Here is a 72,089-nt window from a genome sequence, read left to right as displayed (position 1 = left end):
AAACACCTATGATTATAGTACTGAACAAACAAAAACTGGTCTCCATTCACACTTATTTTCTGTTTTGTAGGAAATGTTCCAACTGCTTAAATTGTAAGATGAGCTCATAGCAAACTCAGTATTTTTCATGACTCTTCACTTGCAGTCTTACTTGTTCTCATGAACAGTTGCACACTCATATACCAACTACACACATACACACACATATATAAACACCATTCTAAGGGAAAAAAAGGATAGCAATGGGTAAATTATATATATATATGTATACTTCAGCTGTGATCATATATTCAACAAAATATCATATATATATATATCAGAACCCATTCAATGTTTTAATGTCTCAAATTCATGATTTATAAATAGACTAACTTCTATTGATGTATCAGTTATCCTAACCAGAGCTTTAAGAAAACTGAAGACAATGAATTAGTATTTTCAGTGGCTTCTTATAGTTTGAATTTATCAATCAAGTAGAGAAACAAGTATCTGTTCCTGATTGAATCCCCAGTATCTAAATTGGCCTTTTGTCATAGTTAATTCCATCAGAAATAACATTTTAAGTGTAGCTCATTATTTACAACTGAGTACTTAATGATGAATAAAAAAGAAATAAAAATTGTCTTATATGGAGGAAAAAAGAAAGTAGAAATGAAAGATAGTAGCTCTGCTATTCACCAACGCTACCAAGCTGAGAATCAAACCAAGAATTCAAGCCCTTTCACAACAGCTGAAAAAGAAGCAAACAAACAGAGGAATATACTTAACCAATGAGGTGAAAGACTTCTACAAGGAAAACTACAAAACACTGCTGAACGAAATTATAGACAATACAAACAAATCCTATGCTCATGAATGAATATAATCAATATTGCAAAAATGACCATACTGCCAAAAATAACCTACAAATTCAATGGAATCCTCATCAAAATTCCACCATCATTCTTCACAGAACTAGAAAAAGCAATCCTAAAATTCATTTGGAACAAATAAAGAGGCTGGATAGCCAAAGCAAAGCTAAGCAAAAAGAACAAATCTGGAGGCATCACATTACCTGGCTTTAAACTATACTATAAAGCCATAGTCACCAAAACAGCATGGAGCTGGTATAAAAATAGGCACATAGACCAATGGAACAGAATAGAGAACCTGGAAATAAAGTCAAATACTTACAGCCAAATAGTATTCAACCAAGCAAACAAAAACATAAAGTGGGGAAAGGACACCCTATTCAACAAATGATGCTGGGATAATTGGCAAGCCACATCTAGAAGAATAAAACTGGATGCTCCTCTCTAACCTTATACAAAAATCAACTAAAGATGGATCAATAACTTAAATCTAAGACCTGAAACTACAAAAATTCTAGAAAATAACATCAGAAAAACCCTTCTAGACATTGGCTTAGGCAAAGACTTCATGACCAACAACCCAAAAGCAAATGCAGCAAAACAAAGATGAATAGATTGGACTTAATTAAACTGAAAGGCTTCTGCACAACAAAAGAAATAATCAGCAGAGTTAATACACAACCCACAGAGTGGGAGAAAATCTTCACAATCTATACATCCAACAGAGGACGAATATCTAGAATCTACAAAGAACTCAAACAAATCAGCAAGAAAAGAAAACAAACAATTCCATCAAAAAGTGGGTGGTTAAGGACATTAATACGAAATTCTCAAAGGAAGATACACAAATGGCTAACAAGTATATAGTAAAATGCTCACCATCACTAATTATCAGGGAAATGCAAATCAAATCACATGCAATACCACTGCATTCCTGCAAGAACGGCCATAATCATAATCATAAAATCAAAAATAATATATGTTGGCATTGACATGGTGAAAAGGGAACACTTTTCCACCCTTGGTGGGACTGTAAACTAGTATAACCACTATGAAAAACAGTGTGGAAATTCCTTAAAGAACTAAAATTAGATCTATCATTTGATGCAGCAATCCCACTATTAGGTATCTACCCAAAGGAAAAGAAGTCATTATACAAAAAAGATACTTGCACATGCATGTAATTTGTAATTACAAAAATATGGAACCTGCCCAAATGCCCATCAATCAACAAGTGGGTAAAGAAAATATTATATAGATATGCATATATATATAAAATATATATACACACACACACACACATACATACATATAGATGTATACCATGGAATACTACTCAGCCATAAAAAAGAATGAAATAATGGCATTTGCAGCAACCTGGATGGAACTGGAGACTATTATTCTAAGTGAAGTAACTCAGAAATTGAAAAGCAAACATCTTATGTTCTCACTCATAATTGGGAGCTAAGCTATGAGGAGGCAAAGGCATAAGAATGATACAATGGACTTTGGGGACTCAGGGAAAGGGTGGGAGCGTAGTGAAGGATAAAAGACTACACGTGGGATACAGTGTACATTACCGAAACCTCAGAAATCACCCCTAAAGAACTTTTTCATATAATGAAACACCACCTATTCCCTCAAAAACCTATTAAAATAGAAAATAAATTGAAAACGAAAAAAAAAAGTTTAAGGTAAAAAAACAGAATAAGGAAGAACAAAAGAACAGTTTCAAATTTTACATTTATTTAAATTAAATAAAGTAAGTAATTGAGGAAATAACAAAAACCCCAAAACTGTAAACTCTGACATCATAAACACCCTTGTACTTCATTCAAATTGTATCATTAAGACTTTGTTTTAAACATATCTATTATGGACACTGTCAGAAATACAAAGGAATATTGATTCACTGAAATCACTATATAGTAAAAAGAGGAAGAAAAAATAAAGTTTAACATGTAATCAAAAACATATTTTGGGCAATACTGAATGCATTTTTTTTTTGAGACTGTTGATATTTCACTGGTCACCCAAGAATGCCTAAACCACACACTCTTCCTTCATTCCTCCTCTTCCAGGAGTTCCCCTGAAAGGATATTATTTTTAAGAAAAACAGGCTGTGCATGGTGGCTCACGCCTGTAATCGCAGCACTTTTGGAGGCAGAGGCGGGCAGATCACCTGAAGTCGGGAGTTCGAGACCAACATGGTGAAACCCCCGTCTCTACCAAAAATATAAAAAGTTAGCTGGGTGTGGTGGTGCATGCCTGTGATCCCAGCTACTCAGGAGGCTGAGGCAGGAGAATCGCTTGAACCCAGGAGACAGAGGTTGCAGTAAGCCGAGATCACACCATTACACTCCAGTCTGGGCAGCAAGAGTGAAACTCTGTTTCAAAAAAAAAAAAAAAAGGCCAGGCACGATGGCTCACGCCTGTAATCCCAGCACTTTGAGAGGCCGAGGCGGGAGGATCATGGGGTCAGGAGTTCGAGACCATCCTGGCCAACATGGTGAAACTCCATCTCTACTAAAAATGCAAAAATTAGCTGGGCATAGTAGTGGGTTCCTGTAATCCCAGCTACTCAGGAGGCTGAAGCAGGAGAATCACTTGGACCAGGGAGTCAGAGGTTGCAGTGAGCTGAGATTGGGCCACTGAACTCCAGCCTGGCACCAGAATGAGACTCTGTCTGAAAAAAAAAAAAAAAAAATTGCAAAGTGAGATATAAAGTTCTACTTTATTAATCACTGGAAAAGTTCCAGGTAACTCCCAAAGACTGTATCTGGTGAAGGTTGGATTAGAAATTGGGAATCAAGTTTTAAGTGTCATATTCTGCTTCCAGTATATTGGCAAATCGCTTGGTTTAACACCTGATTGAAAGAGATTAACAACCGCCTTACGGCTTATACATGGTATAAAGTATAGGGAGGGGCCTTGTCTTTTGTGCCCTGTGGAGACAGATTCTATTTCATTTGCCTACTTATGGTCATAGATAGCAAAATTAGACAGTATTTTTCATGGCCGTTGATCTTTAAAGGGCAGTAATCCAGCACACTAGGAAAATGCCACTTTTAACATTTTTCTAGACTCAAAGAGGGTATAAATGTTCCCTCTGCATGAGCTAGGTTCCAGGAACAAGGAGAGGATATTCAGCATGCTTTTACCTATAGCAAATTAGAAAAGAGAGACTGAACGTTCTAAATGGAGAGAAACGGCATGGACCAAATCATGAAAATAAAAGTGATGTATCTTGCTGGCAGCAATCAGTCAGTGAAATTCCGTAAAGGTCTCAGACTAAAAAGGTGACAGATGATCACCCTTCCGTGTCAGCACACACTGTGTTTGTTGGGTGGTTGCAAAAGGGTCAGAAAGGGCTGTCTCTCCCAAACTATCTTCCCTGTTCAGAGACTCTTTGATACGCCTTGAAGTGCATCAAAGCCTTTACTTGCACAGTTAGAACTACTGTTTCCTTTGTACATATCAGTGGAGAAAAGACATGGACTTAAACACAAACTTAGGCTTAAGTTAGCATTTGCAAAGCACTTAAAGGATCAGGAAAAAAATATCAACAACAAAATATTGGGCAGGAACGATACAGGGTTACTTACACTTTATTTTGCCAAGAACCTACATTAAAATAAACAAGAAATGTACGTATAATAATAATATCATTATGGAATGTGTGTTTTGGCTATATTGTGGATAGAATTGGTTTGATCCATGAATTCATTATTTGAACCAGTTGACAAAGTTTTCCCTAGATAGCTGACCTTTGCATTTTGCTTGGCATATGGAGTATAAATATTCATGTTTCTTTAATCCAAGCAGTAAAATATGATGAAAAGAAAATTATGAGCAAAATAAATGTCAGCTAGAATACAAATTCTTAGTCAATGCTGAAGTTTTTTCTTAGAAATTCTAGCTACATACTTGCCAGGGTATTTGGAAAATGAAATAAGATTTCAAAGGTACTCACGATGTTTAAACACTAATGATAGATCAGTAAATGGTAACTTGATGCTAAAAAAAGAAAATCTGGATGAGTATCTTTTCATAAATCATAATTAAGATAGTACTTGAGAATTAGAAACCAGTTGATCACTTTCCATGTTTCTATAAAAATATCATTTTAATAAAAAATCAACTCGGAAGCACCTGGAACACAAAAATGTTAAGTAGCAGTGAACAATTTGTCAGAAATAATTCTCAAGGAACTCTAATTTCTGTCTCTGTCTAAATAATTTACCTACTAAATGGTGAGCAGTTGGCTCACAAAAATGGTATCAATTTGTGTTTTAATAAAGTAGAATTAATCAACATAATTAATATATAGTCAAGGTAAACATAATGAAACTTTGATGCGCAAGTTTTAAATTGTATTTTATACATGTAGAAATCACAAAAATTAAACGCATTTTAAAAGTAATATTATTATCTTCTAACAAAACATAAATTTGGATAGAGATGACAGATTTCTTTAAAACTTTAACTTGATTGGTAGAAATAGTGATGTTTGGAAGAAATTTTAAACAATATTCTGTACATTTGTAATTTATTTTGTCTGTGCAAAAATCCAGATTACAGCATAAATACAAAATGCATTTTTATTTCATGTATCTGTTATTTTAGTGTCAATTGTTAAACAGTGCTGATGACTTAGGTTGTGCAGATGTTGATGTTATTCTGGGCACAGAACTCTGGGAGAAGCATAGATGATACCATAAACTATAATTCTTATTTGTTCTTATTTAGTCCTTTATTTGATTATGTCTCTCCCTCAAATTCTCATATATTAGGTTGGTACAAAAGTTATTGTGGTTTTTGCCATTGAAAGTAAACTTCTGCACCAACATAATGCATTTCTCTCCATATTCACTGGTCTTGAAAGTAAGCCATATTTTACCTCCCACAATCCTGTCTCCCATTGGTAATATTCTATATTTTCATAGTAATCTAATGCTTGAAAAGTGTTAAGACCATTATTGTAATGTAATGTACCCAATCTCCCTGTTATTCACTCCACATTATACATTTTAAATAAATGAGAAGTTACATGACTTGACCAAGTTCACACAGTAAAAGATGAAATATGGTCATCATTCTAGGTTTTCTTATTAGAGCTCCATTGTCTTTCCCTTCCATTACGTTAACCTTTAAGCTCCGGTCTTGGAAATGGAGGCGATGAAGGAAGTAGCCTTTCTCCAACCTGAAACATGGGGGTCTGGAAAAACCTACTCAGTCTACATTTTGTCAGTTCACAGGTGCCACCTAGATGTAAAGAGAACGGGAAAAAAATTATCGTGTTCCATTTTTTGTCTTTAAAATATGTGTGTTTTGGAGAGAAATGAAACAACTGTTCTTCTAATGCTTGTATTCAAAATATAAAATATCAAAATTAAAATATATTAACAGAAAAAAGTTAGATTATTAACCATTAATATATCTTCTCTCAATGTTTACTTTGAACTTTTCTTTCACATAAGCATGGGTTTGCCAATGGAGTTTGCCCAGTTTTTCAAGATTTCTGCTCCATACATTTTAACTAATTTTTTTTTTCTCTCTGAAAGTAAGGATTCTGTTAAAAGATTAATTGGGAAGCCATTAGGCTGGGGAAACTACAGTGCCTGGAGTTTCTACATAAGCAAAGCAAACCCAACTCAGTTGGAAGGTCATATTCTTTGGCAGTCAGAAACCACCAACGAACTTTTAGAAAGGATTCTCCCACTGATATGATGCAAATAAATTTACTGCAGTATTAGCCAATAGAAGATGTTCTTTGCCTTGCTTCCATATTCACCTTAAAAGTCTTCCCCTCATGCCCCTTTGGTGGAGTCTCTGACCCCCTTGTGGTCGGAGCTGCCCAATTCATGAATTGCTGTCTGCTCAGATAAACTCTTTAATATTTGAAGGTACCTCAGTTTATCTTTTAACACGTCTTTCCCTATTGTTGACATGCTTAAGCTCTGTATCATTTAACTCTGTTCTTTCTCTTGAAATTTGTTCTGAGTGCCTTTTGAAAGAATGATATAGCATTTGATTATATTTCCATCTTGACTTGATTCTTTATGACTCCAGACTCCTTTAACATGCAACTTCTTCTGGATGACAAACTCATTTTTGGCATTATAAAAGCATAGGAGCCGGGTGCTGTGGCTCAAGCCTGTAATCACAGCACTCTGGGAGGCCAAGGTGGGTGGATCACTTGAAGTCAGGAGTTCGAGACCAGGCTGGCCAACATGGTGAAACCCCATCTCTACTAAAAATACAAAAATTATCTGGGCATGGTGGTGGGTGCCTGTAATCCTAGATACTTGGGAGGCTGAGGCAAGAGAATTTCTTGAACCTAGGAGATGGAGGTTGCAGTGAGCTGAGATCATGCCACTGCACTTCAGCCTGGGCAACAGAGTAAGACTCCATCTCAAACAAAGCAAAGCACAACAAAAAAAACAGCATAGGGATTATAGAACATAGAATACCAATTCTAAAAAGGAGTTTTATCACCTGATCTGGTTTAGCTACACAATGTTAGCAACTTTTCATTCTCCATGTGAGTCTTTAGAAATTGTTGAAACATAGATGTGAATATGAGAAACTCTTAATTTTGAAATAAAAAGTTTAGACAAAATTCTAACAGAAGTACAGGGAAATGAGTAAAATACTTTTCAAAATTGATCCAATTTTTTTCTTTTCTTTTTTAGATAGAAGTAAAACTTGCATAAAATCAAGAATGTAAACTGAGCATAGTGGTGCGTGCCTGTAATCCTAGTTCTTTGCAGCACCAAGGTGAGAGGATCTGTTAAGACCAGGAGTTTGAAACCAGCCTAGGCAACATAGCAAAACCTCATCTCTACAAAAAATTGAAAAAATAAAAATAAAAAAAAAACCTGTGCATGTTGGAATGAGCCCATTGTCCCAGCTACTCTGGAGGCTGAGGCAGGAGGATCATTTTAGTATGAGATTGCCTTGAGCTATTGAGAGGTGACAATGTGCTAGCAGCCTTCACTCTCAGCACCTCCTTGGCCTCGGAGTCCACTCTGGCGGTGCTTGAGGAGCCCTTCAGCCCTCCACTGCAGTGTGGGAGCCCCTCTCTGGGCTGCCTGAGGCCAGAACCGGCTCCCTCTGTTTGCAGGGAGGTGTGGAGGGAGAGGCCCGGGTGGGAACTGGGGCTGCGTGCAGCACTCACACGCCAGCGGGAGTTCCCACTGGCGTGGGCTCCACGGGCCCCATACTTGGAGCTCTGGCCGGAGCCACCAGCCCAGGGCAGTGAGGGGCTTAGCACCTCGGCCAGCAGCTGCGGTGGGTGTCCCAGGTCCCCCAGCAGTGCCAGCCCACGGGCACTGTGCTCCAGTTCTCGCCGGCCTCAGCTGCCTCCCTGCTCCCCCTGCAGTGGGCTCCCACGAGACCCAAGCCTCCCTGATGAGCACCACCCCCTGCTCTGGGGAGCTCAGTCCCATCAACTGCCTAGCGGCTGAGGAGTATGGGTGCATATGGGTGCATGGCAGGGGACTGGCAGGCAGCTCCACCCACCCTCGGCCCCTGTGCAAGATCCACTAGGTGAAGCCAGCTGGGCTCCTGAGTCTAGTGGGGACTTGGAGAACTTTTATGTCTAGCTAAAAGATTGTAAACAGACCAATCAGCACTCTGTGTCTAGCTCAGTGTTTGTAAATACACCAATCAGTACTCTGTATCTAGCTAACCTAGTGGGGACTCAGAGAACTTTTCTGTCTAGCACCCTGTGTCTACCGAAAGGATTGTAAAGGCACCAATCAGCATTCTGTTTCTAGCTCAGGGTTTGTAAATACACCAATCAGTACTCTGTATCTAGCTAACCTAGTGGGGACTTGGAGAACTTTTATGTATAGCTAGGAGATTGTAAATGCACCAATCAGCACTCTGTCAAAATGGACCCGTCAGCTCTCTGTAAAATGAACCAATCAGCAGGATGTGGGTGAGGTCAGATAAGGGAATAAAAGCCAACTGCCTGAGCCAGCAGTGGCAACTTGCTCCAGTCCCCTTCCACACTGGTGGAAGCGTTGTTCTTTCAGTCTTTGCAATAAATCTTGCTGCTGCTCACTCTTTGGGTCAACGCTGCGTCTAAGAGCTGTAACACTCACCACGAAGATCTGTAGCTTCACTCTTGAAGCCAGTGAGACCACGAACCCACCCACCAGGAGGAACGAACAACTCCAGACATACCACCTTTAAGAGCTGTGACACTCACCACGAAGGTCTGCAGCTTCACTCCTGTCAGTGAGACCACGAACCCACCAGAAAGAAGCAGCTCCAGACACATCTGGACATCTGAAGGAACAGACACCGGACTACCATCTTTAAGAACTGTAACACTTACTGCGAGGGTCCGCGGCTTCATTCTTGAAGTCAGTGAGACCAAGAACCCACCAATTCCGGACACACTATGTTTGTATCACTGCACTTCAGCCTGGGCGACAGAGTGAGGCCCTGTTGCGGAAAAAAAAAAGTCGAGTACTCTAATCATAAGTGTAGAGTTTGCTGAATTATTATGTTTGCTCATTTATCAATAATCCCATATCACAATGTAGGTCAAGTTCAGCACCCTGAACGGCTTCTTTATGCTCTTTCCCATTTGATATTTACCACCAGTGGCAACTACCGTGTTGACTTCTGTTGCCATGGACCAGCTTTGCTGGTTACAGAACTTGATAGCAACTGAATTCTAATATAGACACACTATCATGTCTGACTTTTTTTTTTTTTGCTCAGTATCTGTGTGAGATTCATCCATTTTTTCACATAACTGTGGTCTGTGCATTCTTACAGAATATAATCTAAAAGCAAAAGACCTGATTCAACATTTACATTGTTTTTACCAAAAACAATGGAAAGATAGTATATGCTAATACTTTCAATTTATGATTACTGAATTTTGAAATTAAGAAAACATGTTTTAGGAAAGTATTTTTAACATGATACATTTACTTGTGTTTCATTTTTTGTTGTTTTATGACTTTTTTATTGTAATAAAGCATTTCCTACTTTACTTTCTCTCCCATGACTAAATTCAGTATTGTCAATTTTACAAAAAAAAAAAAAAAAAAAAAAATGAAGGAATTGTTTGCTCTTATAAGTTCTATTTAAAAAGTATATTCATTAGTAAAATGAGGTGTGTTCTTTTATTGATATTATTTATGTAGTTGTTACTGCAAGTGAAATTACCAGCAATTGATGAAATATGGGGTGAAAGAAAATAATTACATCTAGTTTTCATGTTTGGATTGTAACTGAATTCTGAAGTGCCCTATGAGTATTATTTAAAATATCTAAGACCATAAGAATTATCAATATTCAATTATTTTGACACGACTAAAACTACAAAAAATATAAATTTGTTTATATTAATTATGAACTAACCTTTTTGTCAAAGATTAAAAACAATGATAGTAAACAATGAAAATTTAGACTTGATCAAAATGAGGGAAAAACACAACAAGTATGCCTAAAATTTTACACAATTCAAAATTTGACCTTGAAAAAATTGAACTACTTGGGAAATTGCTCATAAAAAGAAACTAGAAATGAGACAAGTTGTATTTGGTAAAATCACATGTCATTAAATAAATCACTCTGATTAAATCAGTAAACGTTGTATTGTAAAGATATATTTAGAAACAACTTTATCAAGGAGAATATAATTTTATAAAATTCAAGTGAAAATGAGAACAGTTGTAAGCTACCAATCAGAAAATATTTCTATAGGAAATGATTTAAAATCTGCTTAAAATCATCTGAAAAGATTAAAATGTTTATTTATTTTATGTAACAAAAGTCTAGGTTTAGCTAGTCTGGGGGTAGCATGACAACAATGAAAGGACCCAGCCTCTTTTTATCTTCCAGCTCAAAGATATTCTATAGTTTTATTTATTTTCTCCTCAGGGTGGAAAGATAGCTGCTGTTTCTCCAGCAATCTTGTCCATGTACAAGGCAGGAAAAAACAAGAGAATGTAAAAGTCACAAATGACACTACAAAATGCAACATTCTAGCTAAACCCAGCCCTTGAAAAGATCTGTTCTGGAACCCCGCCCACGTGTCTTTCTTTTCTATTTCATTGCCCAGAAGTGGATTACATGTCCTAGAAGTAAAACTATCCAGACAAGTGAGTATTATGGTTTTCTGGTGTGGGTAGTAGAGGAGTGTAGTGGAGAAGGGAACTTGGAATGATCAGGGTAACCCATCCAATATCTATCATTCAGTTCCTCTGTTCTCTTTGGCTTCTTGAACAAAGAATTAAATTAATCTAAGGGAGTTCTTTACCTGAATAATTTATATTAAAACTTGCATAAGTCTATTTAAAATTCTTGTGCTTATAAACAAATTAAAAAATGTTTGTATTGCAAAATGCCAGAGGTGACACTTCTGCTACTCCAAATGGCAGGAACAAAATGGGGATGAGTTGCTAAATGTATTAGCTATTTAAAAAAAAAAAAAGGTAGGGCGTGACGGCTCAAGCCTGTAATCCCAGCACTTTGGGAGGCTGAGGTGGGTGGATCATGAGGTCGGGAGTTCGAGATAAGCCTGGCCAACATGGTGAAACCTCATCTCTACTAAAAATACAAAAATTAGCTGGGTGTGGTGGCGGGTACCTGTAATCCCAGCTACTCAGGAGGCTGAGACAAGAGAATCTCTTGAACCCGGGAGGTGGAGGTTGCAGTGAGCCGAGATCATGCAACTGCACTCTAGTCTGGGCGACAGAGCAAGACTCTGTCTCCAAAAAGAAAAGAAAAAAAAAGGAGGACTGCAAAAACCTGTTTAGTGATTATCAGTGAAATTATACTAAGGATAATTTTTTAAAAATTCATGGTTTTAGAATCCATGAAAAACAGTATTTAGAGAAAGAGTGGGGGCCATTGCAAGTGCCATCTTACAGCACTGCATCAAATACTGTTTCAGGGCTACTGATTCCTCCTGAATGCTGATTATCTTTTAGTTTTGTAGCTGTTCAGTGTCCTGTATCATGAATACATAGAGATAATTTTGTTTTAGTTTGCGGTAAACTCAAACTTGCATTACTTTTTTTGGTTAACTTTATGTCAACCTGTGCAGCTTGGCCTTCTCATTTTATCTTTTCTGTCCAATGAAATCTTGCCAAACAGTGTTTGTAGAAATATATTAACTTTATTTTCTTATCTTCATATTTACCCTGTTCTTATCAACCACGCAATTTTCTTTTGTTAAGAATATAATGTTCATGTTTTACCAGTATTTCTGTGGAAAAAGATTTAAAGAAAAAGAAGAAAAAGAATCTAATGTTCTGTACCAATCTATTTCCAGCTCATGTTCTTATTTTTATTTTTATTTATTTATTTATTTATTTTTTCAATTTTACCTTGTTTCTATTTTAAGGTATCTGTGGATTGGTTTTGGCTGCTGCCATAGAGAGAAGCAGATCATTTCTACACTTAATTTTACAACAAATTCATTAGCTCCTTTGGAGATGGTTGTTGAGGATGCGTTACTTTCTATACTGATGGCCATGGATATGTACTATTAATATTTAAATTAAAGTTTGAAAAATTATATGAGGAAATAATATCCATTTCTTAAATTTTAGTGACATCTAATAGCATATATAAACAAAATACTGATATTCGGCTTAAATAATCACTATTTGAAAGGATTATTGAGCTTATAGGGTCAAACAAATTTTTTAAAAAGGCATTTTTACTCCTGATGGATTTTTTTTACCCCAAGTAATAAAGGCTTTTTAGCTATAAAGAGTTCCCCCCACAACCAGAGCTTTAATTGGAGGAAACATTCATTCTGACATTAAACAATGTGGTTCTTATGTTGCTACTCATTTGAAGATCTGTAAAAATGTCACTTTATATGGAAGCATTTATAGTGCCTCTTCCAATGATCAATGGATTGAGAACCCGGAAAGTATAAAGTAATGCCAGGGATTTTTAACAAAGGCTATTGATACATGCCTTGCCACTTCAAGGACTGATTCAGTGTCAGGAGGGCCACAATGAAATTGTGGCATCTGAGTAAATGCCTGAAAGAGATGAGGGAGGAAGCTGCCAATGCCTGGGAGCAGAACTCCAATAAGAAGACATAGCAAGTACAAGGGTCCTGACAGAGAAGCATGCCTGAGTGATAGCCAGGAAACACTGGGTGGCTTTGAGTAGAGAAGTGAAAATATATGATGTCGGAGGTCATCCTCACTCCTCTGTTGAGGGTATTCTGAAGGAGGGCTAGGGAGGAATCAGGGAGATGGGTTAGGAGACAAAACTTTTGTTGTAATCCCAGCTAGCGATGACCATGGCTTGGACCAGCAGGGAAAATGGGGAGAAGTGGCTGTACTCTGAAGATAGAGCCAAGAGGATTGCCTACATGAATAAATGTGGAATCCAGGAGAACTTCAAAGTTTTCATCCTGAGCAAATGGCAGGAATGTGTCATTTAGTAACACAAGTAAGGTTATACGTGCCATAGATCTTAAAGCTCAGAGGTTCAGTTTTAGACTTAATCAATGGCTACTAGACATTGCAATGGAAGTACCAGTTATCAGCTGAACATGTGACTCTAGAGTCTGAAGGAAAGATGTAGAGATCTTGAAAGCCTACCAGGAAGAATAAGATGTTTCTATACCCATGAACTCCTCAGTATTTGAGTTTAGTCAGTATTCATGAGGGCTCATTCATTCCTCACTTACTGACTCAAATTTCCTCTCAATGGGAAGTAAGTGTTTTAAAAAATGTTGCTGTGGGTCAGGTGTAGTGGCTCACGCCTATAATCCCAGCACTTTGGGAGGCTAAGGCAGGCAAATCACGAGGTCAGGAGATCAAGACCATCCTGGCTAACACGGTGAAAGCACATCTCTACTAAAAATACAAAAAAAATTTTCTGGATGTGGTGGCAGGCTCCTGTAGTACCAGCTACTGGGGAGGCTGAGGCAGGAGAATGGTGTGAACCCGGGAGGCGGAGCTTGCAGTGAGCAGAGATCGTGCCACTGCACTTCACCCTGGGAGACAGTGAGACTCTGTCTCAAAAAAAATAAAATAAAATGTTGCTGTGAATCTTCAAATCCAGGATTCAGGAAATTGTCCAATTTATGTTTAAAAGAAATGGACTTTTTGGGGGGCAGAAAGCCCTCAAGGAAAATGAAATATTTAGTAGATGAATATGAGACATGGAGAGAAACAAATCACAGCAAGATTTCTCTATATGTTTTTTTCAAGAAAAGTATTGTGGGAACTGGCCAGCAGCCCGCAATGCAATGGGGCTCTCTCTTTGCTCCCAGGCGGATAGGCAGGTCGAGAAATAATAGACACACACAAGATAGTGAAAGCTACGTCCTGGGGAGTCACTGCCTTCTGCTCCCATGGTGCCAACAATGCACTGGATATGCCAGCATTTATTATTAAGTTTAGTGAGGGCGGGGTAGGTTAGTGAGGGATTTAGGGTCATTTCATTATGAGGTGAGATGGTCACATGGGCATGAAGTAATTCTTTAACATAACATCCGTATGCAGAAGTACAGTATACAGAGATAAGAATTTACAATATAGTGTGTGCATCAGTCATTTCTAATAGAGCCTTAAAACAGGAACAGCAGTAACAGTTGCGGCAAAAGCTGGTTACAAACAATTCATAGAAACAGGACGTGAAGTTTAATTTCTAACAGAGCCTTAAAACAGGAACACAGTCTTTCCATAACCTATGACTAGCAAGATATTAATCAGCAGTAACAGTTGCAGCAAAAGCTGGTTACAAACAACTCATAGAAACAGGACGTGAAGTTAGACAACGGGTTAGTCCAGAAATTCTCAGAAGGGAGTATGAACCCTAAAGGGGCCTAGAAGAGCCGCGGCAAATGAGGGTGTTTATAGCCCTAGCTTATCCATATGGACAGACACCCCCCATGCGCCCGTTTATATGTTCTCCACGAGGGTCGCATTCCATTCCCAGAGCTATGAACATCTGCTTTTCTGGGATAGGAATCTTGGTGATGTGAAACCTCCCTGACTACAAGTCCATTCACAGGCTCTCTGCAGGGGGAAGCACATCACGCGCTGTTGGCTCATTCTGGCAGTCCAACCTGGCATTGTCTTTACACAGTCCTACATGCAATTTTGTATTTACAATAATCAGAAGCATTTCATCTTTTATTCCATAGCAATAGTTTCAGGGGATCTCCCTACAGAAAAGGAGCAAACATAAATGTCAACTAAATGCAGATTCATATCCCTAGTCTATTACTAGGAGTTAATCAGAAACAGCAATTTTCACAGGACATGAACAAATAAGATTAGCTATTACAAAATGCTATGCTGATTAAAACAATTTTTGTTCACTGCTATCTCTTATTCTTAAACTTCAGTGCTCACTGGAAAGAATGAACATTGTTATCATTGTCACTTGACTGATGAGAAATATTGTCTTGGCATGAGAGCTATAGATGTAGAGGGTTAGATCTAATATCATAGCATGTAAGTTGTGGAGGTGGAAATAGATCTGTGTTCTTCCAATTTCCTAGTCATTAAATTGCTGATTAAAATGCTTCTGGGCATGTCGTCCTATGAAACTTTAATTAGAGACCTCATTTTCCAATTTGGGATCAATAGAGTCTAAAATAAACCTTGCTTTTTCTTAAAAAAAAAAGTGCTATTTTACATAACAGTGCTATTATTATTATTATTATTTATAGTAACATTTAGGATATTAAAAGTTATAAATGTGGAATAGAATTTTTTTTAAAATGTCACGACTAATCCTTATGATGAGGTGATATGGTTGTTTTGAAACATATCCTTCCCTTAGACAAGATTCAGGCAAAATTAAAATTCTCCTTTCTGGGAATCTGCCCTCAGAATCTGTTCCACAGAGCAGTAGTTAACTCTGCTGTTAACATGGGCTTCAACGTAATTAATGGTACATGTAAAATAAAGAAACATTGTCTTTTAAAATATTGGAGGGAGGTGGGGAAAAAATTGGAAACATTAACATAAAGTTTAAAAGGTTTCGTTACCATATGACTTTGCAGAGTCCTTAGTAAATAAAAGTGCGTGGTAAATACATAAAAGAGAAATAGTCTGAAGTGTTCTCAAAACATATTTAGTCATAAACACGTTTTAGTTTGAAGGGAATCTCATGGGAATAGATTCTCATTTGGGGAAAAACTGCTTTAATGTGGACCAAGCCAGGCCAACAAATTCGCAATACAAACCTGGTTGCTGATTGCAATTGTAAAATATGCTGTGGTCTGAGCTAAAAAAAACTGGTCTTTTTTTTGTTACTCTCTCCGCATAGTTGAGGAATGTTCCTACTCTCAGTCTTAGGCACACAGGTAAAATTTATGTGTGTGTGTGTGTGTGTGTGTGTGTGTGTGTGTGTGTGTGTGTACATATATTCCAATTAAGTAATTTGTTTGGTTTCATGTACTTTCATCTGAAAAGTTCAGTGCAAAATAAAAAGTAGGGCTATTTTTCTCTAACATTCATTGGGATTATGGGATTATGTTCAATGGGTCTATGGACTTAAAATTGTATTACTTGTGTGTCCTTGAATATTTTTAAATTAACATATTTATCTTATCTCAGATATACTTTATACTAAATTTAAGCGTATTTACCAATTTCTTATGCTCTAGAATTTTACATTTAAGAGAATTTCTTATTTAGAATCATGCTAGGTAGTTGGTGCTGCTTTTTCCCGTTATTTTTAGTGTCACCAGTTTAAGTGAAATAAGATATAATCAGTGTAGTTTTCACAGGAAGAAAATCCGGTATAATATTAGGTATTAAACTGAGCTATCTATATCATTTATTTCTAGCTAAGTAACTCTCTAGATATCTGCCTTGGTGAATCTATCTGTTCCTTATGTTCTGCAGTTGAGACTGGAGTCTTATAAAATCTGTGCATTGATTCTTTTTCTCTGCCTAGTCCTTCCATGTCAGTGTTTCCTGAAGTTCTATAAATCAATCTGTGTGTCTCTAATTGTACATGTTGTAAAATTAGAGTTATTTCATCCCTATTCACCCCAGCCATCTCTGATCTTCCTCTGAAATGCCAAACACAGCTTTGGCACTTGTTATTCCCTCTTCCTGGAATGTTCTTCCCTCAGAAACTCCCAGAGCTCACACTCTTACTTTATTTGGTATTGCTTCCTTAAAGAGGTCTTCCCTCACTTGCTTTATTTTTTATTTTTTATTTTTCTGAGATGGAGTCTCATTCTTTCACCAAGGCTGAAGCACAATGACAAGATCTTGACTCACTGCAACCTCCTTCTCCTGGGTTCAAGCAATTCTCCTGCCTCAGCCTCCTGAAGTAGCTGGGATTACAGGCATGCGCTAGCACGCTTGGCTAATTTTTGTATTGTTAATACGGACTGGGTTTCACCATTGTTGGCCAGGCTGGTCTCAAACTCTTGACCTCAAGTGATCCACCAGCCTCAGCCTCCCAAAGTGCTGGGATTACAGGTAGGAGCCACCACATCCAGCCCTGACATGCTTTTTATATTAGTATACCACCTTGAATTTCTACTCCCTTACAGCATTTCCTTTAAAAAACAATGAGCCTAATTGTTAATACTTGACATTACATTACACGTTTCTTAATTTTTCTTCCCTCACTAAAATATAAATTAATCAACCACAACCCGATGATCATGAGTATGAAATCTTTTTAACATTTTTAAGTATTTTTTTTTTAAATTTTTTTTCCTTTTTCCCCACAGTCCCTAGAGGGAAAATGGTATGAAATCTTTATCTCCAGCACCATCTGTCTCTAAGCCTCAGACTCATATTAACCACTGAAAGAGAATTCCAACTAGCTTTACCTCTTGAAGGTCAAACTCAACATATCATCCACCTAGCTAATTGCCTCCCTGACTCTTTTCCATGCTATCACTCTTAGTAACGTCTCTATCCCAGTTCAATAAAAAGTATCACCAATATTCAGTTATTTCAGCCAAATGCTTGTTGTTATCCTTGATCCTATTATTCCCTTTACTACCCTCAGGTTTCACTCTCCCATTTATTCGTAAGATAAATATTTTGGGGGATTTAGATTATTTTCTAGACATTGTTCTAGATGCTGGAGATACAGTGACAAAAGTATGTCACTGCCCTAATGAAATTTGCCTTCTAGTGGAGGAGCAAGAAAATAAACAATATAAGGGAATAGACATTGAAGGATGCATTCTAACATAAAAAGTAAGCCAGGGAAGACCTTTTTCAGGAAGAGAAGCCAAATAAAGTAAGAATATGAGCTTGGGGGCTTTCTGGAGGAAGAACATTCCTAGGCAGATGGAAAGCAACTGCCTCAGCCAGTGCATGGCATGTCGAAGGAAAATCAGAGGTGGCCAGTGTGGCTGGAAAAGTGAGTTATATCCTAAGTGTCATAAAAATGCTCTGGAAATAATTTGATGTGAACTTCGAAGGCATTGGATGTTGGGAACAGGCCCTCAAAATCTGGCCATAAACTGGCCCCCAAACTGGCCATAAACAAAATCTCTGCAGCACTGTGACATGTTCATGATGGCCTTGACACCCACGCTGGAAGGCTGTGGGTTTACTGGAATGAGGGCAAGGAACACCTGGCCCACCCAGGGCAGAAAACCACTTAAGGCGTTCTTAAACCACAAATGATAGCATGCGCGATCTGTGGCTTAAGGACATGTTTATGCTGCAGATAAGTAGCCAGAGCCCATTCCTTTATTTCGGCCCATTCCTTTATTTCCTTCCCATAAGGAATACTTTTAGTAAATCTTATGACTGGCTTGCTATCAGTACATATGTGGGTATATCTCTGTTTGAGACTCTCAGCTCTGAAGGCTGTGAGACCCCTATATTTCTGTGTATATATGTGTGTGTGTTTAATTCCTCTAGCGCTGCTGGGTGAGGGTCTCCACGACCAAGCTGGTCTCGGCAAGTGGAGAATGTTTTGAGTATGAAAATCAACGAGTTCTGGAAATTAAAGAGCTTCCCAGAGAACTAAAGTACCAGCAATTGAGACTGGTTAAGACAGCTTTAGCATTTCTCTCAGCGTGGCTAAACTTCATACAAACTTCTTTCTGACTCTAGTTTCTTGACTTCTCTTTTCTTAGAACATTTCTTCAGAAAACTTGTAATTGCAAATTATTTCTCTGCCCCTTTGATGTAAATCATTTTAAAAGCCTCTGGCCAGTTTGACAACCCAGAAATGCCTTTCTCAAGCACCTGGGGGCCATCTCTTTGAAATATAATCCTTATGATCGTTCCCTATCTTCCAGTCTCTATGGTGACTGACTCCAGTACACATCTTGCTCCAAGATGGAAAATGATCTCAGGTCATAATGATGAGAAAGTTTATGTTTTCTTTAGGTAAAGCCAATTAGCAACACAGATGACAATGATCTCTCTCTTCCCCTAGAATATAAATACACTCCCACCATTTGTGTTGGCTGAGTAGAATTCAGGCTTTGTTTTGGTCAGTCTTCTCTCTTGCAATAGCCTTAAAGTCTTCTTTGTTTAATCTGGCACAGTGCAATGTTTGATTTAACAAGACTAACTACTGACAATGTGTTTTAAATTGGTAATTATGCTACTCATCATCCCAAAGTATCTACAGGATCTGCTGAACGTGTTGAAATGGGAAGATATATTCACATTTTCACTTTGTGTATTACGTATTACCTACTCTGAAAAACACATAGTTTGTGGCTTGCAATATTTTCTACACACTATTATGGAGACACAGATTGTAGCTTAAAATGGTTGGGTGTAGTGGGCCAGCTAAAGTGTTCTCTAATTCCTTGTCTGGACATTCATCCCAGACAAGCCAGACCGTAGATGATAAAGCTGTGCTTATTTTCTCAGTTCATGGTGCTGTCATGGGCAGGATAGACTATTGGAATGCAGAATATGGAGATGAAATGGGGTGAAATAAGATTGGGAGCTAAAAGGAAATTCAGATATATGACATCAGGGCTGATCCCAGAGCAGAGAATGGGGATGGAAATGGAGTCTGGAGAAATTTGCTGACCCTCCATGAATAGGCTACAGAGCACCCCGACAGCATGGTCCTGGGTTGAGTAGAGCTCTCCAGGCTGCCATATTACCTCAGGCAAACTTCAATTGCCTTTTCTGTTTTGCCTTTTGTGACTGCACCCCAAACCTGTTTAACTTGTGATGGTGGCAGTGGATCACCTGAAGTGACCACTGTGGGGATGCCAGCTGCAGCAGAGGGAGTTGTGTCCAGAGGTGAGTGCTCTGTGGAGCTGGTGGGAGCCGGGAACAGTGATCTCAGTGGGAGCTCTGTGCCCTACTGAGTTGTCAGGGCAGGAACCTAAGCTCCAGCGTGCAGCTACAGCCCACCCAGCCACAACTCCAGACCCAGGAATCCCTGTGCTCTCAGGGGCTCAGCAAGCCCCCTGCCCTTGCAGGTGCAGAAGTACCTGCTCACACTCCCTGGCCTTTTATTGCTTCTGGCAGCTGGGGAGTTGTAACTAAGCCCATGTACTGTCACAACCTGGCCAGGTGTGTGTGCACTTGAGATGGTGCTGACACATCAGCCCCCACTGCTGCCTCAGTCCTTTCCAGATTTTGGGTGCCAAAAAGTGCAGAGGGGAGGTAGTGGGTATGGTGGGGCACAGGCTGAGGGTGGCTCAGCATGGGCCTGCTGTAGACATTCCTTGGTGCAGACAGCCTGGGCACTGTGGATGGCATGTTGATGGTGGCCAGAAGAAGACAGGTTCTTAGGTGGGAAGGGGCAATCCCCAGTTAAACCCCACCTTCAAGCCAGAGAAGGCCTGAAGCCTGGGGGCTGGGCTGCCAGTTCTGCATGGAGTCCACAACTGGGAGTGTGAACTTCATTAATACCTTTTGGTCAATTGGATGGTGCTGTTTCCAGGCCTGCCCATGGTTGCCCATGGACCAGTCAGCATGCATTTCCTCCATTCTGAGCACATAAAAACCCCAGAATCAGCCAGAATCACACGCTTGCTGGGACAACCTGTCTGCAGAAAGAAGCTACTGACTTCAGGTCTCCTGAGAACTGTTCTGTCTCTCACTAAAGCTCATCACTGCCTTGATTACCCTCCAGTTGTCTGAGTAACCTCATTCTTCCTGGACGTAGGACAAGAACTCAGTACCCACTGAACAGCTGGAGTGAAAGGAGCTGTAACAGGAAGTGGTTCCTGACTGGCTTGCTTAGCTGTGGGCAGTGACATGCTCCAAGACTGTGGGAGTGAAGAGTGGTGACCCTTCTGGGGGCCCAGATCTTGGGGTTCCTTGAGCCAGAGCTGTTGGAACACTATAGCCCTCCCACCCTTTGCTGGCACCAGGCAGCTGTTCCACATGACAGGAAGCAGCAGTGGGGCCAGGGCGGTCCACGAGCTGGGGGACAGAGCAGGATGGCCGGATTGAAAGAGCTGTAACATGAATTGGTTGAAGCATGCCAGCACTCCCAACCCCAACAGCTTCCCACTCACCACACTGTAGGCAATAAGAAGGAGAGAACTACAGTTCTATGACACAATGGACTTCATATAAACCATTATAAGAATGAAGACTAATTAATGACCTTCATGATTTATTTTAATTAAAATATTGTCATATTGAAAAATGTTATTCTCTGAACATGCTACCATGTATATATCACACTGTTGAAATCTACTTAAAATTTTTCAAACCAATAATGTAATTCAGTTTATAACAACTAATTTATCCAATGACTATTATATTCAAGTTGTGATGCATACTTCAGGACTCATGAACATTAAGGCCCTAATACCCAGTGTTTTGTGAGAATAGTAACACTTCTTTGCCATTGCTTTGGCAAAGTGGCAGAAATCAAACTCTGGTGGAACGACTAAGGTTTTCGAAGACATTTGAACAGAAATTAGTCCATCCAGAATAAATGAGGAGGGAACAGTGTCACAGTGCAGTCTTAGCAGAATTGATGTGCTTCATGTCACTTGGAGAAGTGGCAGAGATGACTCTGGTTGATTTTATAGTTTTCCAGGTCTTAGATTGATCTGTGAGTTACACACAATTTATCTTTAAGAAATATTTTTTATAGTGTGCTTTTCTTTTTAGTTAGACAAATGTTGCTTTGGAGAATAAAAAGTTACATTTATTCATTCTTCAAATTTTAACAACTAATACTAATCTCGATTTCAACAGGTTTCATTGCATTTATCTTCACATGTCAGTTCTGCAGATAGTCACAGAAACATAATAGTGGAAGATAACTGAAATTAAATGGGCTGGCTTTAACTGATCTGTCCATGCCTAGCAGGATCACATTAAATGAGTCTTCGAGCAGCTGTCTTTCAAGAATGTGTTGACTGATGACTGAAAAGATGATAAAAATGCATATTCTTGCCTTTATTTATTGTAATCACTATGTTGAAAAGTAGATTTCTTTCAAAAAGAATCCCTGATTTTTAGAATTCTTAATATTAAAAAATGCAACAAAATCCAAAGAAAATGTATTTTTCTAGGTCAAAGCACGAACATATATTTCAGCTAAGTTGAAAAAATATGAAAAAAATGCTTGAAAATACAATATGATTAAAATAGAATTATTTTATTTGAGACAAAAGCATTTAAGGTACTAATATGCCCAAGACCAGTGGAGAAACACTGATTACTTTTGTAAGTATTAAGACATATATAATTTAAAACATCAATTCCCAATGCAGTGTTAATAATAAAAAGGTAAACTGTAATAGTACAGTATTCACATGCCAGTAAAAAGCAAAAGATAGTTTCATAATCAATTGGAGTTTGAAAGGGAGGAAAGCAAGAATAGAAAAAGCAGGATAAATAAATTAAGATAGTAGAAATAAATCTAAATATATTCATAATAAAATAAAAATAAATAGACCAAACTAACCTATTAAATGACAATAATTTTCTGAGTGGGTTTTTAAAAAATCAAGCCATATATTTTTTGACTTTTTTGAGATGGAGTCTCACTCTGTCACCCATGCTGGAGTGCAGTGGCGCCATCTCAGCTCATTGCAACTTCCGCCCTCCCAGGTTCAAGTGATTTTCCTGCCTCAGCTTCCTGAGTAGCTGGGATCACAGGTGCCTGTCACCACACCCAGCTAATTTTTATATTTTCTGTAGACACAGGATTTTGTCTTGTTGGCCAGGCTGGTCTTGAACTCCTTACCTCAAGTGATCCACCCGTCCCTGCCTCCCAAAGTGCTAGGATTACAGGTGTGAGCCACCGCGCCCAGCCAAGCTATATACTTTTGAAAATACAAAGGAACTTCAGCTTGAAAATAAAATAACAAAAGAAGATATACCAGGCAAATAGTACTCAACAGAAAGTAGGCAGAACCACATTAGTAACAAATCAGACTTTAAAAGAAATGAAAGTTTTGATACAAAGATATTTAGCACATAATATAAAAAAGAATGATTCACAGTGAGATATAATAAATTCTAAACCCGTGTATAAATAATATCACTGCCCCAAGTAAATAAAACATTATCACTATTACAATGCATTATTGACAATTTATAATCAGAGGATTTTTGTAGCAAAGCTCCCTAAATATTTGCAATATCAACTAAATACATTTAACAAGGTAAAGTTTGAAAAATATGATTAACAAATTTTATCTCATGACCATATAAATTATAATGCACAATAATTAAATACATTCTTCTCAAATATTCATAGACTGTAAAATTTAAAGATGTGGAAAGCTAAAAAACCTATCTTAGTAATTGGGTAATGCAAACATTCAAAGTTTATGCTATGACATAAACCCAATTAAGGCAGAAATGAATTTTAAAAATAAAATATCAGACTTTGGGGATCTTTTTTAAAAATTTATTTATTTATCATACTTTAAGTTCCAGGTTACATGTGCAGAACGTGCAGGTTTGTTACATAGGTATACATGTGTCATGGAGGTTTGCTACACTCATCAACCTGTCATCTACATTAGGTATTTCTCCTAATGCTATCCCTCCCCTAGTCCCCTACCCCTCCACAGGCCCTGGTATGTGATATTCCCCTCCCTGTGTCCATGTGTTCTCACAGTTCAACTCCCACTTATGAATGAGAACGTGTGGTGTTTGGTTTTGTTCTTGTGTTAGTTTGCTGAGAATGGTGGTTTCCGGCTTCATCCATGTCCCTGCAAAGGACACGAACTCATCCTTTTTTATGGCTGCCTGGGATTCCATGGTGTATACGTGCCACATTTTCTTTATCCAGTCTATCATTGATGGGCATTTGGGTTGGTTCCTAGTCTTTGCTATTGTGAACAGTGCCAAAATAAACATATGTGTACATGTGTCTTTATAGTAGAATGATTTATAATCCTTTGGGTATACACCCAGTAATGGGATTGCTGGGTCAAATGGTATTTCTGGTTCTAGATCCTTGAGGAATCGCCACACTGTCTTCCACAATGGTTGAACTAATTTACGCTCCCACCAATGGTGTAAAAGCGTTCTTATTTCTCCACCTCCTTTCCAGCATCTTTTGTTTCCTGACTTTTTAATGATCACCATTCTATCTGGTGTGAGATGGTATCTCATTGTGGTTTTGATTTGCATTTCTCTGATGGCCAGTGATGATGAGTATTTTTTCGCATGTTTGTTGGGTGCATAAATGTCTTCTTTTGAGAAGTGTCTGTTTATATCCTTCGCCCACTTTTTGATGGGGTTTGTTTTTTTCTTGTAAATTTGTTTAAGTTCTTTGTAGATTCTGGATATTAGCCCTTTGTCAGATGGATAGATTGCAAAAATTTTCTCCCATTCTATGGGTTGGTTGCCTGTTCACTCTAATGATAGTTTCTTTTGCTGTGCAGAAGCTCTTTAGTTTAATTAGACCCCAATTGTCAATTCTGGCTTTTGTTTCCGTTGCTTTTGGTGTTTTAGTCATGAAGTCTTTGCCCATGCATATGGCTTGAATGGTATTGCCTAGGTTTTCTTCTAGAATTTTTATGGTTTTAGGTCTTACATTTAAGTCTTTAATCCATCTTTAGTGTTTCTATAATGTGTAAGGAAGGGGTCCAGTTTCAGTTTTCTGCATATGGCTAGCCAGTTTTCCCACCATCATTTATTAAATAGGGAATTCTTTCCCCATTGCTTATTTTTGTCAGGTTTGCCAAAGATCAGATGGTTGTAGATGTGTGGTGTTATTTTTGAGGTCTCTGTTCTGTTTCATTGGCCTGTCTCTCTGGTTTGGTACCAGTATCTTGCTGTTTAGGTTACTGTAGCCTTGTAGTATAGTTTGAAGTCAGGTAGCATGATGCCTCCAGCTTTGTTCTTTTGGCTTAGGATTGTCTTGGCTGTATGAGCTCTTTTTTGGTTCTGTATGAAATTTAAAGTAGTTTTTTCTAATTCTGTGAAGAAGGTCAGTGGTAGCCTGATGGGGATAGCATGAATCTATAAATTACTTTGGGCAGTAAGGCCATTTTCATGATACTGATTCTTCCTATCCATGAGCATGAAATGTTTTTCCATTTGTTTGTGTCCTCTTTTATTTCCTTGAGCAGTGGTTTGTAGTTCTCCTTGAAGAGGTCCTTCACATCCCTTGTACGTTTTATTCCTAGGTATTTTATTCTCTTTGTAGCAATTGTGAATGGGAGTTCACTCATGATTTGACTCTCTTCTGTCTATTATTGGTGTATAGGAATGCTTGTGATTTTTGCACATTGATTTTGTATCCTGAGACTTTGCTGATGTTGCTTATCAGCTTAAGGAGATTTTGGGCTGAGATGATGGGGTTTTCTAAATATACAATCATGTCATCTGCAAACAAAAACAATTTAACTTCCTCTCTTCCTATTCGAATATGCTTCATTTCTTTCTTTTGCCTGATTGCTCTGGCCAGAACTTCCAATACTCTGTTGAAGAGGAGTGGTGAGAGAGGGCATCCTTGTCTTGCGCTGGTTTTCAAATGGATTGCTTCCAGGTTTTGCCCATTAAGTATGATATTGGCTATGGGTTTTTCATAAATAGCTCTTACTATTTTGAGATATGTTCTATGAATACCTAATTTATTGAGAGTTTTTAGCATGAAGGCTGTTTAATTTTGTTGAAGGCCTTTTCTGCATCTATTGAGATAATCATGTGGTTTCTGTCATTGGTTCTGTTTATGTGATGGATTATGTTTATTGATTTGTGCATGTTGAATCAGCCTTGCATCCCAGGGATGAAGCTGACTTCATCGTGGTGGGTAAATGTTTTGATGTGCTGCTGGTTTCGGTTTGCCAGTATTTTATTGAGGGTTTTCGCATTGATGTTCATCAGGGATATTGGCCTGAAATTTTCTTTTTTCTTGTGTCTCTGTCAGGTTTTGGTATCAGGATGATGCTGGCCTCATAAAATGAGTTAGAGAGGAGCCTCTCCTTTCCTATTGCTTGGAATAGTATGAGAAGGAATGGTAACAGCTCCTCTTTGTAGAATTTGGCTGTGAATCCGTCTGGTCCTGGACTTTTTTTGGTTGGTGGGCTATTAATTACTGCCTCAATTTCAGAATTTGTGATTGATCTACTCAGCGATTTGACTTCTTCCTGGTTTAGACTTGGGAGGGTGCCTGTGTCCAGGAATTTATCCCTTTCTTCTAGATTTTCTAGTTTATTTGCATAGATGTGTTTATAATATTCTCAGATGGTAGTTTGTGTTTCTGTGGAATCAGTGGTGATTTCCCCTTTATCATTTTTTATTGCATCTATTTTATTCTTCTCTGTTTTCTTCTTTATTAGTCTTGCTGGTGGTCTATCTATTTTGTTGATCTTTTCAAAAAACCAGCTCCTGGATTCATCGACTTTTTTTGAAGGGTTTTTGGTGTCTCTATCTCCTGCAGTTCTGCTCTGACCTTAGTTACCTCTGGGATTTTTTAAATGCTTAAACATGGCCATACTTATAAATAGCCAATTGTTCAAAGATGATATCACAATATAAATAAGAAATGTAGAGATGTAGACAATTGTATTTGATTTAAATGCTTATACTATTTAAAAAATAAAAATTAATGAGCTAAGTGTCTGACTTAAGACGGTAGAAAAAGAATAGTGGAATAAAACCCTAGGAAGATGAAGAAAGGTAATGCCAACATAAATAGATTTGAATTAGAAAATCAAGATATAATATAAAATGTTAATAAAAGTTGGTTATTTGAAAAGAATAATAAAATAGACAAAACTCTGCAAAATTTATTTGAAAACATAAATTTAGCAATGGATGAAATAATTATAGTTTAAAATTCTATAAACTCCTATAACAATTATAGGAAAATCATATGAAAAAAATTAAGCCAATAAAATTGGAAATATATCTTAAATGAACTTTGAATTAAAACATGTATACACCAAAATTAAGTTGAATTTATTGAATATAGGAAAACTGGTTATGCAATTTACCTCAACAACAGAAACAAATACTTTGTTGTCAGCCTCTATAGATGCACAAAAATATTGGATAAAATGTGTAACTCATTAATGATATAAGAATCAACACCTTAGCAAATTTATAAAACAGAATTTTCTAAATTTGATAAAGTAAGGGTATTCCTCAAAAACTGCTTAAATATCACCACAAATTGTGAAATAATAACAGTATCTCCTTTAAATTTAAGAATAATCAAAACAAATCTGCTCTTATGGGTTGTATTTGTTAGGCTAAACAGCACAAAAATATAAAAGTAAATATTTAAAAGTTAGAAATAACCAGAAAGAATAAAGAAATCTGTCATCATTTACAAATCATATGATTATTTGTTCTTTTAAAAACTCAGAACAATTGACAAATTGTTGTAATTAACAAAAGCTCATGAAGTTTGCTATATATTTTGATTGTATAAGCCCAAATGAATCACATTTATGCATACTAACAACTGACCTATAAAAAAATAATAAATATATGTCATTTCCAGTGGTGATAGCAACTTTAAAATACGTAAGAATAAACCTCACAACAGATCTATTGAGTTGTTTGAGTTCCTTATATATGTTGGATATTAACCCTTTATCACATATGGTTTGAAAGCATTTTATCCTATTCCATGTGCTGTCTCTTAAGTCTGTTGATTGTTTCATTTGCTTTGTAGAAGGTTTTTGGTCTGACACCAATCAGATTTGTCTGTGTTTGCTTTTGTTGCCTATGCTTTCAGGGTCATATTAAAAAACTATTTGCTAAAACCAATGATAAGAGGCATTTACCTTCTGTTTTCTTATAATGATTTTACAGTTTAAAGTCTTAAGTCTTTAACCTATTTTGAGTTGATTTTTATATATGTTCTGAGATAAAGGTTGAATTTCTTTCTTCTGCATGTGTATATCCAACTCCTGCATCACTGTTTATTGATGAGTCTGCCTTTCCAGTCTGTGAATTTTGTTGATTTTTTAGTTGTTCTATATATGGATTTTGTATCTGAAAGACAAAAATAAGAATTGAAAGAAAACATCTCCAGGTGAGTATGTAAATGAAGCTATTATAACTAAGAGGAAAAAACGATGATGATTATTCAAAAGACTTAGCAATAAAAGTCTTAAATTGGTATTAATAAAGTAATTATATTCTCAGTATGATTTTCATTCAGTTTGTTTCTAAACACCCATATTAACTGAACAATGCTGATTTGAAGACTTAGACCCCCAAGGGATTAAAAAATGCTTTAGGATAGCATGTCACTTTGTACTGATAGTGAAAGCACATATATGACTTGGGAAATTGCTAGAAAAATCAAAGAAATTTCTTATCACCATGATATTTCCCATATTATGGGAATCATTGCAGAAAAAGGAGACAGATATTTCATAAAATGTCACACTATAGCGATATGAAGAAGTGCTGTTTCAATTTTTGAAAACTTGCATGACTGTCATATTGAGGTAAAGTTTAAAACTATACAAATTCAGGAAATTTAAAAGTAATTTTTGAAAGTCTGCATATGATTTCTTGTTTATACTTGATGGATTTTTTTACAACCCTGCTTGTCTTTATCTTGTGAAAATTAGGCCTCCAGCTTAAAGTACCAAAATACTCATCCATGTTGAATGTGTGCCTCAGCCCTTTATCTCAACAGGAAAGAATTCTTGACAAACAAAGCACAGTAGTTCTGTGCTGGAAAATGAAAACAGCCGCAGTGGATGCTGTATCCAACAGTGTACTCACTAAAATACAAACTGTTAGTAAGATCATGGGAAATTTCTAGAACTGGCTGGCTGAATATCTATGCTGCTGCTGCTTTTAAGGTAAGTAATATGTCAGGAGGCTACAAAGCCTCTGTTAGCAAAGGAATAAAGATGTGGAGTAGTGTTTCGCAGTTTTCCCTGATCCATATAGACTGACTGAATAAAATATACTCTTAAAGATGCTTACTTATTTATATGCACTATTAAAAAATAAAGAAATGACATAAATAATTGCTCCCCATAGTGTCCCATTTGTTTTTCCAGAGTAGGATGCTCTACCCTATGGTACTATCCTCCGGATGGCATGGCTATGAAGAGTCTGAGACTATAACTAGTGTTGTGAGAGTACTAGCTCTATTATTTCATCCTGTAATGGGTTTTTCTTCTTTCCCTGAATCACTTTAAGCTATAACATTTCTTATAGATAGAGTCCTTGTCTTATTCAACCTTGTACTAGTCACAGTGCCCATGTAGTGCTTTGAATGACAATAGGTAACCTAAAATTACTTATTAAATGAATAAAATTACCTGCCATTTCCCCATGTCTGAAGCTCATTCCATTGATATTTTCTTCATTATTCAAAGTTAAAACTTGTTTTTGAGAGTTCTGTGCTGGCTAGCTAAATGTATTACTATAGCCAGGACTTTGATCTTTGATCAGTGAATTTCCCCCACTTCAAGGGGAGACTCTCCAATAGGCAGGTTTTAATCATTAGTAATAAACATCCCCAATAGGAACATTCCTTGATAATTCAAATTGTGTTCATCAGAAGTGCTTCTCCTTCAACATGCACGTTTAGGTGTATGTAAGTTCAATACTTAGCATGGGATAAAGTGTTTTAAAGGTTTGGGAGGGCTCAAAGTAATTCATCTAAACTTTTCCTTCTCAAGATCTCCTCTCTGTGTCAAAAGCTCCCTCCTTCACCTTTAATGAGAATATATCTGAAGGCATAAACCTCTTAACTCTCTCTGTATCTCATACAGAGACCTTTAGAGAGACCATTTTGACCAAGAAATGAAATAATTATTGGTGCAACACTTGCACTCAGATTTTATTCTATTTTGGGAATAATGCAAAATAAGGTGTCTTTTCCTATTTTTAGATAATAAAACCTACCTTTCATATTATGCTTCTTAAAGAACAGATATATCCTGCACATATTTAAAATTTTTAAAAAAATGAGGAAATATCAATATCAGTTTATTAGGGATAAAATTCTAATTTTTCAAAACAAACAAACTGAAGACACAAACATATCAACTCATTCATATATTCATTAATTCAATAGGTTATACATGCATATGCTTAAACAGATAAATATACATATATGTATATAAAAATTTCCATTTATAAGTAAATGTTCCTATTTCTCCCACATTGTTTCTGTTCCTTATTTGTTTTCCCAAGAGACAAATAAATATGTTACCACATTTTGTTTGTATACTTTCCATTATATTCTATGCATATACAAACATCCACACATAATACATATTATGCGAATCTTATAATTTATCAAATAGTAGGCTATAATACTACTGCACACCTTGATTTTTTCCTTGCTTATATAACCTTGGCATTAATTCATATAACTATTTATAAAACTGTTCAATCTTTTCGAAGATCATAGTATTTTATTACATGGATTACTATAATTTTCTTAACTCAGATTTTCCTGATGGACATTTAGACTTTATGATTAAAATAGCTATTATGAACATGCAACCTCATAGACTCATTTCTCCTGCTTCTATTTTATTTTGAAGTAACACATGCTGATTGACATTTGAACATGTATGACTCCTTATATATGACGATGGAATGAGACTACGATTGCTGTAATATTTTATAAATAGAACAGTGCCTACTTTTAAGGAAACATAATTTTCAAACTTGAGGGATTATAAAGATAAAAGAGAGTTTTCCTTTACCTTAATATAAACACGAGGCATGTATTTTATGACCCAAATTTCACTCTTTCCATAAGCATGAAAACAGAAATTATGCATAATATATAATCAGAAACGTACTTACATAGGTTTGTGACATTTAGGAAGCATCTTTCATTTTTTAAAAGTTATTACCTTATGTGTACGTGACCTTTCCCAAAGCAGACCCTGAGATAAACATTCATGCACAAGCAAGTTATAAGAATCACCACCACATCAAATCAATAAAAAATAACAGGGCAGGGAAAGAGGAACAGCCAAATGGGCACAAGGATAAGACAATTCCTAGCATCAAATTACTTCAAAAGAGCTACTGAGTACAAGTCATGCCTCAAGGAAAGGGAGCTAAGCTTTCTTATTTTCACAAGGGAAATGCAGACTCCCAGGAATTTCTGACTCTATAATGAGGGCTGAAGCCTCTCTAGGAGTCGAGGGGCAATCTCCTGAGAAAGTTTGCAAGCATGAAGCATTAAACAGATAAAATACAAAAGCTGGGGAGTGAGTGCACAGATTCCTGGATATTCTGTTCTATTTATTCTCTTTCGTTTTCCTATTTGGATTTAAGTTTGGGGAGGTTTTATTGACATGTCATCAAGTTCACTGATCCTGTCATTGGCTGTGTCTAGTCCACTGACCAGCCTATCAAAGGCATTTGTCATTTGTGTTACAGTGTTTTTATTTCTAATATATTCTTTGGTTCTGAGAAGTTCTGTCTCCACTTACATTACCAATCTCTTCTTACACCTTGTCCACTTTTTCCATTAGAGCCTTTAACATATTAATCATGGTTATTTTAAATTCCCAGTCGGCTAATTCTAAAATCTCTGTCATATCTGAACATGGTTCTGATTTTGTGCTGTCTCTTCAGACTGTGTTATCATGACTTTTAGAATGCTTTGTCATTTTTGGTTGAAAGCCAGACATGATGTATCAAGTAATACGAACTGAGGCAACTGGGCCTTTAGAGTGAAGTTTTATGCTTATCTGACTAGGAGTTAGTCTGTGTTTCATGTTTATTGTAGTTGTAAGAGTCAAGGACTTGAAATTCCTCTACGATCCTTGTTTTTGTCTCTCTGTTTTCTTTGGATTTCCCTAGAAACTCCTTTGTAATTAGTCTTTGCTCTGTAACTATTATAATCCATGAGTGTTTTACTGTAGTCAAGTTACTGGCTGTAGTGGCTTCTGATCCCAGTAAGCTGTGATCCTCTGTATTTATCTGTCTCTCCATTTTTGAGGGCAGTGGTTTCCCTGTGATCTTAATTCTTTGAAGGATTAAGGAAGATTTTTTTTTCTGTTTTCAGCCCTTTTTCTGTGTGGACAGAGTGATACAAGTGATTGCAAACTTTTTACATATTGGAGTGGAAAACAGAGGTTCTGTTGAGGAATTTTACATCTAGATACATGAAGAATATTGACCTGTAATTTATTTTTCCTAGAATGTCTTTTCCTGCTTTCCTTATCAGTGTAATACAACTTCATAGAATGAATTGTGATGTTTTCCCTCCTCACATAATTTTTAGAAATAATATTGGTTGAATAAATATTCTTTTAAAAAATGTTTGATATTGCTCTCCAGAGAAGAAAACTAGGCCTGGAGTATTTTTGGCAAAATTTTTAACGATAAACAATTTCTTTTACAGGTATAGGGCCATCCAAGTTTCTATTTCATTCAGTATCAGTTTTCAGACTTCTAATTAATTAGTTCATTTCATTTAGGTTGTCACATTTTTTGGCATGAATATCCATATAAACAGTTATTGTGTTATTCATCTGATGTTCTGGGATACATAGTGAGATGTTTTATTTTGAATATTTGTAATTTGTTTCATTCCTTTCTTGATTAACCTACCTAGAGTTTATCAAATTTATTTATATTTTTACATCTAAAACTTGTACTTTTATTAATTTTCTCTGTCATTTGTTTATATTAATTCTATTATTTATATTCTGACTTTTTTTTTTTTTTTTTTTTTTTTGAGACGGAGTCTCGCTCTGTCACCCAGGCTGGAGTGCAGTGGCCAGATCTCAGCTCACTGCAAGCTCTGCCTCCCGGGTTCATGCCATTCTCCTGCCTCAGCCTCCCGAGTAGCTGGGACTATAGGCGCCCGCCACCTCGCCCGGCTATTTTTTTGTATTTTTTAGTAGAGACGGGGTTTCACCGTGTTAGCCAGGATGGTCTCGATCTCCTGACCTCGTGATCCGCCCGTCTCGGCCTCCCAAAGTGCTGGGATTACAGGCATGAGCCACCGCGCCCGGCTATATTCTCACTTTTGTTAGTCTCTTCTTTCTACTTACTTTGCATTGAATTTGATTACTTTTTCTATTATCTCAAGAGAGAAATTTAAATAATTGATATTAGACCTTTATTCTTTTCATAAAATTTGCGTACTATAAAATTTCTTTTAAGCACTGCTTTACTTGCAAAATATATAACAAATGTAAATATATGTTTTTACTTTTATTAAATTCAAACTATTTGCTAACTTATCTTGTGATTTCTTCTTTGACAAGGAGTTTATTTGGTAATGTGTTGCTTAATTTTCAAGTGATTGTGGATTTTCCAGTTATCTTTTTATTATCAATTTTAAATTTATTCGTTTTGTAGCAAGAGAACATATTTCCAATGATTTCAAAATGTGTGAGACTTTGTTACATAGTCTACCATATTATCTATCCCAATGTATTTTCTGTGTACTTAAAAAGGAAGAGTACTTTTCTGTTGTTGATAGAATGTTTCTGGATTTCCATTGGGTCAATTTGGTTGATAATTCTATTCCACTCTTCTACATCCTTATTTATTTTCTTTTAACTTGTATCAATTACTGAGAATAATTAGGAGTGCTAATATCTCAAGTATACCTATTTGTCCATTTACTTCTCTGTTAGTTTTTCCTTCATGTATTTTGACACTATTTCCACTTTATATGAGCTATGTATTTTTTCTATGCCTCCAAGAAAACTCCCATCAGCTCCAGGGTCCTTGACTACAGCATTAAAACTAGGCAATGGGAAAGTGCTCCTATATGACAAAATTTATCTTACCCAACTTTATATTCTAATACTCTGGTTCAGCATCCTCAATATCTACCTCTGGCTTTTGTCAGTACGTATTCATCAGGCCCTATAGCTCATTTGTGAGTAATTCTCTTTGTCTCTTACCAGGGACGTGATCTGCCTAATTGTAACATGAAGTGCCTTGACACTAGTTACCTTTCTCGTGACACTGAGAGTTTGTGGGGAAAGATTCTGAGGAGGAAAGCATTAAGAAAACAAAGAATTAATTACATCCCTTACCTCCCTTTTGCAGTCTTCCTGCAAAGGAGAAAGCAATTCTAGCCCCTACCAAGGTGGTGGGATACTTTTTTTTTAGGCAAGCAGAGTGAGCAAGAATTGGGGGTTTGATGTTCTTAAGTTCATCTACCCAGACCTTCCCAATTCAAGTCTCAGAATCTCACTCCTTCCCTATCAAGACGAAAAGTCTCTGTAGGAGATTTATTTAAATTTAAAATGCATTTCTATCAAAATTTTCCATTCTTACAATTGAGTTCCAAGCCGATTGGCCCTCTGTTTTCAGGAAATGAGGGTTTTTTGTTTGTTTGTTTGTTTGTTTTAGATGGAGTCTCGCTCTGTTGCCCAGGCTGGAGTGCAGTGGTGCAATCTCGGCTCACGGCAACCTCTGCCTCCCAGGTTCAAGTGATTCTCCTGCCTCACCCTCCCAAGTAGCTGGGATTACAGGCGCCACCACCACGCCCGGCTAATTTTTTGTATTTTTAGTGGAGACAGGGTTTCACCATGTTGTCCAGGCTGGTCTTGAACTCCTGACCTCAGGTGATTCACCCACCTCGGCCTCCCAAAGTGCTGGGATTACAGGCGTGAACCACCATGCCCAGCCAGAAATGAGGGTTTCTTTAAACCCTACCAAGGAGGCTTTTTGATTTTCAAATTGTATCTTGGGTTGGAAATTGATTGATCAGAACTTGCCATTTGTTATTTTCAATACATAAATCATACCTAACAACAACAAACTGATTCCAGAGTCCTCATGCTTATCATTTCCCCCAGTATCTCTCAAATGCCAGAAAAGTTGCAACATACAAACCAATGCAGTCCCTTCTGCCTGTATTATATATCCAATTTGTCACAGGTGAAAGTCTCATCAACTATAGTGATATATTATGTCAAGGCTATCAACAGCTTATCTGTTATAAATGATGAGGATCTTTATTTCTATTTGGGCAATGAGTGAGCCAGCATCATTACGTCGTTTATGCAGACTGTTCCCTAGAACCAATATTGTTATTAATTCTCTTAGGTACCAGAAATAGACCTGAAGATAAAGATCCTAATGCAAGTGAGTTACTGAAGAGACACAGGAGCTGGGTAACTATATTTTATTAGTCTTTTCTGAAATAGCCAACATAACATCACAACAAAGAAATAAAATAAAGCATGGCATCCTTATGTGCTGTACTATTTTTTAACATTTATATTTTCTTTTTTTTTTCAACTTTTAAGTGCCAGGGTACATGTGCAGGATGTGCAAGTTTGTTACATAGGTAAGTTTGTGCCACGGTTGTTTGCTGCACAGATCAACTCATCACCTAGGTATTAAGCCCAACATCCTTTAGCTAGTCTTCCTGGTGCTCTCCCTACCACTGTGTACCACCTCCCAAAAGGCATATGTGTTGTTCCCTTCCATGTACCCATGTGTTCTCACTGTTCAGCTCCCACTTTTGCTTGTTTTTCTGTTCCTGTGTTTGCTGAGGATAAAACAGCTTCCAGCTCTGTCCATGTCCCTGCAAAGGAGGTGATTTCATTCATTTTCATGGCTGCATAGTATTCCATGGTGTATGTGTACCACATTTTCTTTATCCAGTCTATCATTGATGGGCATTTTAGTTCATTCCATGTCTTTGCTATTGTGATTAGTGTTTCAATGAACGTACATGTGCGTGTATCTTTATAATAGAATGATTTATATTCCTTGGGGTATACACCCATGAGATTACTGGGTCAAATGGTATTTCTGCTTCTAGATCTTTGAGGAATCGCCACACTGTCTTCCACAATGGTGGAATCAATTTACACTCCCACCAATGGTGTAAAAGTGTTACTATTTCCCTGCAACCTCACCAGCATGTGTTATTTCTTGACTTTAATAATCACCATTCTAACTGGTGTGAGACGGTATCTCATTTTGGTTTTGATTTGCATTTCTTTAATGATCAGTGATGAGCTTTTATTCATATGTTCATTGGCTGCACAAACGTCTTCTTCTGAGAATTGTCTGTTTACTTATTTTGCTCACTTCTTAATGGGGTTGTATTTTTTTTTGTATTATCAATAAACCAGTTTCCTTTGTCATTATAGTGTAATACTATATCCATTCCTTTGCAGAACCTCTCTTCCAAAGACATTGAATGAACATGTATTCTGGTCCTATCCAACCATGTCATTACATCATCACTCTGGTACAGTGAATGACCTGGAGACCACCACAGAACACGTATAAAGTTGATTCAAGTCCTCCAGAGTGCTAGGAAAAAGAGGGAGACTTAATTACTGACTCTATGGAGATGTTCTAGTCTGAGACATCTATGAGAATTCCTCCCTTTTGTACCATATTAAGAAAAAAAACTGTAGCTTAACACAGAAAGAATTAAAACTGAGAGATGGAGAGTTCCTATGGTAACAATTGTGCCCTAGATCCAGGTCCATTTCTCTGATTACTTCACAAGTATATGGGCCAAAACATTCTGATTTTTAAATCTCTGTATAAGCTTGTGTTAATTAAAAGCGAAAGGGTGAGATTATTTCTCTTAATAAACTGAAAGTGTTAATATAATGAATTATAATGAAATGAACAACACAGAAGAAATCCAGAAGAAAATCAAATAATAATTTAAAATTATGAAATAAAATAGTTACTAACCTAGTATTAGAAAACTAGCAAAAAAATCCTCCAAATATGAAAATGAAATTAACATGTTTCAGACAAACAAAAATAGAGAAAATTTTCCATGAACGGACTAGAATGAAAATAAATGCCTAAGGATGTTTTTGAGGAAAAGATGAATATTTCCAGACATAAACAAACAGAGAAATGAATTGACAGCAGAATACATAGTGAATATGTAGATAAATTTAAATAAATTTTAATTGTGCAGAATAATAAGGAAAGTGTCATCAAAGTTTAAAATCTGATTCAATATGTCAAAAATAGTACAAATATGAGATTGGGCTAAGAAAATTAAAGTGTTTTAAAACCCTTATATTTTCTGAGAAGTAATAAAAGTACTAATCTCTAGTAGGTGCTAATAAATCAAGATGTTATGTTGTAATCTTTAGAGAAACCACTAAAGAATAGTAAAGGAATGTAAAAAATGACAAGAAAATACAGCAGAAGATTGAAAAATAAAATTTCATTTGATTATTTCAAAAGAAACTAGATAAGAGAGAAAAGACAATGTAAAACAAATAGGAAAAATAGAAGGCAAATGGTAATACAAGAGATATAGACTCAAATATTTCAATAATTCCATTGAGTATTATGGAGTAAATGCTCCAAGTAAAAGTGTAAGACTCACAGACCCATTGAACAAAACAAAACCAATTATGTACGGCTTTTGTGAGACACACCTTAAAGTAATAGAAGAGAAAAGAGAGAATAAAGAGACTACAATAAAGATACACCAAGAAAACACTGGCGTATAGCAAGCAAACACTATCTTGCCTCATCCATGACCCCTCTCCCCAAATGATGTTACTATATAATTTCAGATAAAATTGACTTTAAGTCCAAAAGCCTTATTAAAACTGTACATGCCCTAGTAGTATACACCAGCAACCTGTGAACTATCCTCCATCTTCTGTTCCTCTAAATGAATTTTTATTAAAACACAGGCACACCAATGTATTTTTATGTATTATACATGGTTGTGTTTATGCTAGATAGCAGAGTTAAGTAGTCGCAACAAAAACTATACGTACCACAAAGCATAAAATTGTTACTATCTGGTCCTTTACATATAAATGCATATTCAAAATATATATACTATAAAAGTAAAGAACTAGACAAAAAATAGATAAGCCCACAAACATTTTGTTAGATTTTTAATGTATCACTTTCATAAAAATTAAAGAATCACTATGGATAAGGAAGATTTAAACAAGCAAATAATGAAACAGAATGAATTTATATATTAAGAACACAACACTCAAAACCTACAGTTTTTTTCAGGTAGATGTAAATGGAATTTAACAAATGTTAAAAGGTAGAAATAATATAGCACATATTTCTAACCACAATGAGTTAAGGTAACAAGAAAAAGATCATTGTAAAATCTTCAAAGGTTTAAAAATTAAACAATATACTTCTAAATAGTCTATGCATCAAAGAAGTCACAAGTGAAATAGTAAAATCATTTGTACTAAATAATAATGAAATTATTCCAACTTATTACATATCACAATTAGTTGAATTCATCTCAAACCATGGTTAGAAATTTATAATGGTAAATGCATGCATTAGAAAAGGGTGAAAGAAAATCAACCATATGAACATCCATCTCAGGGAGTTAGAAAAATAACTGTAAGTTAAATGCAAAGAAGTAGATGGAAGGAAATAATAACAAGAAGAGACTATGTTAGTAAATTTAACAGAGATAGAGAAAATTAATAGTCACTTATAAATGGGAAGGATACTTCAAAGACCCCACAGATGTTAATGAGACCACAAAGAGCTGACAGAATTTTATGACAAAAAAAATTGTAACTTTATTTGAAGTGGAAACATTTGCAGAAAAATACAACTGACCAAAGTTGACACAGAAAAAAAATAGATCTACGAAAGGCAATACATCCATTAAAGACATTGAATCTGTGTTTAACATTTTTTTCTCAAGAAATCACTAGACAAGATGAACCCGTTAGTACAAAACGGTACAAAAGTACTAACGGTACAAAAGTTCCCCTTTAGTACTGAAAAAACACACAGCATCTCTAATTTTAAAAATTACTTTCCAATAGTATTCTAAAGATATATCAAGCCTCTCAGAAAATGTGTACATGAAAGGCCACAAAAGGAGGTTGAAATGAAATGTGAATAAATGGAATTAAGGAGAATCAACCTTTCTCTCTCTCCTCTTGCCACTCTAAATATCTGTGAACAGCCTGTATTTTACTTTGTGAATAATAGTCGCTGATCCTTTAGTACTTAACCACTTCCTGGGTAGAACAATCCCTAATTTTGGGCAAATCATGACGAATACTATTTTTTTTATTATTTTCCATAAAACTGTCAAGCTTTCATTCATAGGGTTTTATTTATTCCATTTGAAAACAGATTAGAAAAGCAACAAATGATAAAAAATCATCATCTTCTATTCAAATTCCTTCATGACAGATTCTGGTACTTTGAACATTCACTACAAGAAATTAACGAGAGTGGTAGGTTTTTAATCTTTCATCCCAGAAAATCCCTTGAGTTGTATGGCACAGCAAGAGTTTCCAGGTGACTGAAAATGTCAACATAGCCTATATCTGTATTGCTAACTCTATGAAACCTATAGACTGTATTTAGTATCCACCACATATACCATCACATATATACACCCGCAGTAAGGCCAAGTTTTGATGTATTGCTTTTCTAAAATGAAGAATATCTTTTTATTAATGTAAATCACAAAGGGAGAATCAAAAAATTTACCGAATTATGGATGTTGTTGATGTTTCTGTAAAAATAAAACTGTAGATTATGTAACATGATATAGATGAAAGAGCTCTTAACTTAGTGCGATAAAATCAGGAAGAAGGATTAAATTCTCCCATTCATTGGCTCTGGACAATCTTCTTAAACTTTCAAGCCTCTTTTCTTATCAGTAAAATGTGTTTTTTCTTATCTAGGAAAAAGATGGCTTATTTTACCTAATGCTATGATCTGAATGTTTGTGTTGTTCTAAATCTAATCCACAACATGATGACAGTATAAAATAGGGCCTTTGGGAGGTGACTAGACCATGAGGGCAGAGCCGTGTTGAACAGGATTAGTGTCCTTATAAAAGAGGCCCCACAGAGCTGCCCTGTCCTCTTGCCCATGTGAGGGCACAGTGCAAACGCATTGTTCTAAGAACCAGGAAGTGGGCTCTCACCAGACGGTGAATCTTCTGGTGCCTGTATCTTGGACTTCTCAGCCACCAGAACTGTGAGAAATAAATTTCTATTGTTTATGAGACACTCATTTTATGGTATTTGTTTTAGCAGGACAAATGGAATAAGACACTTAACTGGCATATTTCACATAAAAGTAAGTTGAGGTAATCAATAGAAAAAGACTATATAAACTTTCACTGTTATCCACAAATAAATGAACATTACTATACTCTGAAAAGAGATTTCATATTTCTTATTTCAAAATAAGAGAAATAAAAATAATTCATTTTCATTGTCATGTATCTATTACCATATGTATCTTCATCTTTATTTGTTGAGATTGATAACTACATTTTTAACTGCATATCTTTTGTAAGTAGAAAAAAATATTGTGCTCTGAGAAATTTGATGATCTGCCCAGGGTTGCTAGACTCCCAATTCAGAGGTCTTGCAAGACTCTGAGCTGTGATGAACATTCTCCGTCCAAAACGCCAAGGCATTTTCCTTTTTGTTGTTTCACAAAAACAGGAACTAGAAATTCAGAGTGGAGGTTGCTGTAAAAGAATACTGCAAACTCATAATTTTTGTAATACAGATAACCATTTGCATTCTTTATATAAAATAGATAAAGTAATTTTAAAATATCAGCTTCTGAACATTATTATCTGCTCCTTTGTCCCAGGAATAAGTATCTTAACAACACCATTACATGGGCCACCTATTTGAATATATTGCCAGGATTGTACCTAGAGTATAAAGTATATAGAGCTGTTCTTTCTGTCTCAAAAACTATTTCCTTTGACTTTAACTTAGCTTTCATATTCTACGGGGCTCTGGCAACTCAAAAGCAAAGATAAAAGTAACCTTCTGGCCGGGTGCAGTGGTTCACGCCTGTAATACAGCACTTTGGGAGGCTGAAGTGGGAGGATCACGAGGTCAGAAGATAGAGACCATCCTGGCCAACATGGTGAAACCCTGTTTCTACTAAAAATACAAAAAAATTAGCCAGGCGTGGCGGCAGGCGCCTGTAATCCCAGTTTCTCAGGAGGCTGAGGCAGGGGAATCGCTTGAACCTGGGAGGCGGAGGTTGCAGTGAGCAGAGATTGAGTCACTGCACTCCAGCCTGGGCGACAGAGCAAGACTCCAAAACAACAACAGCAACAACAACAACAAAAACCCCAAAAAACAAAATTAGCCTGGTGTAGGGGCGCATACCTGTAATTCCAGCTACTCGGGAGGCTGAGGCAGTAGAATCGCTTGAACCCAGGAGGTAGATGTTGCAGTGAGCTGAGATCATGCCATTGCACTCCAGCCTGGATGACAAGAGTGAAACTCTGTCTCAAAAAAAAAAAAAAAAGAACCTGCTACCATATAACCATATTAGTTTAGAAACATTTAATGCGAATCATATTTCTAGACTTCCTTTCTCATAGTTTTAAAATTTCATCATTTTTAGTCTCATACAGTTCTAAGATATTAAATATCACCATGAAAAATGCAATGTCCTTAGTAGTGCTGTGACGATTGGTCAGCAAAAGTACCCAAATTCCTTTTGTTTCTCTGTTGCTAATGGTAACTTGGAAATTAGAGTTCCTAGGAAATTCCTGAACAATTTAATTTCTCTAGTGCTTACGGTAACCTGGAATTTGTAGTGCCCAGAAAACTTCCATCTTCCATAGCTACCTACACACTGTGTTTTGAGGAAAGCAACTAACGAGGATATAAATCTTGGGGGATCAATTGAAAAAACAGTCTCAGGATCTACATACTTCAAGTTTGTTGATATTCTAAGGCCTTCTTATTGAATAATTTTGGTTAATAAAATTAGAGAGAAAGCACAGTTTAATAGTGACTATGAAATGTAAGAAATTATCATTAGAAAAATTAGTCCTGTCTCATTTATTAGAAAACCTATTTTTATAATTAAATCAGACCTGTGTATTTTAACTTGTAATTTATTAAACATGGTGAAATTTTATTTGGAAGACATTATGAATAAGTGCTGATAAATTGCTTAAAAATGATGGTCACAATATTTTATTCACATATTTTCCCCATACACTTTGAAAAGGATTTGAGATATGTTACACAATGAAACATAAGGTAAAATAAGCCATATATGTATATGGATAAAACAATAGTCTTTGTTTTGAGACAGGGTCTCTCTCTGTTGCTGAGGCAACAGTGAAGTAATTCAATCATCGCTCACTGCAGCCTCCATCTCCCAGGCTCAGGTGATCCTCCCTCTTCAGTCTCCCAAGTAGTCAGCACTGTAGGTGTGCACCACTATGCCCAGCTATTTTAAAAAAAAAAAAAAAATCTGGTGAAGGCAGGGTCTCCCTGTGTTGCGCTGGGCTAGTCTTGGGCTCAAGCAATCCTCCTGCCTCAGGCTCCCAAAGTGCTGGAATTACAAACGTGAGCCAGATGCTTGGTTGGCTTAATAAAATGATAGTCTTAATGCTAGCATCTCTTGAGAGAGCTGAGAATTTATGATCCAGGTGTTTTGCTTTCTTAAAATCTAACATGAATAATGATAACATATAAAGCTTGGAAAAAATATAAATGAAAATTAAAACCAAGTAGGCTGTTTCCCTTAACTGTTAGGTATCTTCAATGAGCCTTTTAAAGGCACTGTATTTTATTTCATTTTTAAATTTTATTTTAAGTTCCAGGATATATGTGCGGGACATGCAGATTTGTTACAGAGGTAAACGTCAAAGCACCATATTTTAATCAATGCATGTTTTGTCTTTCTGTTAATGTCATGTTGAAGATAAGCTATCAGATATGAGAGATAGGAACTCATGCTCCTGTAATGCTAGATATATATTATCCTTCAAAAACCCCAGATCGTTTAGTATGAGGATAATCCTCAAAAATCAACACTGAATCTTCTCAAGGACTTTTACAAGGTCTTGGTCATGGTTTCCAATGGCATTGCCAAATGCATCATAAGGAGTACTTTATCTTAGGAAGAAAAAGCAAACAAGGGAAAAAACAAAAACAGCTCCCATATTTTCTGAGATGAGTAAGTGCACTGATATGGTTTGTATCTGTTTCCCTGCCCAAATCTCATGTTGAATTGTATTCCTCAATGTGGGAGGTGGGGCTGCTGGGAGGTGATTGGATCATGGGGGCAGATTTCCCCTTGGTGCTGTTCCCATGATAGTGAGTGAGTTCTCCTGAGATCTGGTCTTTTAAAAGTCTGTGGGCCTCCCCATCTCTCTCTCTTCCTCCTGCTTCTACCATGTGAGATGGCTGCTTTCCCTTTGCCTTCAGCCATGATTGTAACTTTCCTGAGGCCTCCCCAGAAGCCAAGCAGATGCCAGAATCATGCTTCCCGTGTAGCCTGCAGAACCGTGAACCAATTAAACATCTTTTCTTTGTAAATTACCCAGTCTCAGGTGTTTATTGCAATGCAGGAACAGGCTAATACACAATATGCTAATTGTTAGGTATCTGTTTAAAATCAACTATTCAATTTTGTTGTAGTTCATGCACAAGTTGTTTTTCCTAATACTGTAAACAGGATTTTAGAATGGAAATATTTTATTTTCAGATTTTGCCGAGGTCTGTTTTCATATTACAAAATACAGTGCAGTCAAGCTAGACAGGAGCTTGCAAAAGAGGTACCCCAAACCTCTTTTGACACCCATCACTATTTATTAAATTATAAAACTGGAAAGGCCAGGGAAAGTAGATACTACCCCAGATTTATTTCTATGTCATAGAGTGTTGTGAATACAATCATACCTAACTCCGTTGAAGAGAGTTGGGGATTTTTCTCTGACTTCAAGGCTACTGAGAAGTCCTCAAAGAGACTCTTCCACGAGCTTGTCATTTGTGCCCTGCCATTTGGGCAGGAATGGTGAACTGGTATCTGCCTGACACCTGAAAAATCTAAAACAAAATACTGAGTGAGCTGACTGCTGGGAGTAAATAAAACGGTTGTGTTTGGGAACTGACCATAATTAGTGATATGATCCTAACAATTTTAAGATACAGAGAGTTGTTTAAAAATAATTATACTAAATTCCTCCAAGTGCATGCATATGTGTGTGTGTGTGTATGTGTATGTGTATGTGTATGTGTATGTGTATGTGTATGTGTGTGTATGTGTATGTGTATGTGTATGTGTATGTGTATGTGTATGTGTATGTGTATGTGTATGTGTATGGATTCCGAGGCAGTTCTCTTGGAACACTCCAGTAGAGGGTTTCCCAGGAATGGAGGGAAAGGGTTAGAGGTAGAGAGATTGCTTCCAAATAACCCGTGAAGGTGCCCATGAGAGAAAGTGTCCATGTTAAACACTTGTCAAGTTAACGGAAATGGAAGACAAAGTAGATGGGTATGAGGTAAGAAAGTCTTATTCACCTACGTCATTAAAAAAAACTGGTCTCACTCAATAAATTGATTGTACAACTCACTAAGGATTCTAACACAGAGTGGCGAAAATATTGCATTAGAACACGAAACACATGATTTATTATTTTAACCAGTAGAAAATCATATTGAACTACTCTCACTGTCCCTACCCTGGGCACACAGGCCAGCTTTGATGAGAACTGTCTTATTAGTGAACCAGAGTTGGAGGCCTACGCTTTCACCTCATGAACTTCTTGTTTAGTTTTTTCATTATTTACAGACAACATTTCCAGGAAGCAATTCAAAAAGAAGTAAAGGAAGTATAAAGGAGTAGGAATCCTAGTTACTCAAGAAAACTATTATAAATAAAAATGGATAGACCTTAGTGAGTATTTCAGATCAGATGTAGTTTTATAAGATGGGCTAAATGTTTCATGTTCAACACTGTTCAAAGAAGAACTTCAAAATGTAAGTGAATTTCTTTCTCACTTTAAAAGGGAAGATGCATCTGCATTAGCTGAACGCACCTATGCTGGACACCAAGGGTTGAGCTGAGCTGCACAGGATTAACCTGACTCTTAGGGGAAAGCTAAATGAAAAAGTGTGGAGCACCCATGTGCACTCTGAGAAAGCTGCATGCAGTATAACAGCCCCATTTGTTATCAAATGAGGGATCTGAGTAGATTAGGCAGCACCCTCAAAATGTTAAAAATTGAAAATGTAGTCACAATTTCATTTTTTGGGAATATAAAGCATTCATATCCACAATTTGATATTTTTAACACGAAAAGGTTTTCATGTTTCATCCTGGAACCTTTTGTATTCTCTCATAACTAAAGAAAACTATCCAAAATTGTTGAAAGCTAATTATTTAAGCACAAAAGCAAGAATTGGTAATAACAGTTCATGAAATAATTTTGTATATTGTAAAGCCATTTAATGTAATACAATGTTAAGCTAACCAGAAATCAATGAGAAAAGGATAAAGTACCTCAATGAGCTATATTAGTCAAACGTCTTCTATCCTAAAATTTTGGTTATCATCAATTAAAAAGAATAATAACTATCAGTATAAAAATCTGGAAAAATGTAGATGAAGATTGTCTTTATCTAAACGGAGAAGGGTTTTCTAAAACATAAAAGCAATGACAACATCATAATAAAAAATACTATCACATATTTGAATAAAAAGCCTTTCATATACCACAAAAGAGAAACAAAAATAAAGGCAAACTGTTAAGTCAGGTAAGATATTTCAACAAATATGACAGATAGAGTCAAAAACATAATTTCTATTTTATAGATTGATTTATTCACTTATCATTTATTTACTAATTCCCTGAGTGTCCGTTGTTCCTCTCGGCTTGTGCTAGATGTTAAAACTATAGACAGTGATCTACGTAGTGATTTCTGTCCGTATGGGAAGACAGACAATAAAAAAGTTCCAGAAACAATCACAACAAATATAAACATTGACAAGTCAAATCTAATTAAACTTAGAGCTTCTGCACAGCAAAACAAATTATTAACAGAGTAAATAGCCTATAGAATGGGAGAAAATATTTGCAAAATAATCATTTGACAAAGGTCTAATATTCAGCATCTATAAGAAACTTTAAAAAACTACAAAAGAAAAACAACCCCATTAAATGTGGACAATGGACATGAACAGACAATTTTCAAAAGAAGACATACATGTGGCCAAGAAGCATATGAAAAAAAGCTCAATAACACTCATCATTAGAGAAATGCATATCAATATCATAATGCCATACCATCTCTAGTCAGAATGAGTTTTGCTAAAAAGTAAAAAGTAACAGACTCTGGCGAGATTGCAGAGAAAAGGAAACAGTTATACACTATTGGTGGGTGTGCAAATTAGCCCAACCATTATGGAAGGCAGTATGGCAATTCCTCAAAGAGTTAAAAGGAGAATTACCATTTGATCCAGCAATCCCATTACTTGGTATATACCCAGAGGAATATACATCACTCTACCATAAAGATATATGCACATGAATGTTCATAGCAGCACTATTCACAATAGAAAAGACATGGAATCAACCTAAATGTTCATCAATGATAGACTGGATAAAGGAAATGTAGTACATTTACACCATAAAATACTATGCTGCCATAAAAAAGAATGAGATCGTGTCTTTTGTAGGAACATGGATTATGCTTAGCAAACTACCACAGGAACAGAAAACCAAATACTGCATGTTCTCACTTATAAGAGAGAGCTAAGTGATAAGAACTTATGAACACAAAGAGAAAAACAACAGACACTGGGGTCTACCTGAGGGTGATAGGAGGAGGAAGAGGAGCAGAATAGATAACTATTGGGTACTGGGCTTAATACCTGGATGGTGAAATAATCTGTACAACAAACCCCCGGGACACAAGTTTACCTATGTAACAAACCTTCACATGTACTCTGGAACCTAAAATAAAAGTTAAAAAAATTCTAACTATAAGAGAAAAATTGTATATAATGAGACAAGAAATACAAATTATCAGTAAATATAGGAAATGCTAACTCTCATGAATGATAAAATAAATAAAAAATTAAAACAGGACTTAATGTTTTCTTCCAGGAAATTGGCAAAAATTGAATAAATGTGATAATTCGGTAGTAGATATTTAGAGAGTGGAATAAGGCAGGCTCTCTTACACACTGCTATTGGAAATGACATTTGGTATTATATTTCTAGGAAACAGTTAGGTAATAAGCTTAAGGTACCATATAAAAATGTCATTGCTTCAAATTCTGTTTAAGAATCTAACCTAAGGATATTACTACATATAGATCATTATTAATGTAAAACAATGCATCAATGTTTATCAAAGCTTTATATGTAATTGTGAGAAATTGGAACTAAGTTACATGCCAGAATATAGATTGTGCATGGACAACTTGCAGATTCATTTCCAGATTAAAAAAAAAAATTAAAACCACATGTAGAATAATTTAGATATTTTTATACTTTCAAGCTTGCATATTTAAAGATATTTAAATGTCTTGCATATTTAAAGACACTTGAAGGAAATACATGAATGTTAACCTTGGTTTTGTCTGGGACGAAGGGTAATAGCTGATGTGACTTTTTCTCTATTTAAAAATGTTTTGCCTTATTTTTGTGTGTTCTTTTTCAATTTTCTATCAGTGAGTGTGCTTGAATTCCATAAATAAAAAATATAAAACTTTCATTATGACTCTGATTTTAGCCAAGGTGGTACAATTCAAGTTTGAAGAAACAATGTTGGTTATATTCTTTCATATACTGAAACTAATCAACACTTTTTTGTTACTTTCTTAGTATGTGACAAACATTCTTTTAATTTCTGAAGATACTGTGATAAATATTAGGTAGTAATTAGTGCTAAGAAAAAAATAATAAAGTAATGTAAGGTGGTAGATAGAGATGGGGGTATTATTTTAGATTAGTGGTCATGAAAGCCTCCTTTAAGTCATGCCATTTAACCCAATAACTGAATGTAGTCGAGCGAGTAAGTTATTAAAATATCAGAGGAAACAACAAGTGCAAAAGCTCTGAGGTGGCAACATGCCTGGTGTGTTCACAGAATGTAAAAATACTACTATGGCTGTGGTAAAATGGCTGAATAGAAGAAAAGTAGGAGATATACTCATCATTTGATTGATATTGTCAACTTCCGTAAATTAGCCTTAACTATTTATTTTCTTGATGAAATTTTATTAAGTAATGTTTTTAAATTGCATATCAAAATTAATACTGAATTACTTGTTCTTGAAACCTATTCACAGTGTCTGGAAGAAAACACATATTAAAAATAGAATAGTTAAAAAGACCTCTGGAATGGTAGAATGAGAACCTCTTTAAATTTACTCCTTCATAAAATCAATAAAAACAGCAGCCAACAAAATGGTAAAATCAAGTTTTACAGAACTCTGAAAATTAATTGAATGTTTGCAACATTCTGGGAGCAGTTATTCAAGAAACAACGCTGAATCTCAGTAAGAATAGTGGGCTTTGTCACTTTTTAACTTGATCTACTCCCACTGCCCTCTGACAAAGCCCTCAGCAGACTTGAAAATAAGCAGTTCACAACCACAGTAGCTGAGAAAACTAGCAGTCTTGCAACCAATAGAGGAGGTAGACTGATGTTGAAGCTCCTCACAAAGTCTAATTTCCAGAACATTGTCATCTTTAGAAATGTCTGGCAGCTCAAAAGATGACAGTGTTCTGGAAGAGGCCAATTGTAAGGATACTGATACTATTTGAAGTTATTTGGAATTCATACTGTAAGAAATTCCCACATGCAAGATGTTTGCTAAAAACAATCAGTGAGAATTGTTTAGCACCATGGCTGCCTGAGATTATAATAGATAAGGCAAACAAAAGCCCAATAAAAACCTTAAAAATATCCAAGAAAAAGATGTCCATAGGAGGCTCTGAACAACCCTGTCATATTCCTGGGAATCTAAAAGGCTACATACATCTGCAGGGCTGTGTGTAATCACGGAAAGGATCTAAACGGGCCCTAATGTGTCACCTCTGAATGTTCTTAAAGCCCTGCATAGGCAGAAAATGAAGTCAAAGACAGAGTTTAAAGCTACCTGAGCATTTGATGATCTGTCTCAACTTTCTGATTTGGATGCCTTCAGTGAGAGAAAGAGATAAAGGACATCCACATTGGAAATGACACACACACAAAAGATCTCTACTTGTAGATGGTGTAGTCTTGCATACAGAAAATCTTAAGAAATCCATCAAATTTATTATAATGAGTAAACAAGTTTGGCAAGGTTACAGGATACAAGATCAATGTAAAATATTAATTATATTTATGTATACTATCAATAAAAATTTGTAAATAAAATCAAGAATGCAATTTTATTTACAATATCAAAAAACTGAAATCCTTTATAAATTTAATAAAAGTAGTTGAAGACTGTTAAACTGAAAGTTACAAAACAATTGTTAAAAACAAAGATCAAATTAAATAGAAAGGCATCCCATGCTTATGGATAGAAAAGATTAATATTTTTAAGATGGCAGTACTCCTTAAATTGATCAATGGGGTTAACATAATCTATATAAACCCCCAATAAGCTTTTTAATAGGTGTTAATAAAGTGATTCTACAGTTTATATCAAAAGGCAAAAACTTAGAATACCCAACACAATACCGAAGAAAAAAACCAAGATTGGAGAACTCATGCTATCTAATTTCAAAACTTATTATAGAGCCAGAGTAATCGAGACAGCCTGGTATTGGTGAAAGAATAATGATCCATATGATAACAGATTTGAGTTGTAGACATCAGTATGAAGTCATATTTAGCTTAAGATAGATACAGATGATTATATATAGAAATATTTACAGATAGGTGTATATATACTGGTTAATATACACACATATATTTCCTTGTTTTGTCAGATGAGAGGACCTGTATGAAAGAACACCCCAGTAGAAATGAGCACACCTTATATTCAGATCATAGCTTGGTTTCTAATACCATTCTCTAGAAAAAGAAACCAAGGTTGCTTGGAGAAGTGGCCGATTCTTGGGCCAGTTGAAAATATGTAAGATGAGCCCGTCACATCTTGTAATGACAGAATAGAACATGCTCAAACACATGCATACACACCCCCCCCAACACACACACACAGTGATAGGTTTATATCAAAGGGACACAATAGTCAAATGAGAGGGCTCCTAATAAACAAAGTGGAAACAATTTGAGCCACAAAATAAATAAACAATGTTACAACAAATTAAAATACAAACTGTAACAAAATTCATTGGCCCATATTATTCTAAGTAAGTGAATAAAAACATAAACGAATGACAAGAGACAAATGTCACATGCAGAAGAATTCCATGTAATTTAAATAGTATTTCACCCCCAAGGAGGTGATACATGACTCATAACTCCTTTAGTGTGAGTTTTTCATACTGACTTCCTTTCAAATAATATAATACAGAAAGGGGGAAAAAGAGTAACTTCACAATAGATTAATCTGACAAATACTACTTCAGCCACGTGGTCAAGTTAACATTAACATTGATGTTATGTTGATAGTATGTATCTTTGATATGATGTGATGAAAATGGCACTTAATCTCTGTGGTCTTCCTCCATAAACCTTATAGTCCCAGTCAAATCAGGAGAAAAATATAGGACAAATCCCAACTGAGGGACATTCTACAAAATGCCTTACCAGTTTTTCTCAAAACTATCGAAGTCATCAAAAACAAAGAAAGTTTGAGAAATTGTCACAGTTAGGAAGAATCTAAGGAGAAATGACAGATAAATGTAACATGGTATCCTGGATAGAGTCCTTGACAGGAGATGGACATTAGGTAAAAACCAAGCAAATCTCAATAAAGTACAAACTTGAGTTAATAATGATGTAACGCGGTTAATTAGTGATAGCAAATGTAACACGCTAATCCAAGATGTTCATAAAAGGGAAAACCGGATGCAAGGTATTAAAAACTCATTTTTTTCCTCAAAATCTAAAACTGTTTCAAACTAAAAAGATTATTTTTAAAAAGCACTACTAGAGACAATTTCTGCTTAACATAATGGACCCCTGTAGAGACTCAGGAGCCATGCTACTCAGGTTTCAATTTAGGTTACCACTTAGCATTTGTGGTTTTAGATAAGTTGCTTATCTTCTTTGGCCTCATTTTCCTTCTCTGTAATAAGAAAATGGTAATAACACCTAACTCATAGTATTTTTATAAAAAATCATATATGTTTAAAAGTTAAGTACAGCATGTATCACATAGTAAGCACCATGAAAATGTTTATTAAATGAACAATATGCTAGAAATCCTTTAGGGAGAAGACTGAATTAAAGAAAAAGATCTTTGATAAGCCCCACAAGATACAGTGAAATAGCAAATGGTTAGACTTAAAAGCAGAGACTGCGAAACTGCTTTCCAAGCAGGGTAGAGTTTTATTTTGCATTTAAGAATAGAAGACTCAATGCCCACACAAAAACTTGCACATAAATGTTTATAGCAGTATTATTCATAATAGCTACAATGTCGAAACAACCCAAATGTTGATCAACAGACAAATGTTGATCAACAGACATAAACAAATATGATTCACTGGAATATTATTTGGCCATAAAAAGGAAAGAAAGTGATAAATGCTAAAAGTTGGATAAAACTTGGAAATGGTCACAAAACTCCACATACTAAATGATTCATATGAAAATACAGAATAGAAGAATCTGTAGAAACGGAAAGTGATTAATGGCTGCTTAGTGATGGAAGGGGAGGGTGGTGATAGCAAAATGGTACATGAGTTTTTATAGCTGATAGAACTGACTGTGGCAATGGTTGCACGTACATGTGAATACTCTAAAAGCCACTGACTAGAATACTTTAAATGAGCAAATTGTATGGTATGTGAATTATGCTTTAATAAAGCTATTTAAAAATAAATAAAAGCAAAGTGAAAATATTTTCTGGTAAGAACAAAAACCAAAGAGCACTCAAATTATTAGCTTGTCTTGCTTTTCTACATTTCTTATAGTCTAGAAGTGGTCTAGATATTTGAAATATAAATAAAAAGTGACATGCAGAAAGAATTTAGTATCTTGCCTGGTAACATAGCCCAAATCTGCTTCTTCAGTCTAAGGATATGCATGTTTACTTTTAGAAGAGAGAACATGAACTATCGTCAGTGTAGGCAGAAGGTCTACTTTTAATCCCTGATCTCACATAACTGCATAAATTACTGTCCTCGTTTGCCTCCAGGATTGGGTGAAGAATGTGATCTGATAGCAGTTGAATGCTAAGCAGTAGACACTATTAGTAATTCAATTTTTTTTTTTTATTCAAGAATGGAAGAAGTCAATTCTAGGAATACCAAACAAATCTCTCTGAACTCTGAGAGAAGAACATGGCAAAATATAAACATCTGCATGAGACACTTAAGCACACTATTATACAATCTGTGTTCACTGCTTGGTGTGCCTGCCCTTCCTCTTCTATGTCCACATCTGCTCACCCACTTACTCATCTGCTTGTAGACCCAACCTGCCTTTTCCAAGCATTGCTTATGCTCTTCCAGGCATATGTGTGGCTAAGGCTATGTGCTTCCACTATGCTATATCCAGGTGCTGCCTCTAGTTATCTACTGACTTTCACATTTCTTTATTAAATAGTCTCTCTGAAAAACAGAATGAGTCCTCTCATTACCTCAGGATCCAGATCAGTGTATTGGAGATAATAAGAGGTAAATAAGTCTTCAAAGTTGATATATTCATGATTCGAAGTTGATATATCTTCCTTTCTGATATGAAGAACAAAATGCCCATAGGCATTCCCTTTTATGAATTGATGATTTTTTTGGTTGAAATGTGAACTTCTAAAATGTAGGAAATAGTGAAGGTAGACTTGAGACACCAGAGATAATGAGTAAAATGTAGCTGATAAAAAGTTGTACAAAATTAAGCAATGGAAGAATAAAGAACTGAAAAATAAAATAAAAATAAAAATAACCCTTTGCATTTATTCCACATCCCTTACTAAAACATATTATCAGATCGTAACACTTGCATCAAAACTATTGAGCCTTCATCACCTACAAGGCAAAAAGTCTTCACACGTTTTATCCTCTGCCACGTCCCATCAATCTGGAAACATCAGCAATGAGAAAATGATTGTACATCCCTGAATTATGCTTTTCACAGTCCTTGCCTTTCCATAAATGTTTTTGTGTCTCCTGTCTCTTGGGAAAATATCTTTTTATTTCAAATTCCAATTCAGAATTAGCTTTTCCAGAAACTTTTCCTTAGCCATCCCCTTCCCACTAAAATAGTTAAGTACATTTTTTTGTTGTTGTTATGCTGAGTATTTTACCTACTTCTGTTTTTGCATTTATCCCACTGAATTTCAACTGCAGTTAGTTTTTCTAATTCAATGGAGAGATCACCATGACCAGGAATCATATTGCTCTTCTTTCGCACAGTATCTTGTAAATAGTAAGTAATCAGTAAGGGTTCGATTTTGGTAATTGAATGATGAATAAACAAATTAATGCTTAGACACTTTTTGTTTCTTAACATAATGCATCATATCATATATTTTTATGTCCACGCTGAATTAGGCATTTTAAGTATCAAAGTCCTTTTAAAACCAAGAAAACCAAGAATCTGAAAAGTGTAGTAACAACCAGGAGTAGAAATCTAGCTTTTCTGGCTTCTGAATCCCATGATGAAAGGACATCCAAATTTGAGACAACAATTTGGTGAGCATGGGAGCTACACAAGCATAAAAATGAGAAAGAAACGAAAGTAACTCAAGGAAATATATGTTGCTGCCATCTAGATTGTAATATTTCACTGTTCACCGGGAAAGCAGTCTTATATAAAGATTTTCTTGGAGAGTCACATTTCCTCCAATCACTATTAAACTCATTTCCATCAAATGGAACTACTTATTACTACTGAATTAATGCTGCTTTGGGAACATTGACTTCTAGGTCAATTTTTATTCAAGAATTGCAGTCTCTTGATTAAATCATTATAGATTTACCATTGATTAGATCAGCAGTCTCACGTCACTAGGTATCTACACATCCTAAAAAATGTATGACAATCTTCTATCTAAAAAGCTAATTTTAAAAAGTTAGAAGATTATGTATTATTTAAAGTGAAAGAAATCATCACCAGCTCTTATTTTAATGTTAAAAAGAACAAAGACCCTAGGAGGTGAAATAATTTGCTTAAAGTGACTAAGTGGCAATATGCCCGGGAATTGGCCCCGATCACCTGCCTTAATATGGGCTTTTGTTTTACTCTTTGTAGATACTTTTTGAGATGGAGTCTAGCTCTGTCACCAGGCTGGAGTGGAATGGCAAGATCTCAGCTCACTGCAACCTCCATGTCCTGGATTCAAGCGATTCTCCTGCCTCAGCCTCCCAAGTAGCTGGGACTACAGGTGCGCACCACCACACCCAGCTAATTTTTGTATTTTTAGTAGACACAGAGTTTCACCATTTTGGAAAGGATGGTTCCGATCTCTTGATCTCATGATCCACCAGCCTCAGCCTCCCAAACTGCTGGGATTACAGGCGTGAGCCACTGTGCCCGGCCAATCATCATATTCTTTTCATCAATTGAGTTACCCCAAATTTTGTTATCACGTAAGAGTGGCTATCTCTACTGTAGGAAAATTCCTGAATTTTTTTTAAAAGGCTCCCCATTTTCATCATGTTACCATTGTAAAAGGACCCATACAGTATAACCTTTACATGTAATTATTTGGACAATTACTACCTATGACTATGCCTAGAGATTGTATTGTTAAAAACAAGTTTGCATTTCTGAGTAATTTGCAAGATTCATTTGAAAGGCATTGCTTGGTCCTTGAAAAGCAGCTTTCAGCAAACACACAAGTCAGCTTAAATTCGTTTGTTTGGCCTTATAATGCTGCCTTCAGTTACCTTCTTGGCTTTGGCCATTTTCTGGTTGTAGCTCTGGATTTTAAAATTTTTTCCACTTATTTGTTGGCTTCTAACCTGGATTTAGTTTTCTTCCTAATTCTGTAGAATTCATAGACATAGACTCTCTGACACTAAGTAGCTGTGAAAAGTTTGGGAAAAAAGTCACTGAGATTATTTTCCATCTGATAAATGTTGACAATATTAGTACCTACCTCAAAGGTTGTCAACATTATATGAATTATTTTATTTAAAACAAGTAGCAGATTACACAGTATTTTAACTCATTAATAAATGTTAACTATTAGTACCATTATTACACAAATCTCTATGAATATAGAAAATGACAAATGTGATTTTACACTAAGAAACATCATATATGTGAACATATGATATATATCAATTTTTCTTGCATCCCTTTGGCAAATATTTGTTTAAGAATAAATAACATTAAAATGCAATCTTGAACCAGAATCACTGCTAAATACTGCCTCTGGAAAAATACTACAACAAGATTATCAAGGTAAAATAGTTAGAAATTCTCCAAAGATTAGATTAAAAACAAGAATATAATGATTTATCATATTCATGAAGAAGACAAATGGTTTCATTTTAAGGAGAATCTGACACATCATTATTCCACAGTAATGTGATCAACTTGCATTCCTCAGTTGTGCAAACACACAGGCTAGATTGATGAATGAATTTTTTTAATGCAAATACTTCATAAGTATTGCCACTTGTGTGGCAAAAGAAAAAGCTGAGTATAATTCAGAGTAATGACAGAGGAACCTCGAAATAATTTTTACATTTTCTAACAAGTTAAATATGCTGTTCTCTGCAAGGATCTTTACTGTTGTATTATAACTGCAACTTGAATGCATAATCAATGAAAGTATCCCTTCCTTATAAAATACACAATTCCTATTCAAGTATTTTAATACAAAATCTCATCTGTGCCTAGAGCCCTGCTGTTCAGGACTGGGGAGAAGCTCTGTGATGAGACAATGAAAACCTTTCTCCTGGCGCTCCTGGTGTTTTGGCAATAGAGAGGTGAAAAAAAGCCTCCTGGTGTTTTTGAGCACCTCTTTTCTAAAGCCAATGCAAGAGAATAGGAACTGCTTCCTCTGCCATCTGAGAGGGGACAAAGCGGTGGAGATTGGCTGGGACAGGAGGTATAGAAAGATACTTCCTTCTCTGGAGTATTTCTCTCTAAATAGTGATTGTTATCCTAGACATTGCAACTCCGTTCACCTTTCTCTTGGCAAGCAGATCAGTGTTCTTTTGCCTTGAACGCTCTGCAGACTACGGTCACGGGGACAAGAAGGAAGATGAGTCACTGCAAACTTGACATTAAAGATGTGACTTTTTTAGCATTTGGATGCTTCCTTTTTTTATTTCCATTAAGTGCCTCCTTGGAAAGAGTGGCTTAGGACACGGTATTTAATTATTAACGATCAATACAGCAGAACAGCTATAGATTAAGAGCCAAGTGTTTTTTATTTTTAATTATGCTTCAAAGTTTCAACTCATTAAATGTCCATTGAAACAACCTGAAAATTGTGATAGCTAACTTTACACTGTATAAAAAGAGTATTTGCTAACTTTTAATCTAAAATATTATGGACATTCCTTAAATATTGTTTAGTTATCCAGGCAAATAATTGTGACACTTTGAGTAGTGATACTGTTCACCATTATATTATGTTCAGGTCATACTGTTATGAAAACACAGCAAAAATAATTTTATTTCTAATCCATAGTTAATCTCTTTCTGGTTCCACTTGCATTTAGGCATAGACTGTCTTAATTTAATTTAATAATTGTCTTAATTTAATACTTAATTTAGGAGAGCTAAATAATTAAACATGAGGCCAAAGTACATAAGAAAACCGCAGTCTTTATTGCAAATATGCACACACTCTCCGGCGAGGTTCTCCGGTCCTGAGGCATGGGACCAGGGAAGTCCCACCGGCCCTCTCCGGTGAGGTTCTCCGGTCCACAAGTAGGAGGGGCCAAAGAAGTCACGCTGGCTCCTGCCGGCAGCGGACTTTTATGCATTGGTACTGGAAGGGGGAGGGCAGTGGGTGGGAAAAGGGCGTGATAGGGGTGTCTCCATAGGTGTGGTGGGGTAAGTTTCCATCTCTTCGGATTGATGTCACCTGGCACATGCTCTGTTGATCTGCATCTTCCCGGTGGGGGCTGCATTTTCCCGCATGAGGGAAAGTTGGTGAGGAAGAACCCGGAAGCAACATGGATTGTGCCTTCCTGTTCACCTTCCTCCATCTTGTCCTTTCTCCCTCACCCAAACATAGACACCTTCTTAAACTAAGAAACAACAAAACTACAACCAACAATAATAGACAACAGTCAATCAGACACCTGATGCTTTCTGGACAGGGCTAAGTTATTTCCTTGTGTTGTGAACCCATTGTTGATTCATTGTAGATATCAGAAGAAACAAGGCAAATATAAGCCAGAGGTCAGAGAAGGAGTTGTTATCAGACTGGCAAAAATAAAATAAAAAAATAAATGAAGTAAAATAAAATAAAATAAAATTACTTTTCTTGCTGATCAATGAAACTTTGGGTATAGGTATTATTTGCAGAGATATGAGATATTTATGCAAGGTGAGGATGAGTTTAAATGGATGAAATTGCAGTGGTTAGATACAATATGGACCCTCCTATAAAATTCCTCATAGAAGAATTTCAGAATGTGGGAAATTTACTCCAGTTCTCTTGGCTCCCAGCTGCATTCCCACCGTTCTGGATTCTTCTTTGCATATCAGGGCCCTCCAGCAGTGTTGGCAGCAGTTTGTAAAGAGCAGAAGCAGGAGTGCAAATTCCAGCCCCTTAGCTGAGATGCAGTTCAGTGGCAGTGGATGCCTGAGAGTGCAGGCAGAAACATGGGAGAGCACTCCAGGCTCAGACAGAGAACTGGGATGCCAGTAATTCTGTCTCATTGTCTAAAGGCAGGTAATACGACTGGACCCAAAGTCAAGGAGTGGGAAAATCTATTGTGATCCTTTCATGCAGGGTGTCAAATCTTTTGGCTTCCCTAGGGCGTAATTGGAAGAAGAATTGTCTTGGGCCACACATAAAAGACGCTAACACTAACAATAGCTGGTGAGCTTTTTAAAAATTGCAAAAAAGATCTCATAATGTTTTAAGAAAGTTTACAAACTTGTGTTGGGCTGCATTGAAAGCCATCCCGGGTTGCATGCGGCCCATGAGCCGTGGGTTGGACAAGCTTGCTTGAATGAAAGTAACTGCAAAATCACATACGAAAGACATCAAGGATTGGGGCAAATAATGCAATCTGCCGCATGTGCTTACTATGTTCCTAATTAGACAAGAACTAACATTAAATGCAAATGCCGGAAACATATCATGATTGTCTGGCTTGAGAAACATAGTCTGCAATTATTCATCTTTACTGTTTCTTTAGAAAACAGGGTCGTAGGAAGAAGGTGAAGGTTCTGAAAGAAGAAATTTTTACCAGAACAGATTTAAACGTTACATTTGGTCAGAAAACAGCAGATAAATAATCTGAAACCTAATTTATTGCTGAGGATTGTTTTTGCTGCTAAATATAATCTGAGCCAAACAAAACCTTGATTTCTATAAATATTATAAATTAATGATAATCTATCAGAAGTTTTTTTCATTCCTATACATGGAGATATTTAAAAATCCCTATATCAGTATATAAATATTTTCCATCATTATTTTTCATAATGCTATTTTTTCTGTTTTTATTTTCCATAAAGTGATATAAAACCACAGAGATTATAGCATTTTTTAAAAAACCATCCTCAGATGATGCTAATTTGGGGCATACTCAAAGACTCTAAATAGAACAAAAAATGAAATAAATTCTCTAAAAAAGATATAAAAGGGCTATGAAAATCCTCAAAAAGACAGAATTCTATCTTATGCCCAAAGGCATGCTATAGAGAAGGCATAATTAGTTTCAGGATTTAAGTCTGCCTTTTTTAGTCAATAAAAATTATGACCGCATTTCAGCTTTCTGACAGTTTAACTACGTAAGAAATTACACAAAGGTTCTTGAAACTCTGCAATATAATTAAGAAGCTTTAAGAGGGAACTAGGAATAACTACAAAGAGAAGAAGCAGAAAAGCCTAGAAGACATTTTTATAATTTCGTATCTTAACTAGAGCGTTTGCTGGTGAGCTAAAAAGTACTTGACACATGTGAATATAGCCCAAAATGCAGTAGCATTCAAGAACGTGGGAACAAATCAGTTGATTATCAATATTTCAGTAACAATCTGACAAATATGTACATTTAACATCATTTATTCCAGCATCCAAAGACAAGAATGCAATTTTCTATGAAAGTTGAGGTTTACACATTAAGAAAATTGTCACTTTTCATGACAAAAAATGGAACTAAAAGATTGGGAGATGCCAAGTCAATGCTCTCCTACCGTGATGAACATGCCTCTCTGTGTTTTTAATTAAGCTTTCTGTAAGGAGTCCTTTCGTCTCAATTACTGACCCTATTATGGAGAGGTCATTTCACCGTGGCAAATGGTAGTCAGAGACAATGCATTTGTATGCCATGATCAATTTTTAGGCATGGTAAAAGTCCTATAATTTAGAAATGACCTCTAGTTTTGGATGTGTGTGTTAGTATTAGTTTTCTTTGTTTTTAAAAGGAGATTTTTGCTTCTTGCTGTGGTGGAGTAACAGAAACTGGATTTACCTTTTGTGTTGTAAAAAAAAAAAATAAGAAATCTGGGCAAGATATATGAAACCGTAAGTGTAGATAGTGGAAAATAAGCATGGCATGACTGATTCTTGAGGAAAGAGAAAAATAAAAATACTAGGTGAACCTTCAATAGCCCCTGACTTTATTCCTGAAAGCACACTCCGGAGAGATGGCCAGGCCAAGTGGACTAGGGTGGTCCCACTGAATCCAGGACACAGAGATTGGAGTTAGTGACACTGAAGTGAATGGAAATAGCAGCCTGAGTTTCCAGACATGAAATGGCTCTACAGATAAGTTCCGGAACTTTGTATTGGGGTCTTTGAAGAGCTTTGCATCTTTGCTAAATACGAAGTATGCATGTATAGGTTAACACGCTTTGAAATTGGGCAAAGAGTGATTCTTGAGGTTTTGTTGAATATAAAGATGTGCATCTAACCCCAAGATGGGTTAGATCTCAAAAAGGCCTGACACAAAAGCAACTGGGGAGCTGTGAGTTGAGTAGTCCTCAGAGCTGGCATGCTTTGGAGTTCTAACTAGTCATGGTGGGGAGCCTCATCTGTCACTCACTGAATTCAGTAGAGATGCCAGAATAACAAACTCTAATAGTAGGGTTAAGTCCTCCCTAGAGTAAGACTACCAACTACTCACCCCAACGAAGATAATTCACAAACCCTGAAAGGATTAAAATGAACCATGAGTAACTTAACTGGCTACCCAAATAAATCCTTCCATTTTTGAAAAGGAAAACAAAATCCAAAAACTCAATAATGTAAAATCAGGATATCTATCATAGCAGTCATCAAAATGTATTAGATATATTACGGCACAGGGAAATATGAGCCTTAATCATGAGAAATATCAGTCAAGGGAGAGAGTTTGATTTACATAGAAATCAGACTACTAGATCCCAAGAAGGAAAACCAGAAACTTTCTCAGGTAAGTATAGTTCTTTTCCTTCTTAGGAATACTCACTTCTCCCCCTGCCACTTGCTTTATTTTCCCCCTAGCATCAGTTTTTATTATTTTATGAGACAGAGCCTTGCTCTGTCACCCAGGCTGAAGTGAAGTGGTGTGATCTCAGCTCACTGCAACCTCCGCCTCTAAAGTTCAAGTGATTCTTGTGCCTCAGCCTCCCAAGTAGCTGGGATTACAGGCAACCACCACCACGCCCAGCTAATTTTTGGATTTTTACTAGAGACGAGTTGCACCATGTTGGCCAGGCTGGTCTCGAACACCTGGCCTCAAGGGATCCACTTGCCTCGGCCTTCCAAAGTGCTGAGATTACAGGTGTGAGGCATCACACCTGACCTATTTTTCCCCTAACATCTGAATTCCTAGTAATTACATTTTTTCCCTTTCTCTCTATCTCTGTCTGATATTCTAGTAGTTGCATTTTTTGCTCCTCTTTCCCAGTCTGCAAACTGTATTATAAATTCTATTATATCAGGAAGTTTGTATATTTTGTTCACAATTGAATCTTTGCTTTCTAGGATACTGCCTGGCACAAAATGTTGACAATCAACTGTGTATGTGGGATAAACAAAGAGTGAATTATTTCTTTGAGAATGAGCCTGTTACACTTCTCAAAAGAAAACATTTATGCAGCCAACAGACATATGAAAAAATGCTCATCATCACTGGTCAAATCAAAACCACAATGAGATACCATGTCATGCCAGTTAGAATGGCAGTCATTAAAGAGTCAGGAAACGACAGATGCTGGAGAGGTTGTGAAAAAATAGGAATGCTTTTACACTGTTGGTGGGAGGGTAAATTAGTTCAACCATTGTGGAAGACAGTGTCGCGATTCCTCAAGGGTCTAGAACTAGAAATACCAGTTGACCCAGCCATCCCATTACTGGGTATATACCCAAAGGATTATAAATCATTCTACGAAAAAGACACATGCACACGTATGTTTATTGCGGTACTATTCACAGTAGCAAAGACTTGGAACCAACCCAGCTGTCCATCAGTGACAGACTGGATTAAGAAAATGTGGCACATATATACCAAGGAATACTACGCAGCCATAAAAAAGGATGAGTTTGGCCAGGCGCAGTGGCTATGCCTGTAATTCCAGCACTTTGGGAGGCCGAGGTAAGCAGATCATGAGGTCAGGAGATTGAGACCATCCTGGCTACAATAGTGAAACCCTGTATCTACTAAAAATAGAAATAATTAGCCATTCGTGTGGGTGGGTGCCTGTAGTCCCAGCTACTCAGGAGGATGAGGTAGGAGAATGGCATGAACCAGGGAGGCAGAGCCTGCAGTGAGAGGAGATTGTGCCTCTGCACTCCAGCCTGGGTGACAGAACAAAACTCCGTATCAAAAAAAAAAAAAAAAAAAAAAAGGATGAGTTCCTGTCCTTTGCAGGGACATGGATGAAGCTGGAAACCATCATTCTCAGCAAACTATCCAGATTCACCAAGCAGACCTAATAGACATCTACAGAACTCTCCACCCCAAATCAATAGAATATACATTCTTTTCAGCACCACTTTGTACTATTCCAAAATTGACCACATAGTTGGAAGTAAAGCACTCATCAGCAAATGTAAAAGAATAGAAATTATAACAAACTGTTTCTCAGACCACAGTGCGATCAAACTAGAATGCAGGATTAAGAAACTCAATCAAACCCGCTCAACTACATGGAAACTGAACAACCTGCTTCTGAATGACTACTGTGTACATAATGAAATGAAGGCAGAAATAAAGATGTTCTTTGAAACCAATGAAAACATAGACACAGCATACCAGAATCTCTGGGACACATTTAAAGAAGTGTGTAGAGGGAAATTTATAGCACTAAATGCCCACAAGAGAAAACAGGAAAGATCTAAAATTGACACCCTAACATTATAATTAAAAGAACTAGAGAAGCAAGAGCAAACACATTCGAAAGCCAGCAGAAGGCAAGAAATAACTAAGATCAGAGCAGAACTAAAGGAGATAGAGATACAAAAACCCTTCAAAAAATCAATGAATCCAGGAGCTGGTTTTTTGAAAAGATCAACAAAATTGATAGACAGCTAGCAAGACTAAAAAAGAAGAAAAGAGAGAAGAATCTAATAGATGCAATAAAAAATGATAAAGGAAATATCACCACTGATCCCAAAGAAATACAAACTACCATCAGAGAATACTATAAACGCCCCTAATGCAAACACACTAGAAAATCTAGAAGAAATGGATAAATTCCTGGACACATAACACCCTCCCAAGACTAAACCAGGAAGTTGAATCCCTCAATAGACCAATAACAGGCTCTGTAATTCAGGCAATAATTAATATCCTACCAACCAAAAAAAGTCCAGGACCAGACCGATCCACAGCCGAATTACACCAGAGGTACAAGGAGGAGCAGGTACCATTCCTTCTGAAACTATTCCAATCAACAGAAAAAGAGAGAATCCTTCCTAACTCGTTTTATGAGTTCAGCATCATCCTTATACCAAAGCCTGGCAGAGACACAACAAAAAAACAGAATTTTAGACCAATATCCCTGATAAACATCTATGCAAAATCATCAATAAAATAATGGTAAACCGAATCCAGCAGCACATCAAAAAGCTTATTCACCATGATCGAGTGAGATTTATCCCCGTGATGCAAGGCTGGTTCAACATGTGCAAATCAATAAACGTAATACATCATATAAACAGAACCAAAGACAAAAACCACATGATTATCTCAATAGATGCAGAAAAGGCCTTTGACAAAATTCAACAGCTCTTCATGCTAAAAACTCTCAATAAATTGGGTATTGATGGGACGTATCTCAGAATAATAAGAGCTATTTATGACAAACCCACAGCCAATATCATACTGAATGGGCAAAAGATGGAAGCATTCCCTTTGAAAACTGGCATAAGACAAGGATGCCCTCTCTCACCACTCCTATTTAACATAGTGTTGGAAGTTCTGGCTAGGGCAATCAGGCAGAGGAAAGAAATAAAGGGTATTCAATTAGGAAAAGAGGAAGTCAAATTGTCCCTGTTTGCAGATGACATGATTGTATGTTTAGAAAACCCCATTGTCTCAGCCCAAAATCTCCTTAAGCTGATAAGCAACTTCAGCAAAGTCTCAGCATACAAAATCAATGTGCAAAAATCACAAGCATTCCTATACGCCAATAACAAACAAACAGAGAGCCAAATCATGAGTGAACTCCATTCACAATTGCTTCAAAGAGAATAAAATATCTAGGAATCCAACTTACAAGGGATGTGAAGGACCTCTTCAAGGAGAACTACAAACCGCTGCTCAACGAAATAAAAGAGGACACAAACAAATGGAAGAACATTCCATGATTGTGGATAGGTAGAATCAATATTGTGAAATGGCCATACTGCCCACAGTAATTTATAGATTCAGTGCCATCCCCATCAAGCTACTAATGACTTCCTTCACAGAATTGGAAAAAACTACTTTAAATTTCATATGGAACCAAAAAAGAGCCTGCATAGCCAAGACAATCCTAAGTCAAAAGAACAAAGCTGGAGGCATCACGCTACCTGACTTCAAGCTATACTACAAGGCTACAGTAACCAAAACAGCATGGTACTGGTACCAAAACAGAGATATAGACCAATGGAACAGAACAGAGCTCTCAGAAATAATACCACACATCTACAACAATCTGATCTTTGACAAATCTGACAAGAACAAGAAATGGGGAAAGGATTCCCTATTTAATAAATGGTGCTGGGAAAACTGGCTAGCCATAAGTAGAAAGCTGAAACTGGATCCCTTCCTTACACCTTATATAAAATTAATTCAAGATGGATTAGAGACTTAAATGTTAGACCAAAAACCATAAAAACCCTAAAAGAAAACCTAGGCAATACCATTCAGGACGTAGGCATTGGCAAGGAATTCATGTCTAAAACACCAAAAGCAATGGCAACAAAAGCCAAAATTGACAAATGGGATCTAATTAAACTAAAGAACTTCTGCACAGCAAAAGAAACTACAATCAGAGTGGACAGGCAACCTAGAGAAAGGGAGAAAATTTTTGCAATCTACCCATCTGACAAAGGGCTAATATCCAGAATCTTCAAAGAACTTAAACAAATTTACAAGAAAAAATCAAACAACCTCATCAAAAAGTGGGCAATGGATATGAACAGACACTTCTCAAAAGAAGACATTTATGCACCCAACAGACACATGAAAAAATGCTCATCATCACTGGCCATCAGAGAAATGCAAATCAAAACCACAATGAGATACTATCTCACACCAGTTAGAATGGCGATCATTAAAAAGTCAGGAAACAACAGGTGCTGGAGAGGCTGTGGAGAAATAGGAACACTTTTACATTGTTGGTGGGAGTGTAAACTAGTTCAACCATTGTGGAAGACAGTGTAGCAGTTCCTCAAGGATCTAGAACTGGAAATACCATATGACCGAGCCATCCCATTACTGGGTATATACCCAAAGGATTATAAATCATGCTGCTATACACGTACACACATATGTTTATTGTGGCACTATTCACAATAGCAAAGACTTGGAACCAACTCAAACGCCCATCAATGATAGGCTGGATTAAGAAAATGTGGCACATATACACCATGGAATACTATGCAACCATAAAAAGGATGAGTTCATGTCCTTTGTAGCTGGAAACCATCATTCTCAGTAAACTATTGCAAGGACAGAAAACCAAACACCACATGTCCTCACTCATAGGTGATTGAACAATGAGAACACTTGGACACCGGAAGGGGAACATCACACACTGGGGCCTGTTGTGGGGTGGAGGGAGAGGGGAGTGGGGAGGGATAGCATTAGGAAATATACCTAATGTAAATGATGAGTTAATGGGTGCAGGACACCATCATGGCACATGTATACATATGTAACAAATCTGTTGTGCACATGTACCCTAGGACTTAAAGTATGATAATAATAAAAAAAAGAAAATGTGGTGCATATATACCATGGAATACTATGCAGCCATAAAAAAGGATGAGTTCATGTCCTTTGCAGGGACATAGATGAAGCTGGAAACCATCATTCTCAGCAAACTATCACAAGATCAGAAAACCAAACACCGTATGTTCTCACTCGTAAGTGGGAGTTGAAAAATGAGAACACATGGACACAGGGAGAGGACCATCACACACCAGGGCCTGTGAGGGATGGGGTTCTAGGGGAGGGATTAAAAAAAAAAAGTGGTATGCAACACCAAGAAAGACATTTTCCTGATACATGTAAAACATGCAAAAACATAGAGAATCTCACAAATGTAATTATGAGCAAAAGAAGCTAGACACAAAAGATTACATATTGCTTGAATTAATTTATGAATCTTAATGACAGGCAAAGCTTATTTATGCTAATATAAGAGTGGTAACTCTGGAGGAGTTATTGGCATAGAGGGGCATATGGGACAATTCTTAGGTATTTGGAATGTTTTGTATCCTAACCTAGGTAGTGTTTATTTAGGAGTACAAATATGTGTATTTGAACTGTACAATTTTCTTACTGTATATCTACTGTGACTTATATATTAGCATAAATAAGTTTTGCCTGCCAATAAGATTCGTAAATTCATTCAAATAATATGTAATTTTTTGTGTCTAGCTTCTTTCTTTTGCTCATATTTATGTTTGCGAGATTCTCTATGTCTTTGCATGTTTTACATGTATCAGTAAAATGTTTATTTAGGAGTACAAATATGTGTATTTGAACAGTACAGTTTTCTTACTGTACTATGTACTTATTATATCCCAATAAAGTAATTAACTACAACAACAACAACAAAAAGAAAACAAGCTTGTTAATTTATCCAGAACGGTTGTTTTGTAGAGGGTTAGATTTTTTATTAAATTATTGGCAGGCTCTAATAAGATTGTAAATATACAAAAAAGTTTGTGTGTTATGCCATTCTATATTTAAGTTAAAATTAATGCTTATTTTAAAATAGTGGACACAAACTATTAATTGACTAACAAAATGTTCTCTTAGACACGGAAGTGTTAAGCCTGGGGTCTGCTTGTTCCTTTAAACATGCAAAAGGCCCGAGTTCCTCAAAGACAACAGTGTGGGTTGTTTTCTAAAATGTCCCCTATCAAGCTTTATTTTAATTTTTAATTTTTTATTTTTTACTTTTACGCATAAAACTTTTTGGGGAAATTGAAGGTCCTCATCTCCATCCCATTATCTTCCCTCATTTCTCTTCAGCACAAGCAATACCATGGACCACATGTTTAGTTACATTCTTGGAGAATGAAAAAGCCTTAGGTGGAAGTCGGATTCTGGCATTTCTGTGCTTTGTAGGTTAATAACTGGTCTGGGACAGGCCTGATGAATTAGAGATATTCTAAAACAGTTTAGCCAATGAATGACCCCTCCAAACCATCTGTGAGATTTAATCATATAGTCTCTGGAATCAATTTGATGAAATTATCTTATCATCATCATTACTGTGGTTGGATGAACAACTACTTTCAGGGCTAGAGGAAGGGTGGGAATAAACAAAAATCTAAGGATAATTGCTTTTTTAGAAACTCCAAAATAACAAGTGCCATTTAATTGGACTGTATTAGGCATGTCAAGGAGCAGATTCAGAGCTGACATGTTATAGTGTCAAGAATTGTAGTAACAGTTTTCTTTGGCCAATGATACTAGGTTCCCTGTTCAAAAAATTTTTCTTCCTTTTAAGTGGCACCCACAGTAAAACAATATTCTGATCTAATTGTGTATCTATGACTAAGTGAAATTTTGCCAGAATTTTCGAATAATTTCTCCCCTTGAAAATCAATCACTTCCTACTGAAGTTAATGTCTAACCAAATAGATTAGAACACTGTCTATAAGCCAAGAGAAATTAATTTGTTTTTCATTATATGTGGACAAACTAATCTCATTAAAATTAATTGCAAATAGAATATATTAATGAGGGCTATGATTTTTAACTGCTCTAAAAAAGCAAGATTTTAATACTAATTCCACTGGTTATGAACTGTGATCACAAGTGAGTATATTAATTTCTCTCTGCTTCTATTTTACTCACATATAAAATAGGGCTATCATGAAGATTGATTTGAAGATTGGTCTATTTTTGCCATCGTTTTAAATATTTCATCCAGTCATCAACAAAATTACCTTATCTTTATTCATTCCCACTGAAAAAAAAAAAACAAGCTGTCATGATAATTAATGGATGTCTTGACTACCACATCCAGTGATTTCTTCTCAGTCTTCCCTCTCTTGAGATGTCTTCACTATTTCAGTTTAATCTTCTTTTAATCACGAAATTATTTTGCCTTGGTTTCTTTGATAATATTAACTTCTATCTTTTTTTCTGACTCCATGAGAGCTCTTTTCTCTCTTTAAATGCAATCCATGTCAATGTTTCCTGGTCATTAATTCTGTCTCATTTAACACCCTTGTCTTGGGTAATAACGCCAGATATTACCTGTTCAGTGGTGACCCAGAAATTTTATCACTTAGGATAATCTCTCCTAGGTTAATCCAGATATCCTACAGACATTAAAGTTATCATATATCCCAAATTCCAGATTACTTTTATCCCCTTATATCACAAAGTGCCCTAAACTGAAAGCTTTCTGTTGTTTTCTAATTGGCACGACAACTACCATCACCATCAGCATCACTGTCAGAAATGCAATATCTACCTATTATTGAACGTTCACTGTAATCCAGGGATCGTTAAATGATTTGGGAACATTATCTTATTTAATCATCCCAAAACTGCATGTAATAATATAAAATAATGAGGGTAAGTGAGGTTAAACCAATTGCCTATAGTGTTATTGTTATCAGGTGGCAAAACTGAAATTATATCATCATTTCATTTGATAGCCAAGGCTACGATTTTAACTGCTACTCTCTATTACCTCTCTCACTGTAATTTATCATTTTCAGTCACTTCCTAAGGACGCCTATTTATGTCTCAAATGTGCCTCAAACTTGTCTCATCTGGTTGTTATCCTCCTTCTTCAGGTTTTTATTTCTCACTTCTAAACAAACCAATTTAAGACTAATTTTACTTCCACTCATATTTAAATTAAAAATTCCTTGCTTTTCAGGAAGGCAACTTTTTTTTATCTTCATTTTTATTCTCTTAAGATATTTCTTAGTTTCAAGGGTACATGTGCATGTTTGTTATTTAGGTAAACTGCATGTTGTGGAGGTTTGGCTACACAATATTTTGTCATTCACATAATAAGCATAGTACCCAATAGGTAGTTTTTTTTTTAATCTCAGCCTCCTTTCACCTTCCCACTTTGAATTGGCTCTGATGTCTATTCTTCCCTTCGTTATGTCTATCTCTACTCAAGGTTTAGCTCCCACTTGATTTTCTATTCCTGCATTAGTTCACTTAAGATAATGTCCTCCAGCTCCATCCTTGTTGCTGCAAAACACATAATCTCATTATTTTATTTTATGACTGTGTGGTATTCCATGGTGTACATGTACCACATTTTCTTTATCCGGTCTACTGTTGATGGACGTTTAGGTTAATTTCATGTATTTGCTATTGTTAATAGTGCTGTGATGAACATACAAGTGCATGTTTCTTTATGGTAGAATGGTGTATTAGTCTATTTTCACACTGCTGATAAAGACATACCCAAGACTGGACAATTTACAAAAGAAAGAGGTTTATTGGACTTACAGTTCCACATGCCTGAGGAGGCCTCACAATCATGGTGGAAGGCAAGTCACATCTTACATGAATGGCAGCAGGCAAAGAAAGAGAGCTTGTGCAGGGAAACTCTCATTTTCAAAACCATCAGATCTTATGAAACTTATTCATTATCATGAGAACAGCATGGGAAAGACCCATCCCCAAGATTCAATTATGTCCCACTGGGTCCCTCCCACAACACATGGGAAATGGGAGCTACAAGATGAGATTTGGGTGGGGACACAGAACCAAACCATATCAAATGGTTTATATCCCTTTGAGTATATGCATCCAATGATGGGATTGCTGGGTTGAATGATAATTCTGTTTTAAGTTCTTTGAGAGATGAACAAACTGCTTTCCACAATGGCTGTACTAATTTACATTCCCACTAGTAGTGTTTAAACATTCCCTTTCCTCCACAACCCCACCAGCACCTGTTATTTTTTGACTGGTGTGAGATGGTATCTCCTTGCCATTTTGGTTTGCATTTCTCAAATGAATAGTGATGTTGAGCATTTTTTCATACACTTGTTGATCCTGTGCATATCTTCTTTTTAAAAGTGTGTTTTTTGCCCACTTTTTAGTGGGGTTATTTCTTTTTTGGCTTGTAAAATTGTTTAAGTTCCTTATAGATTCTAGATATCAGACTTTTCTCAGATTTATAGTTTGCAAATATTTTCTCCCTTTCTGTGAGTTATCTCTTTATCCTGCTGATGATTTCTTTTGCTGTGCAGAAGATCTCTAGTTTAATTAGGTTCCATTGTCAAGTTTTTTGTTGCAATTACTTTAGGCATCTTTGTCATTGTCATAAGATGTTTGCTTATTCTTATGTCCAAAATGGTATTTCCTAGGTTTTCTTCCAGAGTTTTTATAGTCTTAAGTTTTACATTTAAGTCTTTTTTTTTTTTTGAAATGGGGGGTCTCGCTTTGTCACCCAGGCTGAAGTGCAGTGGCATGATCTCAGCTCACTGCAACGTCTGCCTCCCAGGTTCCAGCAATTCTCCTGCCTCAGCCTCCTGAGTAGCTGGGATGACAGGCATGCACCACCATGCCAGGCTAATTTTTGTACTTTTAGTAGAGACAAGGTTTCACTATGTTGGCCAGGCTCGTCTTGAACTCCTGACCTCAGGAAATCCACCCATCTTGGCCTCCCAATGTGATGGGATTACAGGTATGAGCCACCACATCCAGCCTACATTGAAGTCTTTAATCCATCTTGAGTTGATTTGTATATGGTTTAAGGAATGGATTCAGTTTCAGTCTTCTGCATATGGTTACACAGTTATCCCAGTGTCATTTATTGAATAGGGAGTCCTTTCTCCATTGCTTGTTGCTGTTGAATTTGTTAAAGAACAGATGGTTGTAAGTGTATGGCTGTATTTCTGGGCTCTCTATTCTATTCCATTGGTCTATGTGTTTGTTATTGTACAGTATCATATCGTTTTGGTTACTGTAGTCTTGTAATATAGTCTAAAGTTGGGTTATGTGATGCTTCCAGCATTGTTCATTTTGCTTATAATTGCCTTAAATCTTCAGGCTCCTTTGGTTCCATAGAATTTTAGAATAATTTTTTTCTAATTCTGTGGAAAATGTCATTGGTAGTTTGATAGGAATAGCATTGAATCTGTAAATTGCTTTGGAAAGCATGGTCGTTTTAACAATATTGATTCTTCTTATTCCTGAGCATGAAATGTTTTTCCATCTGTTTGTGTTTTCTCTGATTTCCTTCAGCAGTATTTTGTAATTCTTGTTGTAGAGATCTTTTTTCATGTTAACGTTGAAAAGTCTGATGTGTATGTGTCTTAAAGATGCTCATGTTATCTTTCAGGGACTCTGCATTTTCTGTATTTAAATGTTGGCCTTTATAGCAAGGTCAGGGAAATTTTCATAAACAGTATCCTCAAATATATTTTCCAAGTTTCTTGCTCTCTCTCTCTTTCTCCTTATAAATTGTAGCTAAATAATGTGTACATGTGGACACCAGAGAGTGGGATAATATACATCAGAGACTCAGAAACATGGGAGGTTGATTAGGGATAAGAAATTATCTAATGAGTTCAATGTTACACTAAAAGCTCAGACATCACAACTATGTCATATATCCATGTAACAAAAGTGTGGTTGTAGCTTCTATTGGCAGGGATGCCAAAGAGTTTTAGATTTGGTCTCTTTATATAATCTCATTTTTCTTGGAGGTTTTATTCATTCTTTTTTTTTCTTTGTTTTTGTCTGACTGAAATAATTTGAAGAAATGGTCTTCAAGCTCTGAAATTCTTTCCTCAGCTTGGTCTATTCAGCTGTTAATACTTAAAATTGTATTATGAAATTATTTTGGTGAGTTTCCCAACTTTATCAAATCAGTTTGGTTTTTTTCTTGAAATGGTTATTTCATCTTTCAGCTCCTCTATTTTTTTTACTGGATTCCTTAGATTCCCTGCATTAGGTTTTGGCTTTCTGCTGAATCCTGATGATCTTCATTTCCATCAAGATTCTGAATTTTATGTCTGTCATTTCAGCCATTTCAGTTAAGGACTATTGCTGGAGAACTAGTGTGGCCATTTGGGGGTAAAAAGACGCTCTGGCTCTTTGAGTTTCCAGAGTTCTTGCACTGGTTCTTTCTCATCTGTATGGGCTGATGTTCCTTTAAACTTTGAAGTTGCTATCCTTTGGATGGGTTTTTTACTTTTATATTAAAAATATGGAATGCTTCACAAATTTGCATGTCACCCTTGCACAGGCACCATGCTGATCTTGTCTTATTGTCTGTGTCATTCCAATTTTAGTATAGGTGTT

At 36.3% G+C, this 72,089-nt stretch overlaps 1 long non-coding RNA gene and 1 pseudogene across 1 annotated transcript; one reads left to right on the top strand and one right to left on the bottom strand.

Moving 5' to 3' along the window:
• The first annotated feature begins 28,974 nt into the window (after positions 1–28,974).
• Positions 28,975–40,663, top strand: LOC105478702 (uncharacterized). Its single transcript, XR_985390.2, has 4 exons — positions 28,975–29,034; positions 35,234–35,301; positions 35,437–35,477; positions 36,319–40,663. It is a non-coding gene; the product is annotated as an uncharacterized lncRNA (long non-coding RNA).
• A 31,325-nt stretch (positions 40,664–71,988) lies between these two features.
• Positions 71,989–72,089, bottom strand: part of LOC112426090 (U6 spliceosomal RNA) — a 119-nt pseudogene continuing 18 nt past the window's right edge.

The sequence above is a fragment of the Macaca nemestrina genome, chromosome 5, assembly GCF_043159975.1.
Source record: "Macaca nemestrina isolate mMacNem1 chromosome 5, mMacNem.hap1, whole genome shotgun sequence".
Taxonomy (NCBI): domain Eukaryota; kingdom Metazoa; phylum Chordata; class Mammalia; order Primates; family Cercopithecidae; genus Macaca; species Macaca nemestrina.
This window is presented reverse-complemented; position numbering and strand designations above follow the sequence as displayed.